General features: G+C 49.9%; 4 protein-coding genes and 1 long non-coding RNA gene across 11 annotated transcripts in view; 3 read left to right on the top strand and 2 right to left on the bottom strand.

The window, feature by feature from the left end:
* The window catches only part of YIPF3 (Yip1 domain family member 3), a 5,273-nt gene extending 3,003 nt beyond the window's left edge, over positions 1–2,270 (top strand). The window contains exons 8-9 of the mRNA XM_027899270.1: positions 241–364; positions 1,765–2,270. Of these exons, the coding sequence (XP_027755071.1) occupies positions 241–364; positions 1,765–1,886 (246 nt within the window). The 3' untranslated portion in view covers positions 1,887–2,270. The remainder of the gene's footprint in view (positions 1–240; positions 365–1,764) is intronic.
* A 968-nt stretch (positions 2,271–3,238) lies between these two features.
* On the bottom strand, positions 3,239–6,239 carry LOC114065383. Its single transcript, XR_003572946.1, has 3 exons — positions 5,943–6,239; positions 5,181–5,351; positions 3,239–3,904 (listed from the first exon to the last, which is right to left on the bottom strand). It is a non-coding gene; the product is annotated as an uncharacterized LOC114065383 (long non-coding RNA).
* A 275-nt stretch (positions 6,240–6,514) lies between these two features.
* LRRC73 (leucine rich repeat containing 73) lies at positions 6,515–12,948 on the top strand. Its single transcript, XM_027899268.1, has 6 exons — positions 6,515–7,097; positions 7,569–7,729; positions 8,768–8,890; positions 10,096–10,196; positions 10,759–10,942; positions 12,487–12,948. Exons 1-6 carry the CDS (start codon positions 6,826–6,828, stop codon positions 12,555–12,557), a joined length of 912 nt encoding a protein of 303 aa, XP_027755069.1. The 5' UTR covers positions 6,515–6,825; the 3' UTR covers positions 12,558–12,948.
* A 1,217-nt stretch (positions 12,949–14,165) lies between these two features.
* On the bottom strand, positions 14,166–54,853 carry TJAP1 (tight junction associated protein 1). 6 transcript variants are annotated; one of them, XM_027899263.1, is made up of 10 exons: positions 54,830–54,853; positions 53,626–53,701; positions 31,480–31,577; positions 26,897–27,055; positions 24,402–24,430; positions 23,111–23,272; positions 22,403–22,469; positions 20,570–20,677; positions 19,813–19,896; positions 14,166–18,122 (listed from the first exon to the last, which is right to left on the bottom strand). In XM_027899263.1, exons 3-10 carry the CDS (start codon positions 31,561–31,563, stop codon positions 16,806–16,808), a joined length of 2,010 nt encoding a protein of 669 aa, XP_027755064.1. In that variant the 5' UTR covers positions 31,564–31,577; positions 53,626–53,701; positions 54,830–54,853; the 3' UTR covers positions 14,166–16,805. The 6 variants fall into 6 exon arrangements, with proteins under 6 accessions (XP_027755064.1, XP_027755062.1, XP_027755063.1 ...); XM_027899261.1 differs by lacking the exon at positions 54,830–54,853 and adding an exon at positions 54,702–54,821; XM_027899262.1 differs by lacking the exon at positions 54,830–54,853 and having other exon boundaries at positions 53,626–54,471.
* Positions 54,854–64,816: 9,963 nt separating this feature from the next.
* The window catches only part of DLK2 (delta like non-canonical Notch ligand 2), an 8,500-nt gene continuing 4,080 nt past the window's right edge, over positions 64,817–69,236 (top strand). The window contains exons 1-3 of one of the 2 annotated variants that reach the window (XM_027899280.1): positions 64,817–64,843; positions 67,278–67,379; positions 68,996–69,059. In XM_027899280.1, coding sequence (XP_027755081.1) covers positions 67,307–67,379; positions 68,996–69,059 — 137 coding nt within the window. In that variant the 5' untranslated portion in view covers positions 64,817–64,843; positions 67,278–67,306. Of the gene's footprint in view, positions 64,844–65,080; positions 65,127–67,277; positions 67,380–68,995; positions 69,060–69,236 lie in introns of those variants that run through there. The other variant, XM_027899278.1, reaches the window with a different exon arrangement.

Genomic DNA, 69,236 nt, shown 5'->3' with positions numbered 1-69,236 from the left:
GTGGAGAGCCAAGCCTGAGCATCCTTTTCTCTTGGCAAGACCATGCAAGGCTCACTTACACAAAACAAAGTCACATCGCTCTAAATTTGTTGGTGAAAACTGCAAAAAAAAGACTCAGATTAGCGTTTCCATGGATACTCCTGTTCTTCCTACTTGGCCCATCCTCCTGTGTGCTCCTGACTGCAGTGCCAGCAGCTCAGGTAGCAGCTACCCTGTCTCTGGTCTCCACCTCTCTCCTAGGTTGCTGTGCTGGTGTCACGCACCGTGGGACATACCCAGCGGCTCATCCTGTGTGGGACTCTTGCTGCTCTGCATATGCTTTTCCTGCTCTATCTGCACTTTGCCTATCACAAGGTGGTAGAAGGTAAGCAAGGGAGATATGAAGACATCCTGTTAAATGTGGGGGAAGAGAAGCTGCTTTTTTGCTCTCTCTGAAAGGATGGACGGTTTGTATCTGTCCTTAGGGCATCTGTGCCAGTTTCCCCAAGAAACGACCAGCAGTAGCTTTCTTAGAGGAAGCTGTTGAAGTAGGGCACCAGGTAGACAATGGGGTAGTTACTGTGCACTGAGTTTTAGGACTTAAGACCCAAGTTGTGAGGCAGGACCCTTATTATTTCCCCACAAGTGAAGCGTAGCAGGACTGACTGTTCTTGCACGCAGATGTCCAGCCCCTTCCTGAATATTGCTGAAGTCAGGTTGCTTTTCTCTAATCAGGAAATGTGTCATAAGTATTTTTCCTTCTTTGTTTAATGCCTTTTTTCATCTTCTGTTGTACAACACAGATAGCAGAAGCTGCATCTTCCCCAGTTGGTACTGTTCACCAGGCTATACTTTTTCAGGTCCCTTTCTGTGTCTCTTTTTGTTTTCTTCCAACAAAGTCTCAACCTCCTTTAAAAAAAAACCCAAATGCCTTCTCCCACTTATCTCTAGAGAGTTTCCAGATCCCTAAATACGCAATTCTGCAAACATCTTTATGAGTTTAGGCAGCCAGACCCATTCATGATATTTCAGATAAATCTGCATAATTAGGAGTTATAGCATAGCATTACAAGTCCTTCTAGATATAGATCCTGTTCTTTCTTGGATCTGTTCTAATGGTGAAGGTTCTGAGCTCTGATCTGCAATTTTTTGGCAGATAGAATAAAATATGCTCCAGTCAATTTTCTTCAAGGCACTCCAAGACTGATGATCAGTCTTGAGAGGGTAATTGACAGGGACTTGAGGACACTTGCCTCAGGATATGTATTTTCTGCCAAGAATGGTCTGTGTTTGCATTGCAGTGATAAAAATTCCATATTGCAGCCCAGCTGCAGCTCCTGAAGTGATTCTGCAAGTGTATCTCAGGATGAAAGCAAGCACTTGGTCTAAGAGCAGGACCTGTGCTGGGATGAAGTAGGAACAGGGTTTTATCAATCTTCCTCAGCAGAGCAACATCCCTGGCAGTACCTGCATTCAGGTCAAATGGTGGGGGACTGGATCTGACACCCTCAAAGCAAAAAGATCCGTGTTACTCTCGGTAACATGCAGTTTTCCTGCCCCGAGGGCAAGCTCTGGTGTGTACCCTGTGGTCTCTGGATGGAGGTGTTTACTCTTGCTCAGCCTTTGGGGTTAGGTATGTCCTCCTTGCCTGCAAGTGCCTCACTTATCCTGGGCCCTGCCACCATCAACCACTACCTGGCCAGAGAGAAAAGCAAGAAGAAATGTGCCATCTGCTATCATCTGAACTAACTCTTGCCTCTCTCCCCTTTTTTCTGTTCCCTGCAGGTATCCTGGACACACTGGAAGGACCAAACATGCCACCCTTTCAGAGAGTTGCCCGAGACGTTCCAGTTGTTTCCAGTGCTGTACTGAACACAACAGCCAAAGCCGTTGCATTGACCCTGTAGTTTCACAGAGTTGGACTTGCTTCCTTCACTACTTCTGGGGCTGCATAGGGCCACAGTAACCTGCTGTCTCTTAGGAACAGGACAGAACAACAAGAAGACGACTTTGTTTTGTTTTCCTGGACCTGTCCTTGGGGTTACAGTTTTGGGCAGCAGAGTGGACTCAGCTGAGGTGAGTCGCACCTCAGTGACTCAGAAGAACTACACTCTTCCCCCACCCAGGTCTGGGCTGTCTTGAGTAGAGTGGTTCTGTTGCCTGCATGTTTAGCTGGGATTTCCCAGCACAGTTTGTCCCTTAGCCCTCTTTCCGCTTGCTGATGTAACTCCAGGAGTATCTGCCCTGTTACTGTCCTGAAGAGGGAAGAATTAAATTGATGTTGGTGCTGAGTGATGTCTTATGTTCGAGCCTGCTTGTCTAGTGGGAGAGTGGTGTTGGGTGTCTACGCCTTTATCTGTCCCGTCCTAGACTCAAAGCAGGATTCTTTGCAATTTTCTGCTGTCCTACTTCAAATGTTCTGTGATATGTGGCCTGTCCTGGGCACTTTTCCATAGCCCAAGAGGCACAGGAACTTCACTTTCTCTGGAGACTTTCAGAACAGCACAATGTTTAGCCACGTGATCTTCCTTGTCATGCTCCAGATTGATTCCTCTCTCTTCACTTGGACCAAGCTGCTATCTCGCCTCACCATCCCTTCTCCTGTGGACGTTGGAAATGTGTCTGCCCCCAGGCTTTCACAGTGCCTTTTGTTCTGAACGCCCTTCCACCCGTGTTGCTCTGTGGGCCATGCAGGGGCAGCATGTTTGTGCATGGTCTTCTGCGGATATTTCTATTAAGAGGCTGGTTCAGCCCACCCTTGTGCTGCTTGCCCTTGTGTCTCCCAGCCAGGGGACTGTCACCTCATTGCTCTGAGCAGGAGTGGCATCCTGCTCCCCCAGACACCCCGTCTGCTGTGTACTGCCTGGCTTTTCGAGCAGAGTCTAGGCCTTGTTTCTGAAAGGACTCCCGGAGCCTTGAGGGTCTCTGGCAAACTTTTTTCCAGTGTTTCCATTAAACAAAGGGAGAAATAGGGGAGCATGCAATGGAAATAGGTTGGCAGATTTATGTCCAGCGTACTGATGCTGAGAAAGCTCCAGTAAGGACGGGGAAGCAGAGCAGCCCGGTCTAGGCTTACCTATGCTGCAGTAACACAGAAATGAGTAGTTCAGCCTTCCCTCACTGCTCTTTTACTGGTCTGAGAGTGGAAAGCTGTTAGCTGATAACTGGATTTCACCTTTTTTCTCTGTATTTCTGGATATCTAGGAGAGGAGCCACCCCTCAGAGAAAGCTAATCCTTAGGCAGAAAGAAACCACAAGACGTTGCCCTTTCTTGGTGTCCCCCCAAGTTAGCTGTGCACAAGGCAGCCAGCATGTCAGCACTGCACTCTTTGATCCCTTGTTTATATTAATGGGAGAGGATGCAGCTGTAGTGGCATTCAGACTAGTGCCAAGGTGCAATGAAAGAGAGGAAGATTGTACCAGCTACTGGTACTGTCATCAGGCGGGTCATCTGCTTCAGTTAAAACAAAAATGTCACTGGATGTGAGCATTTTCAGTCACAGACCTACTTTCCACTGTTTGCCTATTCCCAATGTTCATAATTTGTTCCCTTCCTAGAGCAAGAAGCTTTTGTGCTAGCACTCACATGCATAAAGACATGTTTTCTCACTCTCTTCTCCCCTCTGCTTCCTGCTTGCCCCTCCCCCTCTTTTAGGAAGCATTTTGGCTGAAGAACAGCACTCAGAACAAGTTATTTGGGAGAACTGTTAGTTATATGGGCTAGTCTCCTTGGGGTTTTTTTGACTAGTTGAACCACTTTAAGCTCCTAGAATTTCTGTTACTTTGATACTTGACAAAATGGAAGTGTTAGTTTGTAATGCTGATTCTGGTATTTCCCTCTTTATATCTCCATGGGAGGTTGGTTTCTAATTCACAGTTCTTGCCTTGGCAGCCTAGAATGGATCTGTTTCTCTTGGTGCGAACTCTGGAAGCACAAGCAGGGGGGAAGGAAAAGAGAAAGGGACAATTGTCACTGGAGTTAAGTCCAGCCGAGGAGAAAAATCATTCTGCACCAAACTCTATTACTGCTGATCTGCAGAGACAGTCAGAGAACAGCTGTGCTCCGCTCCCACACAGAGCCACTTAGCTGAACCAGGGGGGTGAAGCTGTGCCCTGTTTCACTCAAAGCACAGAAGAGAGCAGCAAGCAAACTCCTCACGCGTCCCCTGGGCAGTTTGTGTGTCATGTCAGCTGGGGACACAACCAGGGTGACAACCAACCACCCTCTTGGAACCTGTGGGGCTTGCTCGGCTCCAGTTCTTCAGCCCCAATTAATTCAGCTGGAAGCTGAACTGCTCTGTACTGCCAGAAATTCAGTACTCGACAGAGCCTCAGCATTGCCTTTTGCTGACAGAGAAGGACAAGTTTTATTCAGGGAAATGTGTGCACGCTGCAGTTCCAGGGAGCATGCTGAGCATGCAGCCTTAGTAAAGTCCTTGTGGGAGGGCATTTCAGTGCTTACTCAAGTCCTCTTGTTATCATGGCAAGCCTTACAACCCTATTGTACAAGAATATCTCTACCTTTGTTTCCTGCCACAGCTCTTGCAGCAAATCTAAAATAATTTTCTCTCTCCTTCCTTGGCACAAATCTGAAATAATTCCCCCCATCACCTCACCCTTTTGAATGAGGGTAGTTCTGTGAACTCTTAGTGGCATCAGTCTTTGTGCCCCCAGTCGGTAAACAATAAACAACCTTCCTCATACCTGCTGGGTAACTGCACATAACGAGGAAGCAATATCTAGTTCTACACAAAATAGCATTTCCAAAGTCCCCTCTGCACAGCCCATAATTAGGTTTAGGGAACCAGGGCTTTGGACCATTAGCTCCTGTGCCACTTTTTCCAAGGTACTTAAGCATAAAGCGAGGTTGGATGCTTGTCTCCTCGATGTGCTCTTGCTCCTGACAATAGGCAGTGAAGATGCCAGCACTAGGGCATCTTCATCAGTGTTTCAGGGCTGCCGCTGTCAATGGAAGTGGGACAAGTCCCAGGGGCTCTCCTTCAAGCACCTCTCTAATAATAGTCTGTTTAAAAAAGCATGGGTTGATTAGTGCCTGGAGGTAATAGAGAGGTGAGAAGACAGTGTAGTCTTCCAGTTGACCTGTATGCAGCAGCAGCTGGGATTTTCTTGGTCACCCACGCTGCACCCACCACTCTAAGATCCAGCCTTTGTTCCCGCAATACATAGGATCCCATTCTCACTTGGATCATTTGATGTGACCTTAGAGATCAGTTGCTCCTTTTCTGAAAGCCATCAGCTGTACCACAGCTGGGTGCTTGCAGCTGCTGCTCATAGCCCAGTGCAGATGAGTTGCCAGGCCAGTGGTCTGCTCTTGATACACCTTGCAGGAACAGTATCAAGGTCATGCATCCCTGTGCAACAGGGAAAGAAAAAGGGCTGTGTAGATAGCTCTAGAGGACAACAATGTATTACTCAAAGGACATGGGATACCTATACTGGAAGTTAAATGCTGCAGCCAAAGTCTAAAAGCTGGTGTCTGAGTCCAGCTTCTTATCTGCTTGTTCCCTTGTCTCATTCAGAACCTAATGTGCACTCTCAGCTCAGGTGATCTGGTCCTCCATTGAAATGGAGGAGAACTGCTTCACAACCCCTTCCACACCCTATTTTTCCCTTCACTTTCCATCCCCTCTCCCCCACCCTGGCCTGCAAACCAAGTAGAGGAGCCTGGGTTTGTCCCAGTGTTACCCACTGGTGTGGAATTCACTTGAGCACTGCTATATGCAGCAGCCAGATTAGTTACGTGCAGAGAGCTGCCTACTTAGGCGGTTTAACCTAATTTCCACATCACTGGCTTCCTTTTTCAGTTCAGTGAAGTTGAAAATGCAGGGGCCCTGCTTCCTATTTCTCTCCAAGAACAGGATTACCCACCGGGGGGAGAGAGGGGACAAATCCCTCTGATCCATTCCCGTGCATTAGCAGAAGGCAGGTTATACCCCACACACCTCAGGTCAGGCTGAGGGCGCAGACTGTGTGCTCAGGGAGAAGGAAGCCTGCGGCCCTTCCTCAACCCTCCACCTTTCACCAGCTGCTTCCCAGCACCGGCTCCACGAGCCCGGGGCCTTGAAGATCACCTCACACCGACCTCGCCATTAAGTCATGGGGCCAGGTTCCAGGTTTAAGCATAAACGTCGCTGAAAACACGGAACATCGCAGTTCCTCAGATCAAGCGTGCAGCGTGCGCCACGGCCCAATGGCTTTGGCTCCCTCCCCGGGTGGGAGCGGGGCTGGCAGGGAGAGTTCTTCCCCATGGGGCTTCTCCCACCCTCCCTCCGCTCCAGCACCCCCTCGGTGCCGGGGACGCGGCCCCGCCATCCCCTCAGGGCAGCAAGCAGGTGCCAGCGGGAGCTGCCGCCGCCCCCCGCCTAGCGGGGGACTTGCCGGGGTGGGGTGGGGGATGCGGGAGTGGGGTGGGGGGCCCCTCCACGCCCACGCCGTTCCGCGAGGAGCCGGCTGCCGGGCGGTAGGAGGGCCCGGAGAGGCGGCCGTGAGGAGGCGGGGCGGCCCGGCAGGTGCGGGCGGAGCGGGGCGGGGACCCGTGGGGCTGCTCGGCCCCCGCCCGGCGCTGCGCCCCGGTCCGGATTAGCCCCGGCCGATGGCTCTCCTGGGTCCCGCCGCCCCGCCGGGTGGAGCGGGGCGGCCCGGCGGCCGCCGGTGAAGGCAGCGCGGTGCCGCCCCCGGGGCCGCGGTGGGCCGGGCCGGCACTGCCGGGCAGCGGCGGCGGCGGCGGCGGCGGCGCCCGCCCCGGCCCGCAGCGCACAGCGCGGCTCTACCCCGGCGGCCGGGCGGCGCGGCCCCGGGATCGGCGGGTCCCCGAGCCCGGGGAAGATGCTGCCGGGGTCCATCCAGATCTCCGGGGAGACGCTGTCGGGGGCGGAGATCCGGGACATCTGCGAGAGCCTGCGGGAGAACTCGGTGCGGCTGCTGTCGCTGCGGGGCTGCCAGCTCTCCGAGCGGGACTTCGGGCACGTCTGCCGTGGGGTGGCCGAGTCCCGCTCCCTCGCCCAGCTCAACCTCAACCTGGGCATCGTCTCCAACATCAACCGCGTCAAGCAGCTGGCCGAGGCCCTGAAGACGAACCGCTCCGTCCAGTCTCTCTTGTGAGTACAGCGGGGCGGGGGCTGCCGGGGGGAGGGGGCTCTGGATCCCTCCCGGGCGAGGACGGCTCTTTCGCGGGGCTCCGGGCCAGCCCTTGAATTTGAGTCTTGTCGGAGGGAAAATGCCCTTGACACTGTGGTGGATAAGCCCCTGCCCGTCACCTGGCTGGGAGGGAGCCACCTCTGCCCCCGCAGGCTGGGCACTTTCAGTCCCGGCCCTCTAGCCTGGCTGCCCCGGTGGTGGGGCTGCCCCTGCCGCGCTGCCATCCCCTCTACCCACTCGTCCCGGCCCGGGGAGGAGGGCCACCGCAGCGGCCAGCTGATCCTCGCAGCAGAGGAAGCTTCCCAGCACTTTTTGCCCACTTGGCGTTAGTATTTGTCATCCAGCTCATTTCGTCTGCTTCTCCCTCCCTGTCAGGTTAGTTAGACCCCAGGAAGAAGGCTCCGTAGTAATTTTCCCTTTTACCTGCACAGCCTCCATGGGAGTCCCTTGACAGATGCAGGCTTGGCCCTCCTCAACCCTGCTCTTTCCATCCACCCCTCGCTGGTGGCTCTGGATCTAGGAGACTGCATGCTGGGTGATGAAGGCATCAACCTTATCTGTGGGCTCCTGCCGCCTGATGGGGCCAAGTCCGGTAAGCACCAGGGGCTGTGGGCTGCACAATGATCAGTGGAGCTTTCACACAGAGCAGATGCATGCAGCAGTAAATCCTCAGCCCTGGAGGAGGCAGGCTCATTGGTTTGCCTGGGCTGAGGAATTTCTTTCCCCCAACTTAAGTGAAGCAGAAAAGCCAGGCAATAAAGAAGTGGTTCCCTTTGTGCAGGCATGGGCTTTCTGTAATTGATCTGTCCTGCTGGCAGATTGGAGCTCAGAGACCAACAGGTTGTTTCTGGTTCATGTCAGGAGCATTTGAAACTGGAGGAGGGGACAGCTTGGATTTTGAATTTATTTCGCAGTTGAGTGTTGATAATGACCATAGATAAATATATTGTGTGCTCCCACCTCAGCACTTGGCTTTATTGTCAGTGCCTGGGAATTGTCCCTGCTTGCAGGTGCACTGTGTGAGTGTGTAGTTGCATGGCCATAGCCTCAGTGCCAAGGCTCGGGTCTTTGCAGGGAATAATCTTTGGTGGTGTGAGGCCAGTGAGCCAGTTAAGCTGAGAGCTGGCACTTGCGGAAGTAATACCACTCCTTTTTCCTGACTCTCTAAGTACTTTCCACCTCTCCCCAGCACTTCCTCCTCCATGTCCTCACAATGCCACTGATGCTGTTATCTCTGCTGGCCACCTCTCCCAGGTGCAGGCTTCAGAGCCTACTGTCCCTGTTATCCTCTCTCCAACCTGTCACCTCATGTCACCTTCTTCACCCAGTCAGTCGTCTCACACACCCCTTACCTGTTTCCATTGTGTTTGCTATTTCGGGTAAGCGAGACAGAGGTTGGGAGTGCAGATAAGTGGGGCAGTCACAGCATGGATAAATGAAGGGCTACTGCTGAAGGCAGTGAAATATTTCACTGATCTCTGAAATATGTGATGACAGTTGTCATCAAACCAAAGAGCAAACCAAACCCTTAGGCCCCCAAACTCAGAGCTGTTCTGGTGAGCTGAAATAGTTCCTCTGAAACTTCTTTGGTGACCCTAAGGCTCTGGTTTGGCTTCTCTCTCTTCTCCAGGCCTCAAAGAGCTAACACTGAGCGCCAACCCAGGCATCACAAGCAAAGGCTGGGGACGCCTGGCCATTGCAGTGGCTCACAGCTCACAGCTCCGCGTGCTGAACCTGGACTACAACCCCCTAGGTAAGCTGGGGACCAGGGAGGAGGAGCAGAGGATGCAGCATTCCTGCCTCTCAGTTTTTGTGCCACTGGCACCAGCGGGTGGCTGGGGACCAAGCTCTAGAAAGGCAGTAGACCATCAACAGTAGGATGGGGCAGTTCCCTGCCTTCTGATCCCCAGCAGCAAGTTCGCCCTGCTGGGCACCTTCACCTGTAGGGGAAGCCACCCTCACTGCTCTGGTTGTGTGAAGTGGCCACGTACCCTGCAGGGAGGTGCAGAAAGCAGGTTGTGCCTTGCCCACTCCATTGCCTTTGTTGTTATGTTTGACCCTCTGTGTCTCCCTTTTTTCCTGAAGAACTGGGCGCCGAAGCTGGCTTGGCAGATGCAGTATGTCCCCGCGCTCCCCCCTTCATTTTCCTGGAGGAGCAGGGAGGAGGAGGAGGAGGACGAGGAGAGCCTGGCACTCGTTGCCATAGAAACAAACTCTCTCCAGCTCTGCTGCAAGGTGGTGAGGAGGAGATCAGGCCATGCCTCCCTGAGCATGAGCAGGGCACTCCCCTTCTCACCCTGTCTGCAAACAGAGCCTCCCCCCAGGCCCTCTGTCTGACCAAGTACCTCCTCTTGGGCAGGAAAGGCTCCAAGGGTGTTACCTGACAGCACTCTGGGTTTTGCTCCAAGAGAAGGTGTCACAGTTGTATGGCATCTTGGCACTCAGCAGAGAATGTCAGGAGAACACACTGGGGTCTTGTCTCTTCACCAGCATCAATCTTTAATGCTCCCTGTCCTGCTGTGTCCAAAAGTTTACCCCCTTTCCAGGGAGGCAGTCCTTCATCTGGTGCAGCGTCCTCTGTCTGGCTCCAGCCCTCTACTGAAGTCTTTAGCTCCTATTCTGTGGCTGTGATGCATTACAGGGACTCTTAAAGGCCCTTGCATCCTTGTGTAGGAAGGAGATTTGGAAAAATTTGGTTCCTTTGGGAACAAATCCAGTTTCACTGTGTTCCTTCATGTTCCCCCATGTTCACTGACAATCAGTGATTGTTCCCATAACCACAAAATGGTGCACCTTTTCTTGTCTCTTTTCTTAGTTAACAGCTTTTTTTCTCCCTGAGGAACAGGTTTGGAGGTTGTCTGATGGCAGATATACTCAGAGGAAGTTTCCACAAGGGCATGTGGTATTACATGAGGAAAGGCAGGCACTGCTGACAGCCCTGGTTTGCTTCTCCCACAGGTGACCAGGTGGCAGGGATGCTCGCCGTCGCTGTGGCCTCCAGTCGAACCCTCGAAGTTCTGGACTTGGAGGGAACAGGACTAACCAACCAGTCAGCCCAGGTATGAGAGCCCACAGTTTCTCTGCAGCATCACTGACATCTCAGTGGCACAGGACGGGGATGTCTGTAGAGGCCTTAGGACCTACACCTGCCTCCACCCTCTGCCCTGAGTCCACATGCGCCTCCTTTCCTCCCTGCACCCAGGGGTGTTCTTGCTTTCCCCTGACTGCTTTCTTGGAAGAAGTAAGGGGCTGGATTTTTGACTGAGGATCAGAGCTAAAGCTCTGAGGACATATAGGGGCCAAGGCTCAGTAGTACAGGCTCTCTTCGCAGAGCCCCAGCTCCCAGTGGTCAGAGGGAATGAGCCTGGATATTTGGTAGCAACAGGGTGTAGAGCAGTCCCTTCTTCTTTAGATAGAGCCAGGAAATCTAAGCTCAGCTTTCCCCACGGAAAGATGGGAAGTCCTCAGTCTCTCATAAAGCCTGATGAAGGGCCAAGGGAAGGTAGAGGTAAGAAGAGGAGAGCTGGAGTTTGCAGAGACACAGAGCACTGATGCTCTTTCTGCTCAGCCTTGCTGCTGTTTGTGCTACTTGTCAGCCTGTTTATCTCACTCTGCACCCAGACCTTGCTGGACATGGTAGAGAACTACCCCACAGCCCTACGGACACTCATCCTGGCGGAGAACAACATTAGTCCTGAGCTGCAGCAGCAGATCTCTGACCTTCTCTCAGAGGGTGAGGAAGAGGAGGAGACGGAGGCTCATGAAGTCACAGCCAGGGAGAAGAACCCCTGGATCTGCCAGAACAGTAAGAGCTCTGGGAGCTGGGCTGCGGGCAGGAGCTGACGGGTAGGAATTGGAGTGTCTGGGGTGTTTCCAGTGCCACTGGTCTCTTGCGTTGGGGTTGGTGAATGGGATTTGTCCTTTTCCCTGCGTGAACTGGAATACGTACAACCTCTAGGCGTGACCTTCATGCTAAATAGCGTTGGGCTGAGCCGCTTTTGGAAAGGCAGCCTCCAAGGACAATGCGGCTGCTGGAAAGAGTGGAAACGGTGCCTCTGAGGCGTTTTTCCTGATGCTGCAGGAACGAAATCTTTATGCAAAGTCTTAAAACTCAAGGGCAGCATTAAAGATCTCAGGAGCCTTTGCCAGATAGGCTAGCCAAAACTTGTGTCATTCCTTACCGCTTCCAGAACCTCCCTGCAATCAGCACAGCATCAGCTGTTCCTATCTCTGTGTCCCAAACGTGTGAAGGGTTAGCCAGGTGCCACAGCCTGTCTGTTCCTTGTAAAAGAAAAAAAAAAGGTATATTATGGAGAGAGCAGTAGCCTGTTCGGTATAGTTTGTATATATGATATTATATATTGACATTCCTACCTTATGATCCAGCTCTTTTGAGGGGTTGTTTTTTACCTTCAGTTGTCCTTTCCCCCTCACAATTCTCATATCACACTAGAAGGAAACAAGCACAACTCGAAAACATCTGGATCCTCATTTGTAAAAGCCATAAAAATAATTTAGTGACAGTTTTGTCCAAGTTTTGGATCCAGTTTCCAAAAATTGATCCCCGAAAACAGAGATCCCATGCAGCAGTTTTGAATGTGCAGGACTGCCACTAAAGATCTCCTCGTTCCTATCCAGAAAAAAAACCAAACAGATGATTTTTTTTCTTTTTCTGTTTAAAAAGGCTTCTGGTTGGGACATTGGTATCCTGCTGAGTTTCTTACTTGCTATGCATGCCCATCCTCCTTGCATCTGATTCACTCAGTGTGGGGAGAGTCACAGTGTTCCTGGCTGGTGCTCTGTGCCATCACAGAGCCAGCAAGCTGCCCTCACCTCCCCGAGGCAGGCAGGGAAGGGCTGCACAAACCCTCCATTCATGCCGTGCAGAAAGTCAGTATTTCCAGGCCTCTGCTGCTGTAACATGGCTGACTGCCCACTGTGTTCCCTGCTCTTGGGAAGGCAGCACCACCACCTTATGTGGGCTTGGCTGGCTTGCAACCTGACAACCCATCCCACCTGGACACTCTCTCTAACCAAAAAGCACTTGGTGAGTGCAGGGCTGGGTAAGGGCACGGCTGGGCCAGCACAAGCAGTATGCTCTGCATGTGGGGAGGGTTCAGGGCTGATGTTCCTTTGTGCTCTTGCTGCTGTCTCTGCTTTCTCCCCCTCTCCAAGCATCGATTCTGTTCTGCTGCATGGCCAGACTACTTAATCTCACACTTCTCTCAGCAGTTCTCCTCCCACCCTGCAGTGCTCTAATTCCTCATCCTCACCTCTGGAATCTGGAGTACAGCCCTGTGCTCTCTGGCAGCCCAAAAGGCTCATGGTTTTCTCCCTCTCTCGACACAGATTCCAGCTCCCAGATGGTCCTGATGACGTCAGGTCTCGGTGACAGCCTCTTAGCAGAAACGGAGATGTAGCTGGGCTACCCTGCCTGCTTCTGCCGAGAAGAAGAGCACCGTGCCCACGGGGACAGCGTGTGCCCGCCGGCCGCCCGCCTCCGCTGGGCTCCCCAGCCCACTTCTCACACATTTCACCTCCTGTCGGCGCCTCACTCGGCTCTCTGAGCGCCGGAGCCTGGTCCGAGCAAATCTCTACACACGTCTCTGTGTTGTCACACGCCCAGTCGGCCGCTTGTGCTTGTCCCGTCGCCGCATGTGTGTAGCTCACGCCGCTCCCCCCCACGCCCGGCTGTGCCCGCAGGGCGCAGGCCGTATTTATTCAGATGTGTATAAGAGATGTCCTTTCTATCGCTTGTACTGCTGTCGCGATGAGAGTTTTATAAAGGTCACAGACGTGGTGGCACCACTCGTGGCAGCGTCCGAGTGCGTCGTCATTGTGCGAGCCCGGGGAGGCGGAGGCCGGCAAGGGCCGGCAGGAGCCCGTAGGTATCGGCAGGGGCGGGCAGGGCCCGATAGGGGCGGGCAGGGGCCGGCAGGTATCGGCAGGGGCGGGCAGGGAGCGGCGCAGGCAGGCGCTGCGGGGCCGGAGCGCCGGCAGGGGGCGGCAGCCCCTCACCCCGCTCTTTGCGGGCCCTCCCCGCCTGCCCAGGCCCCTCCGTAGGCCGGGCCCTGGGGAGAGCTCGGCGACAGCCCAGCTTTGTGTCCCCCCCGGGCCCTCCCTCGGCCCAAGAGGCTGGGCTAGACCGGCTCTGCGGGGAGCTTGGCACCAGCCGCGCACCCACTGGTGAAGGGTTCACCGACCGCACCAGCACCGCGGGTTGTGCTGCTTGGCCAAGCGTCCCTTGCTGGGGCAGACAAGAAAGATCGTGTTTCGAGGCTCAAATTAGGCTAGAAGATCAAATTGTGGCCGCAGCTGCTACTCAAGGGAACAAGGAATAATATCATTAATTATGTGAACAAAGGAACAAGAAACTCTTCCCGTGTTACGCTTTGCATACATGAAGGTCAGAAAGGCACAGCATAATGTGGGAGATGGAAGAAAATTCATCAGAGCCCTCTGACCTCTGCAGCACCATTCAACGCAACAAGGAAGCACTTCCAAGTGTCCATAACAGCATCCTGCAGGAACTCGCTGTCTTATATTTGGACAGCTTCCTGCCTGGGGTATGTCCAATCAACCTCCATCCTCCCCACACAAAATACTGCCTCTAGAATTAGAACCCCCTTAGGAACTCCAGCAAGGCGGTACGGTACTTGGTTCCACATAACTCAGTTTCTGAAGTGGAGAACTGATACTCTCAGCTAAATCCAAGAGCTGGGACTTTAAGAAAACCAACAGCTATTAAAAGGATTGAGCTACACCTCATCCTACTCTAGATCAGCAGGTGGAGGGTCTGCCAAGACACAGCCAGGACAGCTAGCAAAATACTTGAAACGGGGTAGGCAGAATCTTACCAGTAACACTGAGGCTGTTTACAGGTCACAGGATCACTCTCCTTCTGAGAACTAATGGGTGGCACACACAGTTCAACAAACTTGGGACACTGTACCCTGAGCAGCTCTGCTCCTTCACACGCTCAGCCCAGGTTTTAAGCAGCATCAAGAGCGCTACAGCCATTGCCATTCTACTTTTAAAATAGTTTATTTCTGGTCTTAAAATATACATCAGTTTGAAAATCTCAGAAAAAACACATTAGTTACAGATTAACAGTCTGGAGTTGGGACACTGGAAGTGGGATGAGCTCAAGGCCCCAGAGCCAATACTGCTGGAGGTGGGCAGGAATGCAGAGGGCACCATGCCCGTGGGGAGAAGGCTCTGATCCTTGAGGCCACCGCTTCCCCTCAACCTCTGCCAGCAGCCTAATGCTGCAAAGCACAGGTGTCTGGTGAGGCTCTGGGCACTCTTGCCACCCCTCCACTGTTCTGCTTTTCAGTCTACCTTGACCAAAAGCAGAGGGAGGCAGGCTCTGCCCAGCACCATCAGCACCAGCTGCCTCAGCAAGAGAGGGTTTTGTCCCCTGACCAGCACGCCAGGATTCAGGGGAGATGGGGCTGAGCCCTGAGGGGCAGTGCCTCCCCGACTGCAGGCCACCAGTGGCCTCAGAGCCGGAGCAGCTTGCTCAGTGAGCATCCAACCCCAGGTGACATCCATGAGGCAGGATCTGGCAGCTGCTGTAGGTGCAAACTCTCAGCAACGCTGCAGAACAGAAGAAATGCAGCAGTGGAGCAGCTGATGACAGCAAACACAAGGACCCTGACACCACGACTGGGACAGGGCAGATGAACACTCTGCAGGCTCAGAAGAGGCTCCCGCTCTCAGCACCAGCCTGTCTGCACAGGGACCAAGAAAAATACTGGAGTGAAATACTGAGTCCCCACCAGAGGGTGGCATCCAGCTCCACAACTGTTCGAGGCAGGAAACAAGGTGAGTGTGTAGGCAGCAGCTCTAGCCAGGGTACATAAAGCAACCTACACAGCTGCCAGAGGGGCCTGCAGCTCCCTTTCACTGGCCGTGGAGCCTCCAGGCTCAAGCTGAAGCCCTGGCTGGCCCCAGCTAAAAGCTGCAAGCCCTTTGCAGAGACAGGGGTCTGGGGAGAGGAGCAGGGCCCCCAGGCAGCTCTCAGTTGTACATCTTGATGTAAGCATATGAACAGAAGCTCCCTCATGGAGAGAGGGGTGCTCTCCTCCAGCCCAGTGAAGAGCCCTCATTGTGTAGGGTGGGAGGACAACACAAACCCAACTCAAAAACCAGACAGCAGACTGAGGGAAAACAGTGGGGTTTGAAGGGGGTGTGGTGCAGGGAACTGGGCTGTTCTCTGCCTCGCACTCCCAGGGGAGCAGCAAAACACCAGAAAGACAAGAGCACAGGACAAAATTAAAACAGGAGGCCTGGGCTCTGTAAGCCCTCAAAAAAAAAAAACACCTACATCTACAGACATCTCCCCTTCCCTCCCCCCCAAGAAGACACTGAGCACACAAGACTGAGAAGAAAAGTCACACAATATCACACTACGCTAGGAAAAACACCCAGAGAGCCCCACCCAGAAGGGAAGACTCCAGAGAGGCACCAGAGCCAGCCTGGAGCCCCCCAGAGAAGGGGGCGTGCAAGGAGACCATGGCAAAGGGTTACTGCCGAGCCATGAGGTAGTGCATCTACAGGGAGCAGCTCCTCAGCGTGCTGCCCTCACATCCCTGCTGGCCCCGCACCAAGCCCTGCCCAGAAAAGCCGGTACCATCCTTCATGCCTTGCTTGCCTGGGGCAACACCTTGTTCTTGAGTCTGGAGGGGTTTCTGCAGGCTGGAGGCCAGGATCAGAGGGAAGCGCAGCTCTGATAGCTGAGCCTCCTCAACACACCCTCAACGCAGGCATCAGACCGGCTGCCAACGGCTGTGTCTGTTTATGTGGGGTGGGGAGAACGAAAAAAACAATACACCCCAAAACCAAAGGCTTGGAAAGAAGAAAGAAGCCCACCCAAGAGCAAAGCATCAGCACCGTTCAAACAAAACAACAGCACAGAGAGCAGGGGAAGAGGTGTGAGGGAGGAGACACACAAACACAAACCCCAGCACCCAGCAGGCAGTGTGTCCCCGGACCACCTCAGCAGGCAGCACCCGTGCGCTGCCTCTGTAGGGACCAGGTGCTGAGCCCAATGCTGGAAATCTGCAGAGGCAGATTCTGGAGAACCATTCCATGGGTAGCTGGGGAAAACAAAAACCAGCAGAAAAATGAGACACCAGCAATCCCAGCACATCCCCACGGCACACAGCCGTCTGCTGGGAGAGTCCTTGTGCCCCACTCATGGCCGCTGGGGTTCCCAGGGAATCAGACAGCACCACACAGGCACTCTGCCCTGTTGGCACAAGTTAAAAGAGAGCAGAGCAGCTGTGGGCAACCAGCACAAGAGCACCCAGGGCCTCAGGTACCTGAGTGGGAAGGGGGAAGGAGGATGAGAGTGTAAAGAGGCACAGGCACCAGGAGGAGGGGTACCAAGAACTAGCTCTGGTACAGGCACCAGCGTGGAGAGAGCTCTGAGCATATTGGGGCCAGTGGGTGTGCTTCTGCACACTGCATGTGCTAGTACTGTGGGTCTGAGGTGCCAGGGAAGGGAGACCTCAGCTCTTCCAGGTAGCAAAAGGAAGAGAATAAATATAAAATTTCAGAGCAGACTCCCTCCAGGAGGAGAGTATTAAGGGAGGTTTCTCCTTCAGGTGGACTGATGGAGGCATCCCACAGCTCTGCAGCGTGTGGCTGCATCTTGCTCTGCCTCAGCTGAGAAGGTTGCCCTGCTCCTGGGCCTGTGTCAGACTGTCCTTACGATGTAAGTGGTGGACGCCCATCCTCTTGGGGCTGCGATGCACTCGACTGAAGGGAGGCTTGACCCTGCCTTCTCCACTTTCCTCTTGGGCACCTCCTTGGTTGCTCTCCTTGTTTCCCTGGAGCAGTATTTCTCTCTCCTCAGCTGGGCTCTCAGGCAAGCCAAGGTCCACATAGTCCTTGTGCTTCTCTGGTGAGGGGCTTTCGGGCTCAGCACTGCCTCCACCGCTTTCATGCAACAGCTTCTGGGCTTCATCCTGGGAGAAATCTGTACCATAGTCTGAGGAGAAATGGCTCCTGCGGGCTCTGGACTCAGTGCTGTCTGTGTCCACACTCGAGTCCCGGCTCACGGTCCAGCTGCAGCTCTGCGCGGACTCCTCACCGTCTGAGTAAGCCGAGGCTGCCCTACCCAGCTCCTGCATGGAGCGGCTGAACCTTTTCTGGAGCTCGGGGGCTGTGTCACGGCTGAAAGCAGTGCGGTTCATCAGCACTCGCTCTGAGGTGGGGGGTGCCTTGTCCACAAACATACGCTGCCAGTTGGCCAGCAGGTCCTCCTCGGAGCTGGCAGAGCTGGCAAAGGCGCTCGGGATCTGGGGAGGGCTGCTGAATGGGCTGCTCTGGGAAGATCCGTGAGCTCTGGCTGCTTTGGGGGACTGCTGACAGGAACAGCTGGAGGCTGAACGGCGCCCCTCTGAAGCAGGGCTGCTGGGGAGTGTCCGGTGCCTGTCGCAGCTCTCATCTTCACTCTGCACCAGGCTGAGGGAGATGGCCTGGCGTGTAGCGTACGTGCAGTTGGGCAGGGGACTGTTCTTTGGGATCCTTACCTTGTCCTCAGAGAACTCAATCACTTTGCGCCCCGGGTACATAGGATGGGGAGGCGAAGGAGTAGGATATGGGCTTAGCTTCTCAAAGGCAGGCACATCCTCAGGTGCACTTTCCATGCTACTCTGTGGCTTGCAGCCACCATTCTGCTGTTTCCCCGCATCTCCTCCCTCCTTTCCTATCTGCCCTGAGTTGCTGGAGGCATCAGGAGGGGCTCCGCTCATGTCCACATGCACAAAGACATCCTCTGCCATGGGACAGCTGCCACTGCTAGACTTGGCTGAATTCAGAACCAGAGATTCTGGTTTCTCCAAGACTCTGGCGATGACTGAGGTGGGCACAACATCAGACGGTGCCAAGGTATGGGTTGCCTCTTGACCAGGACTTGCAGACTCCTGAGTGCTGTGCAAATGCTTATTGACCATGTCCTGCAGCTCATAGGGAAGCTAGGGAAAAGGAAAAAGACATTAGAAGGAGGCTGCCATGCAAGCCATTTAGTTCCAAATAATCTGCCTTTTCCAACCAACCTTCGTGTGTTCTTTGTACTCCTTATCTTGACCCTAACATTTACCTACCTTGCCTTGAGAAAGGTATCTCTTTTCAAAGCAAACCCCATGAGGGACTGCCAAGGCTCTCTAGCTGTCACACCAGTCATGCTTCTAGGCTGTGGTTCACAGGCTCCATTTGGCAAATAGAACAAGAAAAGATGGCACACGGGCTCAGTCCCACACGCCTGTGAGCAGAGACAAGGCCCAGCCCGTGTATGATAGGAAGGAGTCTATTGATCTGTGGAAAATCAGCCGGTGGTTGCACTGCAGTGACTCCACAGCCCCCAGTGCTGGGATCTGCAGTGGTCCCTGAATGCGTAATTGCAGCCATGCTGCCTTGGCAGCCTGCCCGCAGACCAGGATCGATGCTTTCCCTTGTTCCAATCAACTCCACCACGCCATCCCACTTCCTCACTCTCTCCATTTCAGAGAGGCAAATGTGGGGTTTATTAGCAAAGCTGCAAGACTGGGGTCTCGCCAGGGTGTAAGCACCACCCCTGGTCCTGAAAATGGGCACTACTGCTTTCCCCACCACCCTGCCAAGCTGCCCTCACCTTGGTCACCACGTGCATGCACAGCATCAGCTGGAGAGCAGAGGTCCCCAGGCCACTCAGTGGCATAGCAAGGTCTGTCCCATTATAGCCAGAAGGAAACTGCATCCAAAGCCGGGGATGCAGGGCACACAGCGTGACAACAGCTGGCTGTGAGGCAGGCTGCCTGCACAGCTGCTCAGCACCAACACCGCTCCAGTGGCAGTCACATGGGACACAGCACTCTGGGGCGCAGAATTCAAAGCTCCAGAGAGAGGAGACAGCTGGGAAAGAGGTCAAGGTTACCCCAGCAGTAACTGATACACTGACCTCAAGAGTGCTAATTTGAGACACAGTGGGGGAGGGTGACATATTGGTCACCTGCTAAGTTAAAAAAGACAAGCATGTGGTTTTGCTGAGAGGAACACAAGAAGGGACAGAGACAAGAGGTATGGCAAGGAGAGAGCTGGGGTAAGGGCTTGAATGATGCTTTCAACCAAAGAAACAATGTTATTAATGTGAGAGACCTAAACCCCATCTTTGCTCTTCCTGAGGGCACGATGAGCTGAACTCTCCTTCCCGATACCATTCCCCCCCACAAGGGGGAGTATAAGTTGGTATGAACTTCTATTCAGAAGGCCTAGAAGACACCCTGAATGCTGCCTCACACATTTCCCCTTAGGGTAGTAAGCGAAGCCAGGTCAGACTACTGCTGCCTGACTCCTTATGAGGCCCTTCCATGTGGCCAGGTGAGGCATGGAAAAGGATGGAGCAGGGTAAGAGAGAGATGTGTCCTGCCAGCTCCCAGCACACACCCAGCAGGATATCAAATTCAAGGTTATTGTGCTTTTTATAACAGCTCCTGGCTGAACTGTGAAATGGAGCTGTCATGAAAGAGGAGCTGGCAAAAGCTCTGTGCTGCCTTCTCAGTAGGAGTGGGAACAGGAGCCTCCCCCCGCCTCTGAGGCTGAGGGATGAGAAGCCAGCAGCCCTGTGGAGAAAGCTGGAGAAAGTAAAATGCAGCCCTTCTTCCCCACCTCAGCAGGATTGCTACTCACATCAGCAAACTTGTGGTTCCTGAAGTGAGACTTGTTACACTTGAGCAGCTGTACTGCAAGGTTACAGTCCTGTCGATAGCGTTCCTGCAAGAGAGGGCACACGTGTGCAACAGTGTTAGATGGACCTGATCTCTTACCCAAAAAAGGCCCACCTGTCCAGATGCTGCTTGAACAGAAGCCAGAGGAGACATCTGATGAATTACTCGGGAGGGCACCTGTCATTTCCCCCTCCCCACACCCCTGTGTATTTTCTTACAACTCAGCCAAGGTGTCCCTTTCAGCTCCAGTCCTTGCTCCCGCCATATACTCTCTCAGGGTATCAACCCACTCTCCCTCTGGGGATTTTAATAATCTCCAAAAGTCCCACCAGATTTGCTATCCCATCCCACAGCTCTCAGCCATGATGCAGACAGACTGAAGGGAGTTGAGAGCATTTAAAAGAATCAAGCACTGGATCCAGGAACTTCTTTATTAATGGTGTAGAAAAGGCATCATCTCCTTCTCGGCTCTAGAGTAAATGACACCTCCATTGGTACAAGCTGGACTCGGGTCAAACCCTAAGCTCAGAAGAGCAAATACATCAAACTTGAAGATGAGTTCTTCCCTGCTCGACCCCTCAGACCCTTGTCTGTCTCCCTACTGTCGTGTACAGCTCCCACGCTTTCATACACACTGGAGTAATTCATGTGCTCCTTTCCACTGACGACTTTGAACGAAAGGAAAAGCCCCCGCCTCACGCACTTCCAACGACACTTACATTGAGTTCCTCCAGCTTATTGATGGTGGTTTTGGCATCAAGCAATTTATTAGTGAGCTCTACAATCTCCCAGTCCAGCGTCTTGCGGTCCATTTCTGCCTTTTTAATCTGGGATGCAAGAACACCAGGTGTAAAACTCCCTAGCACAGAAGAACCTGACTTCACCACCCACCTCAGTCCAAGCATTGCACAATGACATGTTCAGCTGGGACACAAAACACTTCCAGACAGACAGGTAAGGGAGACAATCCTCTTCAAAGGGAGGGGATTCCAAAGGCCAAATGGAACCAGCCATTCTGCTAGCTACAGAGACAACAAGGTCGAGTTTGAATGTCCTTAATGCCGTATCTCTTCTTGCAGCACCAGCATGTTTCCCCTCTGTCCTGGTTCCCATGGTGCCTGGTAGAAAGCTAGTGGTTTTGAGCAATCAATCCCAACCTGCCACTGGTAGCAAAGACCTCTGAGCTTGTGATACCCAGCCATCTTCCTTGGGGCAGCAGAACAAGAATACTGCCCAGAGAGATCCAGCAGTCAATGCTGAATGGACAAAAAGGCTTTTTTTGCAGAAGGAAGGCACCATCTTGAAAGAGTTAAAGCCTTGCTCTAGTAAGTAAAAGGACCTGTGTAGCATCATCTGGAGTTCAACTAATGACCTCCCTAAAACAATCTCTTTAAACTTCCTAACTGTTCAGGTGAAGAGCAGATAAGAGACCCAGATGTAATAGCAAAGAGGGGCAACAGCTCCAAGCCATCACTGTCTCAAGGAGTTCTTCCAAACTGGCCAAGGGTGCTGTGAGGCTGTGACCCCAGGGCCCAGCTCTGTGTCAGGGGTAAAGCACAATGACACACAGGGGGGTAGGAGAAGAAATACTTCCTGAATATGCAGTCTCTTCAGGCACCAGCACAATAAATAATTGGGTAATGAATAATAACCCCAGAAATTCAAGTCCTAGAACCAAAGAAATCTCACCCTGGGCTACACAGAGGCAATCACCACCTCAGCTATTTGACTTGCCTGCTCACAGCCCAGAAGGGGAAGGAAAGGGAGCAAACGAGGCTCACAGCCATCCACACCTTGTGCAGTGCCGCAGCTTATGGGCACCACTTCCCAACACGCCATGCTCCAGCTGGCTCAGAGTCAAACACTCTTAAGATGGAGCACTGCAAGCTAGGACCTGCTGCATCTGCGGGCAGCTGCTGGATACCAGGTGAGCCCTTGGCTGGACGAGGGCTGGGGCCCCTCCATCTGGGATGGTGTTATGTGGGACTGACAATGAAACCAACGGGCTGAGACACGTAAAGAGGAAAAAGAAAAAACACACAAACGAAAAGACGCAACTGCAAAAATCCAGCTTTGGCTGAGAGAGGCCTGAGAGGTGAGTGCACCCAGCGTGTGCCAGCGGCAGCATGGGGAGGAGAAAGAGAGAGAGAGAGGGAGAGAAAAGAAACAGCCATGAGTGTTATGAATGCACACAATAGACATACACGCACATTGGCTCTGCTCTGACTGCACCCGTCCTCCCAGGATGACCACCCCAAGACTGGCTGACAGATCCCTGGCATTTTGAGAGGGACTGAAGCAACATGACGGAATACCATGCAGTTATGTTGTGAGGAACCACAGCTCACGTGCACAACCAAATAGGGACTCAGTAAATCAAGAACACAGTTCATGACACCAGCTAGAATGGGGAGTAGATGGTCACAGCCAGAATCTCACCCCTCACCCGTTGCCACATCTGCTGGTTAAAGACAGGACCCCTTTCCCCCATCCACTCCCAACAAACAGGTCTCTTCCATCTCATTGCCATAGTGACTTAAGATGGCACTTACCAGGGCATGCAGCTTCTCCTCCAGGTCTTGATTGGTTCTCTGGGAAGCAGTGTAGCTGTTCTGCAACCTACAGAAACAAGATTGTAAGCATGGGAATGGATCACAGGCACCTAGTCACCTTCACAGCTGCCAAGCAAATCATTGACTCCAGAACTCCATAAAGTTCTAAAGTGCTAAGACAACCAGGCATACTAACTATGCCTTACCTCTAGCACATAAGGGCTTTCAGACCCCAAGTTACTGGAGGCAAGATGAAGCTGGCTGGGTGAAAGAATCTTGCAGGATAGGACGTAAATTACTCTGGAGGACTCCTCTGAACTATGTTATACCTAAGCACATGACCAGTGATTGGTACTGATTTTTAACTCAGGTACTTTTCAGGTAAAGCAGTGGTGTACTTTCTTGCAGCCATCAGTGGCTTCTTTTGCACATGTGGGTTAACCATCCGAGCTGGATCCTGCCTTACATCCAATAGATGAAGAATTGTTGTCAGCCTCTCATGCTGGCAGCATTCCTACACTGTAGCCTGGAGAAAATAATGGTTGTGGAGCCTTTAGCTCCCCCACTACAGTCTGGAGGGTGCACGTCTTGGAGGATGCAGCATACCTTTGATTTAAACCACAGGGCACAGCCTGCTCACACCAGCTGAGGGAGTCCTCAGTGGGACGGATCTCTAACTCTACCCCTTTTTTCTTTTCCTTTTCATACCTACGGAATTTGTCCTTGAATTTCTCCAGTTCCTCACGGTTCTGGCCCAGTTCCATCTCCAGGTAGTCCTGACCTGACTCCAGTTCCCTTTCCATCGCCTCCATTTTGTTCGTCACATACGTCAGCCGCCGACGAAGCTCCTCATTCTCGTGCTGCAGTAGCCTAGGGCAGGAATAGGAGCAAGGTATCCCTGAGTTGCACAAGGGGTACTCCACATCAGCAACCCCACTCCACTGGCTCTGCTCTAGGGCCCAACACACCACACAAGAGCCCTGAGAAGTCAGAAACCGAACTGTCACTCAAGAGACTCTGGCACACGAAGCAAGAGGTGCATTTCTGTCAGGAGAGAGAGACACTCAAACTCTCTTGGAGCAGGAGCAAAGAAGTACATGTCAGCTGGCCAACCATGGCTCCCAGCTCCCTCTCAGGTTACAGTGCTTGGATAAAGCCCACTAGACAGATGAGCTGTGCAGCTCCAATGTCCCTCACCGATGAATGAAAACCACTCAATAATTTATCCCAGTCCAGGTTAGAAGAGTTGAAAGCAAAAAGAGCAAAATCATCTTCTCCACCCCTGAACCAGAATCCCTCACACCGTTAATACATGGTGGAAAGAGGACTCCATACAGCCTTAAGCCCAGAGGCAGAGGTGGTGGGGTGCATTTACAGATGTGATTACAGCTGCTGGTCAATCCCACTGCAACACAAACTGCTCCATTCCTCCCCAGCCAGGACATGTCTGCTGGTCAGAAGTATCTCCTGTTGCTTTTCATTCCTTTGTGCTCAGTTGCTTGGAGAAACCCAGAAGAACAGCTTCTCTCTGGCAGTGCAAGCTTTCTCCTCACTATGGCCTGGAGCTCATTGCTAGCAGCTGTCTGTGTCCCACAGCCCCACCGGCAAAGGGCTCAGCTCTCACCCTCACTCAGTAGCAGGCCTCTGCATACTGCTTCTGGTGGCTCACACCGGGACAATAACAAGGATTAAAAAGGCACTCCTATCTCCACCTGTATTAAAGACTTCATCTACCCTTTTTTCATACCCACCAACTCCTCTGCCTGCACCTGCACTGGGGGCCTATGTTCCCTCCTCCTCCAGGGTGACGGACATGCAAGGCGGGGCTTGGCAAGGCACAGACCAAAGCTCTGCCCACACGGCCCCAAGATGACTGAAGATCTGAAAGGAGCCCACAGATCCAGTCAGCTCGCTGTGCAGGTGGCACAGGCAGGATATGAGGAATCAGCACCCACACAGTTGCAGTATGACAGGCATAAAGGGGGAGCAGGACACTTACTTCATCCTTTCTGCATCCGTCAAGGGTTCCTGCACAAGGAAGAAAAAACAGCTGTGAGATTATTTCAGATGACTAGTTGGTCTCTCACACTATCCTAAAGGGCAGTCTTGGTTGCTAGACCCTACCTGTGACTCCTCCTCACCTGCTCTGACAGGTCATACTAGGCTACAAGGATCTGTACACACACCGCTCAGCCGCGTGATACCAAAACAGACCTTGTGTTCTGGTTCAGGGCAGAAGAGCCAGACTAGAAACCACCACATAAGTTAGATAACTTTACCCTCCCAAGGTGTAATCTCAGCACCTCTTGTAAAATCATCACCTTAGCTGGTGTTTCAGCTTCCTCCACATCCACAGTTAGTGGGTAGCAGGAATCTCACAGGCCAGCATACACAGGATTAAGTTTTCACCACAGCAATCACTTGTGGGGCCCTTGAAGACCCACAAAACACATGAGAGAGAATCATTTGGGAGCTGAAAAATGTGGCTACCATTTACACCACCCAGATTGTGCTGTGAAAAAGGTTTCTTTCTGCAGACCTGAAAACAGCCACTGTAACTTCTAGGACAGCAGAAGAAACACCAAAGGTCAGAAAAGCCTGTAAAAGAAATTAACATTATGGGCAAGATCCCTAGAGATGTCAGGGCCCTGCAGAATAGGGAGACACAGAGCAGTGACGAAAGCACACGACTCAGCTATTTTCCCTTCCTTTGCATTCTCTGTGTTAATCCATGACCTGGAATAGCCAACATCCAGTACCCCAAGACAGCCAGGCACAGGGCATACACAAAGCACCAGGAGCATCCCAGCCTCTCCTGACAACAGAGCTGCCTGCCTCCTGCACACACCTACTGCCCCACAGCCTAAAGGGCCTTCAACCAGCAAACACCTGGGAAGTCTGCAGTGGGGAGAACAGCGCCAGTTTCTACCTTCCTTAACTCCTGGGGCTAAAGGGAAGCTGGTTACACCCAGGAAGATACACCCAACCCGTAGCAGAGCCATGAGTGGCACCCCCACTAGATAGCAGCTTCTGGTGATTAAGCACCCACAACATGAGGCCTGGGGCCCTGCTCTCACTCTCCCCACTGGCATTACAGACTAGATGAAATCCAGGTGGGGGCTTTGGCCTCTGTGAGACCCCTATGTGCAAGCCGGTGACCCTGGCACCTACCTTGTTTAGTGCCAGGCTGAATGAAGGGGAGGATCTAGATGGGGTAGGCCCCTCCTCCCGACTCCAGTGTGTTGGAGCGGAGCAGGATCCTTTCTCTGGGTAGTTCGGCTCCACTGCACGCTTCTGCCCAAGCTTAGCACACTGATGGTGTGGCTGTAACAGCCGTGAACAGGGACTGCTTTCATCCCTTCTGCCCTCTGCACTGATTTTCCATGAAGACAGTGAATGCTGCTGCCCAGAGGATGTCCCTGCCAGCCCCAGGTCTGCCAGCTGCTGCAGCTCATACTGACACAGACCTACTACCCTTCTCTCCAAGGAAAGTTTTCCCTTACTGTCCTTTCTCCCAGGGACAGGTTTCTTTCTTAGTCTGGAAACTCTCCCAGCTTCCTCAGCACACTTTCTCAGGCCCGAAGCCGTTCCCAGTCCCTCACATTTCTTTTCTGTTTTTCTTCTGCTTGGGCAGGGGGATCTTTCAGTTGCATGCTTGGTTTTGCCCCCTTGCAGGTGACCTTCCCCTTGGCCTTCTGGCATGGAGCTTCTGGGGAAAAGGGAAGAGTTCTGGTCTTGTGCTGCTCCTCTAGTCTCTCCCAGTGAGCGCAAGCGGTTGGGACTCAGCACCCGCCGGGTAATCTCATCCAGGAATTTGGAGAACTGCAGTTTTTGCTCTGTGATCTTCTCCCTGCGCTTGACAGAGTCAGCGGCACTGCTGCTGCTGTGCTCCAGGGAGCGCTTCTCCCTAGGGCTGAGGCAGAGCTGAGGATCACTGTACTTGCGTGAGCCATGGCCATGGCAAAGTGTCTCTACTGAGCGGGACTTGCACAAGCTCTCAGGACACGAGCCTGTCATGTTGGTCTGCTTCAGGATCCCTTTGAGAGGCAGGTGTGTAGACGAGACACGAAACTTCCTTGGAGTCAGGACTTCAGGAGGCTCTTTAAATATAAGTGAGCGTTCCAGGCTTCTGCTCTTGAAAGAGCAAGTGGGATGGTGTCTTTCATCTCCAGACACCAGCACTGTCTCCATGCTACGGCTGACAAATTTGCTGCGGTGCCCACGACTGCGGTTTGGGCACCGCTTCCCGCTTCGCTGCCCCATCTTCCCACTACGTGGAAATGCTGGCGAGACAGTCTGGCTCTTGATGTTCAACTCTGCTCTGCACCCTGTCACTTCCTTCTCACTGCTGGACTCCAGGGACCACGATGAGGAGAAGTTCAGGTTGCAAACCTCAAACCCCTCTGCCTGCTCGAGCTGGCCTGCCTTGGTGTAACTAAACCCTGTTTGCTGGTGCAATGGTGTTAAGCCCTTTGTCACCCGGCAAGTTGTTACCTGACTCTGCTCAGCCAAGATCACTCCGTCCCGGTCGTCACGAATGATGGGTACCTCATGGCGGATTTCGCGGTGCTGCGGGGGCGCCTTGCGGTAAGGCTTCTTTGACGGAGCTGTGCTCGACATCCTCCCACCTGCGTGGCTCTGAAAGCGGGTTACCTACCAACAGCAGAAAGTGCACAGAAGAGAGAGTCACGGGTGCTCCATCGAACCCTATGAGTGACCCAGCAGGAATTCAGCTCCCCTGGAGTCCCAGAGCACGTCCCCATGCAGAGCGCTAATAGAGCAGGGAAAGGATGTAGCCACAAGCCTTGAACAGCAGCTGCAGGAAAGGGAGCAAAGTAAGAGGTAGCTGTGTCCTTCTCCCAGCCAGTGAGAGCAGAGGGCTGGCACATCCTCTCCCCCCCTCTACACACGCTCACTCACGTAGTTTGTGTGTGTCCGGATTATATATAGCAAATGAGAACAGACCTCACAGCAGCATATTGATTAGGCTCTTTAGGAAAGGCCTTTTTCAATATGGAAACTGCAAGCCTCACAGGCAGCAGTGACAGCTGGAGCAGGAGTTATTGATCATGTCCTCTCACTGTCAGCAGGGACTATGTGGGAGGAGACTTCAGCCATTAAAGAGCCCAAACCCAGAACTTTTTGGTTTACACTGGAGCCCCAGTGCAGCAGACCACAGGAGACTCGTCAGAAAGAGGTGCCACAGAACTGCTCACTCTGTCAGAAAAGACAAAGACAACCCCCAAGTCAGAGGTGGCATCAAATTAGGGAGCAGTGTCATTTGTGTTAGTTCCTAAGGCCAGGTTTTGCAACACAGAACCACAAAATGGCCTGGGTTGGAAGGGACCTCAAAGATCATCTTCTTCCAATTCCTTGCCACAGGAAGGGAACCTGTCACTAGACCGAGTTACTCAGAGCCACATCCAGCCTGGCCTTGAATACCTCCAGGGATGGGGAGTCCACAATCTCTCTAGGCAACCTGTTCCAGTGCCTCACCACTCTTAGAGTGCACTAAGTGTATACAGACATGTAGCAGTCTTCCTACTAGTGGGAAGATTATTTCCTCTACCCCAGCCATGCTGGGCAGGATTCTTCTGCCTCAGGAGCAGTACAAGAACAAAAAATAGGGTAGATGAAAAGCAGCTATCTTGTACACACGGAAGAAACACCTTTCTTTTTACTTTTTTGGGTCTACAGTAGTGGGCAGGAAGACTTCCCTGCAAGCAGCCAGAATTTCAACTACCCTATTGTACACAAGAACTCTCGGAGATGTCAAGTAGGTGCTGCAGAGCCTTTTCTCGATGATAACATATGCCATCATTCATAGTTGCCCGATACTTGGAGTAAATGCCCAATTCTCATTCCCCTTTTCCCTGCAGGATCCTAACACTGATCAAGCCTAGCACCTCTGCAATCCTCAGCACCTGACCTGCAGCACTTCAAAGTGCAGAACCCGCATCAACTCAGAGCACACTCTCTCCCCTCTTCTACAAGCAGGGCCATGCAACTCCCAGTCACATACCTGGAGTCAATGGATACCACTGGACCAGTGACCTATAAGGCTTCACTTGTTTTGTGTTTTGGACAGTGGAGTTTTACATGTTAAGAGTCTAATAGAGCCTCAAGAATTCTCTCCAGTTCTTAACCACTCTCGTCTAGCTGCAACTTGTTGACACTTAGACTGAGTCCCCTGAGAGGACTGGCAACTGTGAGGTGTGCATCAAGCACAGATTGGCTTCAAGCCATAACAGTCACTTCACAGGAACATGGGCAAACTGTCCTTCACCCTGCCATAAATACAAGCTCACAAAAGCTTCTCACACCTTTCCACAAACACAAACAACTTCCTAGGACTAACCTGTACATCTCCCCCACAAAAATGCTGGAAACTTCCCCTTGCTGCAGTCATTCCCTCAAGGTCCCTTCTGCTGAAAAGGCTCAGGTAGATGCCATTGACAAGGGAAAAGTAGCACAGCAGAAGTGCATCAGGGAAAGGAGGGCTTTACTGCAGTCTCTTTCATCTCAATGGCAGAGGAGCGGCCACAGAGCTACACTCTTACAGCTGGCTCCCAGAGTAACCCAATTCTCTTCTTGTACTGATGGGTACCTGTCATGCTTTAGTATTAGTTTAGTATTAGGTCTCTAATACTTTAGAAAAATCACATCCAGCATACTGAATCACATTTCACTGCATCCCCAAGCAAAACAGATAGTCTGATTTGCTGGGAAGACATTTCTTTCAAAGAGAAATGCTGAAAACCTGACTAGAAGCAAGTTTGTAAACACCCAACCATCAAAGAGGTGAACTAGGGAACCCTTCTGTCAATTCCTGACAGGCTAGGGACGACAAATGTGCCCAGATATCCCAAGCTGAAATCACAATCATTTCTCTAGTTCTTAAGGATGTGAGCACTTACCAGCCTGGGCTCAAATTTGAAGCCGCATGAAGCAGGGACACTCACTCAGACGCCCTGAAGAAGAGAAACAAATAGCTTAGCATCCACCACAAAAAAAACCACACTTTGAAATATGTAAGGAATAGGGAATATTTATAACCAAGGATAACTGGATGGCCACCTCACTCCAGGTACCTGCCCGAACCCACATCGGATCTTCTGAACGCAAATAAAATGAACTTAGAATAGTTGGCCACATAGCCCAGCAAGAGCTGGAAAGGCACCTGGCAAGGACACGTTCAAGGCACTCAGGCATCTGGGACCACACAGGCTCAAAATTCATGAAGCAATAGCTTCAAGGAAACTTGGTTCCAGGAAGGACTAACCAAATCTCCTATAGAATGGGACCCCCTCCCAGATAATCTTTGCCACCACTGCAGAGGGATGCTAACTGTAAAGCCGTCAGTACAGAAGTTTGGTAATGCTAACAATTACCTCACTCATCCTTTTAAGTCGGTACTTCTCACCCACAACTGAGCTGGCAATTATTACACACTTATTTAAGCCAAAACATTACATCCTCATGCCTACAGCTGTGATAACCCACACCTCCACAAGAGAGGAAGGCAAACTACCCTCTCTTCCATCAAGCATGTCAAACTCTACCTTGCTGCTAAAAGGCTTCTGTAAAATATTATCCAGGCAACCAGGGACACAACACAAGTTCAGAAACAACCTTCTTCTCTGTTCAAAGCCCCTGCTTTGGGTATATGTACTGGTTTTGGGTACTGTACTGGTTTTGTTTGGGACAGAGTTATTTTTCATCCTAGTAGCTAAAACAGTGCTGTGCTTCGGATTTGGGATGAGAACAGCATTGATAACACAATGATGTTTTAGATGTTGCTAAGCAGTGTTTACAGTAAGGAAAGGATTGCTCAGCTTCTCACACCACTCCATCAGCGAGTAGGCTGTGGGGCACAATAAGCTGGGAGGGGACACAGCCAGGACAGCTGACCCCCACTGTCCAAAGGGATATTCCATAGCATATGGTGTCAGCATACTGAGCATATGCTCAGTATATAAACAAGGGGAAAAGTTGGCAAGGGCCACTGCTTGGGAACTGGCTGGGCATTGGTCAGCAGGTGGTGAGCAATTGCATTATGCATTCCAATTCTTTCATTATTATCCCTTCCTTTTCTCTCCTATTGAACTGTCTCTATCTCAACCCACAAATTTTACTTTTTCCCCCATTCTCTCCACATTCCACTGAGGGGTGAGAAGTGAGTGAACAGTTGTGTGGTGCCGAGTTGCCAGCTGGAATCAAGCCACAACAGGTACCCATCAGTACAAGAAGAGAATTGGGTTAGTCTGGGAGCCAGCTCTAAGAGTGTAGCTCTGTGGCCACCCCTCTGCCACTGAGATGAAAGAGACTGCAGTAAAGCCCTCCTTTCCCTGATGCACTTCTGCTGTGCTACTTTTTCCTGGTCAATGGCACCAAGCCCTGGGAGGCGGGACTGGAGCGCAGGGTGGGGAGCAGTTGTACACACACAGGGAGAGTCAGATTGAAGGTGAATGGAACAGGCAGGCAATCAGGACCACGCAAACTCAAGCTCTGCCAAAACAAACTGAAGAGGTGTCCAAGTGCTGGCCCTGTCCCAACAAGCTGCCTGGCCCCTTTCCTTCCTATAATACTATAGTCGGGTCTCAACTAGCACAGGGGAAAACAGCTTCACAACAGCATAACTGCTCTGTGGGGCAAACTGTAAAGTACGGGGGAAGAAAGAGAGAGGGAGAATGGGAACCTCCAGGAAGGACCAGGCCAGCATAGTTTGAATCTGCTTTTCCACCAACTCCCAGCAGCATCAAGGCATAACCATCAGCCACATGGGCTGGCAGACAAACAGAGGCTTCCAGGAACAGCTGCACCCATGTTTCCATTGCAGCTGTGCTCAGAACGAAGGTGCCAAAGGCCTCCCTGTCTCTCAGCACACAGTTCCTCAGGCTAAAACAGGACTATCCCGGTTCCTACCTCAGAGGCAGCAACTATGCTACCTGCCATCTCATCCTGACTATCCCGGAAAATATAACCAGATTTGAAACCTACCCTCATGATCTGAGAATTTCCAAAGACTTAGAAACTCACAGTGCCTCCAGGCAACTTTCCCTCAAACAAGGACTTACAGATGCAAAGTGACGACGACGTGTCCAAACATTTCTGGTCGCTTGCCTCCAAATCAGCTTTCCCCTGTCAGCATCCAGCAGCATCTGGCCAATAGCTCCTGAAACATGAGAAAGGAAACTTGGTGTCAGTCACCTATAGCACAAAACATGAAAACAACCAGGCATGCGCAGAGCAACCCACGGCCAGGTGCCAGGGCATAAGTCAACAGCAAACTGCTGCACCATCAGGCTACTATCTAATGCCAGGTCCCTTCACGGTAAAAGCCCCATATCTTCACTGTATCCCAGAAAGGAAAGGCCTTCTAGCCAGCTCTCCACTGAGCAGGATACCTGTGCAGAGCAGTAACTGACCTTGGAAAGGCAGCTGTTTTTTCTAGATGGCTCTAGGGGTCCCTGCTTTCCCACATGCATTTCCGTCCAACACCAAGAATCCAGCCTTTGTCATTCTGCTCCAATCACTCTGCCCCACCAATCTAATTTTGTTCTCCAGATATCCCTGCATGGAACAGCACAGTAAAGACCTCCTTGCCTACAATACCTGAGCATCCCTTGCTACCACAGAGAATCCTGGAGTGGTTCAATTCACCACACCTCTGTTCAGAGTGGAGCAGATATTCTCTGCAGAACAGATGGACCTTGTGCTCCAAAGCAGAAATGGATATAGGTAATACCCAGAAATAGAAGAAGGCACCAATTCTGCTCATCATGCTATCCACAAGCCTCTCTCTGAAGGAGCTTGCTGTCAAGTCCACATTATGACTACCCTGCAGAAGTTCAATTTTAGCCTGGAGCTACAGCAGAAGGCAGCTCTTCAGCTATTCTAATTAGCACTGTAATACAAGATGAAATTCAACCTCCTGGTTCCTTTTATCTGTCTTTTCCACCTCTCATCAGTAATGCTACTTAGCATTTACAGTCCTCTTCCTAGCAGTCTACTGCCTGCAGTAGCTCCAGTTCTACTTTTGCAGCTTACCCACTACTTCCCTACTGTAGTTCCAGTCTGATTTCTAAGCTCATTGGCAGTTACAGCTTCACTGGAATGGCTCATTGAGGGCTACAAGGCTCACAATGATCACCATGAGCATTAGTCACATCTTCCAGGCAGACACACACGTACACTTTAAGGCTCAGAAAACTGCAGTGTAAACTTAACATTTTGCTTTGTTAATGCAAAAAGCTGAAGATTCCTTCACCCCCTCACAAAGACAAAACATACACAGCCTCTTTCCTCTTCACAGTGAAGGAGTGCAGTGATAGTGTATCCTCGCTTCAGCTGGGATAAAGCTAATTTTCTTCCTGGTAGCTGGTACAGTGCTGCATTTCAGATTTGGGATGAGAATAATGTTGACAACATACTGATGTTTTAGTTGCTACTAAGCAGTGCTTACACTAACTCAAGGACTTTTCAGTTTCTCACGCTCTGCCAGTGAGGAGGTGGACAAGAAGCTGGGAGGGAGCATGGTCAGGACAGCTGACCTGAATTAGCCACAGGAATATTCCATACCATATGGTGTCATGCTCAGAACATAAACTGGGAGGAGCTGGCTGGGAGGGGCTGATCACTGCTCAGGGACAGGCTGGGCATTGGTCAGCGGGTGGTGAGCAATTGCATTGTGCATCACTTGTTCTTCTTGGGTTTTACTCCTCTCTCCCTCTCTCCACTACAACTAATACTATATTTTACTTTTTTTTCAATTATTAAACTTACTAATATCAACCTACAAGTTTTACTTTTTTTCCAGTTCTCCTCCCCATCCCACTGGGAGCGGGGGGAGAGTGAGCAAGCAGCTGTGTGGTACTTAGTTGCCAGCTGGGATTAAACCACGACACAGCGGCAGTGCAGCTGCAGAGGCAGCATACAAGCTTGACTCCAGCTGTTTTTACCAGGGAGCATCCCTCAATGTAAAATCCACTTGCAGAGCAGCTATGTTCTCTGTGTGATCTGAGAATGGAAAAAGCCTTTGCCACACAACAGAAGCAGATGTCATCTAGCATAGAATTGCTCGAGACAGTTCTGTGGGCCCTGTACAGAACAAGCAGCCACTTGGCATGCATACAAAACCACAAGACTACCCCTGAGCATCATTTTGTCTCCAGTAACAAGAAAGAGTTTCACAGCAGAGAAAAAAGGTTCAAAAAGGAATGCTTTAAACAAAAAGGGAAAGAATAAGAAAAAAAAAAAAGGCAACATTTGTAGGCACCTACGGTCTTCCTGATATTTGGCAAATCCCTTGAGGCCTGAGGTAGCTAATACTTAACTTTGGTTTTAGGATGCACACAGCTTCTGCCTGGTTGCTGTTTCAGCAGCTGTGAACATTCTCTGCAAAGAGGCAGAGGGCTTGCAGGGTTTTTCTCGACATAACTTCTCTTCTGTTGCCTTTTCTGACCTTATAAGCAGCAGCTTCACTTCCTCAACAGAAATATGGTGATTATGGTCCCTAGAATGTTTCTTATTTCAGGCACTGTATCATCTTTCCAGCCTTTTCCTCTTACAAGCAGCATTTCTTTAACTTTGCTTTTTATTCAGATGGCTAAACTTGTATGACTGAGAAAATACATTTCATAACACAATGGTATTTGTTTCTAATGCAACACTACAGAAAGATTCTGTAGTGGCTATCACAGTCAGTGTACCCCAAAAACCTGCAAGTGCAATACACCCAAGTAAAAAAACCCCAAATGTCCTGTGCCACATATCTAAACATCACAGTTAACCCAGAATTTTCACACTCTGCGGGTCAACCTATACTCTGCATGCATATCCAATACAGGATACTGGCACAGCCTGCTTTAGGACACAACAATGTCTCCTCGCCAGCATCAGGAGAAGCAGAAGCAAGAGAGCCTTGTCCAGCTATCTTCCTGTGCTTACAGATAAAGGCAACCTTAGCTTTCACGAGTCTCAAGCCAGACTTTGTGAGAAGCTACTGCAGTAAGCCTGACCAAGACAACTAATCCATGAGAGGGATGATGCAATAACTGCATCAAGGGATGTCTATCCAGGACAGAAAAGCAAGCTGTGTGAAGTTAAAAAAAAAGCACCTGTAGGTTGCTGGTGCCAGGTACAATGGGAACGGACTGTAAGGTTATTGAAGGGCACTTTAACATTTAACAAGAGAGATCTTTTCATTCAGAGAAGGCATCTCAATTAAAAGAACGTTCAGATCCATTTTGCTGCTGGTTTCTTTGAAGCTCATTTTAAAAGTAAAGGATGACAGCTCCTACTGCAGAGACTCACATCACAGTTCTGCTTGTATGTTAATGCTCACGATTCAGATCTGAGTAATAGCATTATAGTGACTCTTGGATTAAAATCGAGTTTCAGAAGGATTATTGCTCATTCTTGCTTTTCCATACCAATTAACCTTGACTGTTAGGCAGAAACCTCTGTTGCCTGCATGGGAACAATTCCAAGAGCTATCAAGAAAAAGGGATCAGGCTAGCTACTGAACAACAGTCCATGTAACAAGCTCTACTTAACACCTAACACATTTCCAAAGAAAATGAAATCCCTGGACTCCAGTTGTACATAGTTCTTGTTGAATGGAAATACCACAGGACATATCATGTATCTGTCATACCCATTGCACCATGTAGAATTCTCTTAAAAGTTACTGGAATCACACTTTCTCTTACAGTCCTGTTCCCTCCTTCCAAAATCCAAAGATCTCAGTCTCCCTAATTCAACTGCACTCCATACCCTTAACTATGCATTTTATTATCCACTCTTGGCTGTGTTAAGTAGCTTAGCTTTCCTAACCCTTTCATTAAAGCCAGGACAGGTCAACATTGACCAAGAAACACTAACATTGCTAACACGTAACTGGAATAGAATGCAACAGCTGATTAACATCTGAACAGGAACAGGGCAGGAAGCAAAGGACCCGAATTCAATCCCCAGAAGGAATGTTAATGGAGAATAAAAATACCCTTGGGAGATTTTGACCAGGAAATGAATGTTAGCTTTCTAATGTATATAAAAGCATAGAAACATCTTTAGGGGCTACACCTGAAATTGTACAAGAACCAGCTCAGCAAAAGGTCATTTACTAAGTTACCTTTAGCAAGGACAGCTACACTGAGGGCTAATGACAACTTCTCATTCAGAAACGCTGACACACCAGAAGCCTGTTTAGTTTGTTCAGTGATCCTGTTAGCCTGATCTCTTTAGTTTGTTCAGTGATCCTTTCAACTTCACAAGGTAGTTTAGGCTACAAACTTTCAGAGTCTCTTCATCTCTGCACCCTGGGTTTCATCTCTTTCCCCACTCCGTCTTCATACCTGTGTTCTTTCTTATAAGATCTTCCATGGGAAGAATTCTGGAGTATATTGCTCAGATATTTAAAGAAAAAGCAAATCTTGATACCCTAACAACACGTATCTGGCAAAAAGCTGGTAAATAACATGTAAATTTGGGAGTCATGACCTTAAACTTTCCCAAACACAAGGGAATGGCTACAACAAGTAAACATTTGAAGAGAAGTAAAAGAGGTAGATTTCCATAGAAAATCAACATGCAGGAATTCCCTTCCAGACCTCTGTCATTTCTTGCGCTTTGTAGGAGAGGAGGAAAAGGGGGAAAAATCATACATTACCTTCCTAGAGCATAAAATCAAAAGGTATTTAATAAGGCCAAGATAGAAACAGCTTGAATTTCTCAACCACTGAGAGGCAGACTCTCAGCCCCTGTAAGTATTCCCTAAGGCTCACACAACTCCCAGCAATTAATATCAGCACTCCTCTTGTTTCAGCCTTTGGTTCAGAAGTTCTGGGAAAACTATAGTCTCCAGCTCCTCAGTGCCAGGGACTGAATGTCACCGAGTTGTCCCTCTAGCAGAGACATAGAAATTGCCAGAGAATACTCCGTTACTGGAGCATTCAAGTATATACTCGCCTCAATCTGCTCTCCAAAACATCCCCTCTGTCTACGAGTCTCAGAGATGCACAGATGGCTAACACACTATGCAGTATCTACACAGCAGGACAATGGAGCAGGGCATATTATTTGCATTATTTACAGAGGACAGATGGACAAGTTGCTGCAGTGACCCAGCCTACAGAGCATCTGCAATGCTGAGGAGGCGTTAAGTCCAGCCCGGATGCTTGCAGGTGCTGACAAAAGCAAATGTAAAAAAACAAACCGGCTGTTTACAGCAGCCAGCTTTATTCTGAAATGTTATCACTACAACCACTCTCGCAGAGTAATTCATGTGCCAGTTTTGTCCCCGTAGAGCCTTTACCCGCAAGCAGAAAACACAAGAGGTACTGACTAGATTTATCCTTTTCAACCAGAAAGAGAACTGACATCTGCAGTATTCCTTCCTCTGCGGTAAGTTTTGTATGGGTGTAAGTCACCATATATAGGAGGCAGCACGTACTGGGGGGAGACAGAATCAGGAAAGAGAATCAAAATTGGGTAAAATTTATTTCAAGTTCTACTTAGTTGCAGAAAGGTCCAGCTCAAACTTGCTCAGTCATCTGAATCTTTTGGAACATTAAAAATTTGTGAAAGTTTTAAGATGTTGCTTCTGCTGTCTAAACAGCACACTAACCTGCAAGTCTGCAGGCACTTTTATTGGCCAGTGGAGAAGGAAACTTAACATTTCAGAGGTCTCACATCTGTTCTAGACAGGAAAAAGCCTAATTTACAAGGCGGAGTGATCTACTTTAATCAAACACTAAGGATAAGAATGACCAAGTTGTACAAATGCTCACAATGATCAGTTTGCCCATCCTCCACCAACATGGACCACAACAGGCTCTTTCATTCCATGATCACATGGCTGCAGACAAACATGACAGACTGTTCAGCAAGTAATAAAAAGGATCAGCTTTTTTCCCCAAGGTCTTGTCTACATATACATTGTACTAAATTAAATTGACTTAGAAAATAACATAGAAGAGTATAACGCTCCCAGGGAAATGTTCTTAATTCAGTTTAAGAGCACTTTACATTGAAACAAGTTAAATAGATAGATACAAGACACAAACTAAATTAAGGATGCCTGTACAAGAATGCTGCACTAATATAATCACAGCTGTTTCTAATCTGATTAAGTTAAATCAGTACAATTTCCCTGCAATGGCAAAATCCTTACCGATATTGAAATTAACCCTTTTATGCCCCTTTCTACTTCCAAAGCATGCTTTTCTGGGTTTTGTGTTTGGTTTTGGTTTTTCCTTCAAAAAAGCCCACAAAAAACCAAAACCACAACAGTGTGACACCTCTCTCTCAGAATCAAAATAAGCTAACTACACCTCACAAGGTATATTAAGGTACTAAAGGTACTGACATTTATGTGTCTTGAAAGTTTTATTAATCCTATGTCAAATAAACATCGTAACAATGTTCAGACTAGCATAGCATAATATTTTCTCTAGTTTCCCCAAGCAAGATGGGAAGAGTGATCACAAGTACTTATGCTATACCCTGCTTTCCAAACACCCACACAGCTTTTGCTTGCTGATGTCCAACATACCTGGAGCAGTTCCGGGAAGACAATGTTCCCCACTAGCTCATTCCTAAGGGTATGGCTCACAGTCAGTTTATCTGAGCAAACTGGAAGGTGGGGTGTTGTCTAACTGCCCCCAGGCATGGTCTTACTATTGACCCTCTTCCACCAAAAAATGAAGTTCTCCTACTAACTGTGGGGTAAGCACATACTCAAACCAAGTCTGGGATCACAGACCTAACATACTATAAATCCACGCTCTAAAATCACTGCTCATCTCCTCAGTTCCTACAGCATTTCCCCAAGAAACGTACTTGTTAAAAATTAAATCTCAACAATTCTAAAATGACTGGTGTTTTTTTCCATTCCTTATTCAAAACTATTCGAACTCTTTCTCCTGAATATCAAGACTAGATTTGTCTTCATTCTTTTGGTATACTCTTTCATCTCTGCCTCCTTTTTCAGTCTGGTCTCTTTGAGCTTACCACCATCTTCCTCACATCCCTGCCAGCAATGCAACCATCATCCTCTCCTCAGGGCCACCTTCTACTGCTGCCTCTGAGCTACCATGTACAGAACTAACTTCCACTTCAGTCCAAGTTTTCCATGTTCAGCACAGAAGAACAACAGCAAGAATCCTCTCAGAGCCCCCTGCAGGGAACTAAATCCCTCACCGGCCTTCAGAAACTAAATTGTGCCACAACTCTGAACAACGTGGTAAGCTGTCATTTCTGTGGAATACCATCAGCAGCCCTGAAATAACCAGAGCTGGTAAGCTGTTTTGTTTTGTTTGTTTGTTTTTCTGAAAGAGCTGTTTTGAAGCCCAGTCATATGGCAACATGGATTGTAGGTACATAGAAGAGTTGAGTTGCAAAGGGAATCACACTTCCGCGTTTTCTATTTTACAAGATTTAAACTTCAACTCTCAAAGGGCTGTAGGCACATTTTTGCAATAAACTCTTTGGTCTTGAGTCTCAGATTCACACTGGTAGCTTGTGCAATTATAAGGTTATGTGACCCCACACCAACTCTAGGATTCATGCTTAGCATAAATATATGCAGTGAAGGAGGTAGGAACAATTTCCGCTCCATAAGTAAAGAAATTGAGGCACAAGGAGGAAAAAAAAAACAGTTTTGTGCACTGTTTTTGCATTATGTTGCAAGTTAAAGAAAAATCAGACTCAGCTGTCATAAGAAAGGAACTGCACAAAAATTCAGCAAGACATTTCTTGCACCTAAAGCAAGAGTGATTTGGGACAGAAAAGACAAGGAAACTGCACATGAGCTGAACACCTACCTGCCAGCAATTGAGTTGAATAGCCTGCAGTTCTTTATAAGTACAAATAAAGCAGCAACCCTGATCCAGTAGTAGAAGAACAATATTTGTACTATACTCAATTTTTTCTGCTGCTGGGGTTTAATCCCAGTAAGAATCGTTTTGGTGTAATTAGCTTTTCCCTAGCAGATGGTCAGATGTGAGAGGCAGAGAATGGTACAGGCTTAACTGTTGGGTGATTGTGCAGCTGCATCTGTAGCTGAACAGTAAAGCATGTACAGGGGTCCAGCTGTAGTTTGCACGACACAGTTCGTCTCTGCCATCAGCCAAATGTCAGCTTCCCCTTTCTCCAGATTATATATCAGCCACAGGCACTATCCAAAGGCAAACAACTAAGATGCAGTTTCACCACCATCCCCTTTCTCAGACAAAACCCCTCAAATCTTAATCAACTAGAAGTCCCTCTTTCTTTGGTGATAGAAGCACATTCAGAAGCATTGCCATGGAAACTTGAGCCATCCTCTGTGCTATTCATCAGAGAAGATCTGGCACAGAAACACTTTATGATCTCTATATCACTGAATACAGACAGTAGTTGGTACAATGAAGTAAAATTAGACTCCAGCATAGTATGAGGATAGCACTGGCCCGTTCTTCAACCAAGCTGCCTGAACCTTGCATACCTACAATAAGCAATAGCTTGTTATCAGCTGGCAAGGAAAAGCAGTGTAGCACTGAAAGAAGCAGAAGTGGTGTTAGTGGAATAAACCTATCCAGCCAGAGGGATGAAAGAGAAAGGGGGTCATCACAGTGTTTTCCCAAAGCTGATTATATCTTGCCCCTTTCCCTTCCCCAGAGGTTACAAGCGATTTTGCTACTGACTCCTTTGCAAAGCAGGATTCCTACCATGTACAGACACCTCCCACTTAACCCAAGTCACAGCCATTGCCTACTCTGGAGACCACATTATTCCCCATTGCCTTCAGCCCCTGCACCCAGGCACAATACAGGGTGTTAGATCACCCACTCCTACACACTGGCAGTAGTCATCTCAACAGGACACAATGGCAGAACCAGGAGATGGCTTTCAAAAACATGCTTTGGGCCTAGCAGGTTCAGAGCCTGAGCCAAGGGCAGGAACAGGCACAAAACTTGTCTCAACTCTTTAAACAATAGAGCAACATGGCTCCTGAAGCAGCATGTAACCCTGCAGCATCTTCTCTCTTTTTTTGTTGTATGGCCCTATAGTTAATCTGCCTCAGTTTGCCTCCTTTGGGTTTTTTTGTTGGAGTTTTTTTAAGGTTTTGTTTTTTTTTTTTTTAATGATTCTCAGTCTCTAGCACCACTGAGCTACTGAGAGATTTTATTCTGAGAGTTCAGTCACAGAAATGTAACATGGCTTAATCCAGCTTAGGAAAAACAAACAGATCCACCCATCCATCTTTCCCGGCTGATCTGTGCAAAGCACGCAACTGACTATGGCTCCTCTTTCCCCTGCTCAGCTGGGCTCCAGTCAGTCCTTTGAACAGCAGGACCCAATCCACAGCAGAGGGGACCCACACCTCCACCCCCTGCCCTACAAAAGGAAGCTGCCTGTCACCATCAGTGACCAGGCTGCACCACTTGTCCTTCTGCACATGCTGTATTGTACCTCCTAGGTTCACCTCCCTCCTTTGTTGGGGGGGGAGGAGGAGGCAAGAACCACAGGTACCCCACTTGACACCAAGCTGGGTTGCTTCAGCTCTTCCCTCAGACACAGCCTCTCTTGTGGCAGAGCCAGAGCTCTCATCAACTATATCCTTCTACATCTGTCATCATTGCTAGCACCAGTGCTGTTCTTCAGCTAGAGCTAGTAACTAGCATCAATTGTCTCAAGGGGCAATTGCAGCAAAGGCCCAGCACTTCAGTTTTACCCCAGGTCAGCCTGTCCAAACTAGCTCTACATCCCCTACCTGGCATTGCTCTTGTAAAACTAAAATTCCTTCACTGCCGTTATCCTTTGTGTTAGCATAAGGCCATTAAGTAAATTAAGGTTAAGGAAAAACACTCCTTTCAAATAACGCTAAAAAGACAAGCTCTTTCCCGCCAAGGGGCTCCTTCCTGTAGACCCCCTCTCTTAAGTAAACTCTATGCAGCTCTTCAGAGAGCAAGCTGGGGATAAGAGAGAGTTAAGCTGCAAGTGACTGTCACCTATCCTCCAGGGGCTCGATAATCGAATCGACTCCAGATATCCTAAAGCAAGCAAGCCATCACGTTCTTTGTACCTTTTTTTTTTTTTTTTTTTTGTCAAGTATCAGACTCAACAACCCAGTGCTAGCTCACTGCTCACCTAAGGGTAAAGACCATAGAGGAATGCGAGGGATGGCCAGGCAGATGTTGCAAAGATAAGGTGTTTGCTCAGCACTGACAGCAAGCTGTTCACTCATGCCTTCAGCTTCATGCCGCTGCACGAGCTCAGCTCTACAGGATCTGTGACTCTGGCCTAAGGAATGTCTCAACTGGACAACCACCACATTTGCTGCCAGCTCAAGGTGCCCCAGGGTGAGACCAATTCCCGATTTTACAGTACAGCCGCAGTTGTGCCTTCTGCTGCCTGTTCCACCAGGGGGAGATCTAGCTACTTGGGAGGGTTACAGCTCTAGCCAAAGGAACACATCGCCTGAAGAGATGTGTTTGGGACTGGATACAAGAGCAGAGAGATCTGGATTCCTACACTGCTTGAAGGTCAGCAGGGAAGCTAAAACAAGGAACTTTCTCTCCACAACACATTAAAACTTACTGACAGGATGGAAAAAGGCCAAGAATCACCCCTACTTCCTCCTTGGCCAATGTTACATCCATTTCATTTCAACTCCCTCATTCCTTTCCTGGTAATTGGAGGGTGACAGCAGAAGCAGTATGTAATCCTAAACAAGACATCCATCCATCTTTGCAGCCATGCCCATATTGTATGACAAAGCTGAAACACCCAGTGATTACAATGATTATACACTCTTACGTGTTCTACCAGTAACGTTCCACACAATCCATTTTTAGCCTTACTTATATTTTGCTACACCTCCCGTTGCTGCAGGGCATACTGTCCAGTTTGGCACTGCGGAACAGATGAAGGAAAATGAAGATTCAGGCAACCCACTTTCTTGTCAAAATCCAAGCCCTAATAGTCAGATATGGAGTCAGTGGTAAGTAGTTCAAAATAAAATGCATGGTTTACATGAAATCAAAAGAGAAGAGAGCCCAATATGAATAACTTCCAACTGTTTCACAATGCTAAGAGTCTTGCAACAAGTAACGTTCCCTTAATCACCTATCATTGAGATTCTGCTTTGAAAAGTGATACATCCTTCTGGAGAGAGGATGGCATGGAGCTGTCTGGTAAGGGGAGCTCTGCAGCAGCTCACACAGAGACTGTATCGACACCTAAAAAGCAAAAGCTATGCTATAAAGCCAGAGCCCTTCTGAGAGCCAATTCTTTCATTCCTGCTACTGTCTAAGGATGGCAATAGAGAGGTCTTCTACAGAAGACTCATTTTAATATGGAAATGACTGGCAGATCACAGAATTTCAGGCCACTAGACACTGCCAAAAGAGAACCTGCAAGTCCAAAAGATCGAAGCAAACAGGGTGATGTACAGCCCAGGGCTTATCCAGAGCACAGAAGATGGTCTGCTGTTATTTCCATAAGCCCTGCCTATGGGCTGCCCATACTGACACTGCCAAAAGGATCACGTTTCCCTGTACCGGGCAAAGGAAAGACTTGTACGAAGAGGACAAGGATGGTTTGCATGATAAGGGCATAGAAAACTATAAGGCCATTTCTCACACACACCATGTCAAGGATCTCAAAATAATGCATCTGCATCCTGATCTGCCATCCTTCACCAAGATTCCTGTCCTCAGCTCTTGGGGTTCCAACCAAAAAACGAAAGATTTTCCAGAAGAAGCTGGAGCAGTTCAGCTGCAGCATAGAGGTATAAGAACATTTGCCCACCAACTGGAGGAAGCACTGCTGCCCAGGTAAAATCCCAGAGCCATTCCACCTCCGGGCAGTCATCTCATGCACAGTTTGTACGGAGCGGAGCTTGATGGCACAAGCCACTCAATCATCTACTGATTGTCAAGAGCACACAGGCTGCAGGGGGGATGAGCCAACCTTAACTGGCCTTATCGGTGTAAATTAAACCGTACAACACACCCAAGCAAACAGTCAGTTCCTTTGGAGGAGCAGGCATGAGTTATTTTGCTGCAGCTATAAAGGAAACATTGCTGCTAGGACATGCCCCTGGAGTGACTGTGCCGCTCAGCTCTCCCGCTGCATTCCTGGGGTTGTTTAGCATGGATTCAGCTCCAGCCTTTCCACAAGCAAGAAGTCTGAACCCTGAATGCCATCTGCAAACACAGCTAGACTCCACCTCCTGCATGCCTGCAGGCCACCAGGTGTGGCCAGGAATGGCACAAGCTACACACTAAACACACCTTTGATGTGGAGCTGAAAGCATGTAGCCACGGGGCATGAACAGCACGCCGCCCGCCGCCGTGCTGACTCCCACTGCAGGAATGTGGCTGCAACCACAGGCCAAGGAAGGCAAACACATTGCATTCCTCACCAGGCAGCAAAGGAAAACAAGTAGCAAGCCCACACACCCTCCCCTCTGACACCCGCAGCGCTCCCTCCCCACGAGTCCTGCACGTCCACTGCCGGGACCCCAGCAACAGCCCCAGCCCCAAACTCATTTGTGAGAGAGTCCAAGTTCTCCAAGCGACTTCTTGAGCCATGGGGCAAGAGAAACAGAGCCAGGCAGGAGAGTTCTCAATTGGGTATGCAAGCCATAGGGAGGAGAGCTGCCACCAGGGCTGGAAAGTAGCCACAGTCCAGGACAGAAACAACTTTGTGCAGTAGCCTGGGAAGGGAATTTCCCTGACTTTTCCTATAAGACAAGGGGCAAATGTAACATTGAGACTTGTTGAGCTGAGGGGGCAGAGCTGAATATGAAGCTGACTTTGGGCATCAGGGGTGCTTGGAAGGATCCAGGTCTTTCTCCATCCCCAGGAAACCATTCTACCTTAAGCAGCTTCTCTGAGACGTAGGCATTTCCTCATTACCCCAAAATCCTTCTGTCAAAACTTGTGTCCACTGCCCACAGACACAGATCTGGCCTTCGCTGTACATTATTCTCCCCATACAGCACTTTGGTGATTAAGAGAAATAAAACTCAATGTACAAAAATCCAAGACATCAGGTAACCTTTTGTCTCAGAACCTCACCATTTTAGAGTTGCAAACAAACTCGACGCTCTAGTCAGAAAAAAACACTACTCCTCCTTTATGCAGCACATCTTCAAATCCCAAAGCTTTCCAAAGAAGTCACAGTTCCCAAATATGAAGTTACTCTGATTGGAAAAAGATGATGCTGCCTCAGGAGGTGAAACTGTCAACAGAATTCTCAAGTCTGTATTGTGAACCCCCCACATTCTGAATCTGCACTTACTTTGTGCAACATAACTAGACACTGTATCCTACCCTTAAAAACCCTACAAATCCACGGCCCAGTGCTAAGGGCCAACTCTGACACTGTGCTCTTTCAGCACCAAGCAGGAAAGACAACACTCTCAAGAGCACTGCTGCGAGAATATTTCCAACTCGAATCTAGCAGACACAAAACCCAAGTGTCAGGAAATTCAGAAAGCACCAACTAAAGGCTGACAAACTGTAACTTCTCGGAACCTAAAGGGGAAAGGTCACTGTAGCCACAAGTTCCAGAAACCTGCGGATGTATCTAGCAAGCCGCAGAGGTAGGGATGGTTTATAAGGCTGTGGCCCAGCTGCTCCAGATCCCACATGTGCATTTCAAGGCCCTCACTGGGGGGAATGATATTAAGTAACAAGAACAGACCAGACAAGGTCCAGTAGACTTTCCCACGCCCCTTAAAATGCGGGGTCTCAAGCTACCTATTCCCTTCTAAGCCAGTAAGGTAAGCTGCAGAGTAGCTCCAGCACTTGGAAGAAAGAGGCATGAAAGACCAAATTTACCAATAGATTCATATCCAGAGATATAAATAGAAGCCTGGCAGGATTTACAAAAGCACCCAGACAGATTAGGTGTCTAAATCACTGCACGCAGAAGAAAGGGCTTCTCCCCTTCTAACCACTCCATACCTCTCCAACCCCAGCCACCACAAGAAAACCCATTTCAGAGAGGACGGAAGCCCCTGTTGCTCTACACGTTGCCAAAGGCCATCCCTGTGCAATCCACTTGGATGGTGACGGCACCCAAACCCCCACAAGTCTCAACAGTGCAACCTGCAATGGCTGAAGCTCTCACAGAATGTAGGTCTGCCTGTTTCCCAGAATAGGAGCTGCCTCTTCAGCCTCTCCTCTCCCTTCCCCCACTACATCTTTACTTTTCATAGACTTAATACTGTTTCAAGGTACCCTCATCCTGCCACTGGTGGGCGGGTGAGTGGGGGAAAGGGGCCCTTTATAATTGTAGTGTTGCAATCTGCCAGCCCGGCCAGGCAGCCTGTTCCCGCCTGCACTGTATTAAATACCTTATAACTGATTACACCCCCATGGGGCATGATTAGCAGTCTTCAGAGAACAAAGTCTACTTTCATAAGAATAAGAACAGACACGTACTGCTAACCTACTACACAGCTGGGCAGGTGAGGAAACAGGGAAGAAAGGAGGGTGTGTGTGGGGGGGAAGAGTTAACTGTACTGCTAACTCTGTTCCCTCCTTCCCTCCCCTATCCCAGCTGTCTAAGTTGAGACTTCCACTGCCCTTAATATTGGTACCCTTTAGACCTACCCCACAAGATTCAGGTAATGTAAGCTCATAAATAAACTGTTGCCTATGGAAGTCAGGCAAAGTCCTAACCTGAAGAGGTAAGAAGGCCTTGAGGCAAGCAGATTGATCTTTGCTCTGGGTGACAGCAATTCCTTCACACCAGTTCCCAGGAAAAGGGAAGGGTGAATTCCAACTGCAGCAACAAAAACAAGGAGAAGGAAGGAAAGTCTGAAATACGATCACATACCCACGCCCCTCTCTAACCTCTGTATACCTCTGGAAAGTCTAAGTAACAGCAAAACATCTAATTCAATCTGGAGGTTAACAGTTCCCCAGCTGATTATTTTTTTCTTGTGGGGAGAGAGGAGGCAGCAAACAGGAAGAAAGCCCTCTCCATCTGAGATAGCTAACAGGGATCTCCAAACACGCACAGTCCATACGCACTGCCACAACAAAGAACCAGCCCAACGGAAACTTAGCCAATCCGACACGAAATGACCTACTGCTCATTAGCAAATCTCAAAATGCCCACACAAACAGCCACAAATATATGTGGTGCTATCTGGCCTCCATCTCCTCAAAGCACAAAGATTCAGACTGTACAGCCCTTCACCGAAAGCAGTAAGAAAAATGGAGGCAACTCCGATAACAAAATAAGCTACTCCCCAAACCTACAACAGAGGAGAGCAGAGCAGAAAGCTCCACAAAAATGGTCTTATTTGAGATGCCTGTGCAGCAGCTTCAACAGAAGAGTAAGAACTCTCCTAATTATGTTGTTTTAAAACAAATCAGAGCCCACTGGCCTTGCCTATGGCTCCGTGGATGTTCACGATACAGTCTGGAAGCACTTATGTTCAGCTGATGCCTCTAGAAGGGGGCACCTTGCTGACACATCCCACCTGGATTCTTATCCAACCCACCGAAGAAAGGATTTGTTAATGAGAAACCAACCCAGCTGAAAATGATCTACTTATATCTGCTTTACTCAGCAGCTGGTCCTTCAGCCAGTGCACAGGAGATCTCTGAACTGTACTGTTCAGTCTCATCTGTACAGCAAAATCTGCTTATTCCCTTCATTACAGAAACACTCGAAGGCACCAACTGACTTTAGGCTCTGATGTCCTCACCACTGATGTAAAGCATCGATACATTTAGAGTTACCAAACAGGCTGTGCTTTCAGGGTCTGGATAAATGGGAGCTTTCACCATAAACACAAGTAAGTCATTAGAAACTCCAGGAGGTAATTTAAAGTATCGCAGCCAGCACAAAAATAGTTTTACTTTGGGAATTGAAGTTGCAAAGCTATAATAAATCCAAGTAGCACAGTAAAACTTCTCATAAAAGCTTAAAATTAGTTGTGAAGCCCCAGATGGCCTTGCATATAATTTGATTCTGCTACCGTGGGCTAGCAAAAGGGAAACCGCTCTTTACACTGTAAAAAAAAGACCCAAAAACTCTATCCCCCTTCAGCTCCTAGGAGACAGAAGACATAAGCTTACATTTTGTGCCTATATATATGTGGAAAATACAAGGAAGTAATAAATATATAAATAAAATTTAAAAACCACACAGCTAACAATGACTTGTTCAACCTCCCACTGTGCTGGGCAGCTATCAATCAGGTATCTGAGCTCAAACTGGAGCACTGCAATCCAAACCTCTCCTGGCTGCTGTACCCTTACAGATACCCTGCACCCACCCCTCGCTCCCAGAGTAAATTGCCTTCCACCGCATGGAAGCACTCCTGCTATTCTGATACCGGCATTCGCCACCAAAGCAAGAGACCCTAATTTAGCCCCGCACGGGCCTTCTGCAAACTGCTAATCCCCTGCACACAGCTGTTTTTCAAATGTACGGGCATGAGCAAACCATAAACGATTTATGGCGCGTGGCAGGAAGACTCCTGGCTCCCTGCGTAGGCGGGGCTTTGGGACAAGATCATGCTTGGACTAATGTTTATATTGCAAGTTGTCAGTCAGGTAGTAAATCATCTCCGGAGCTGCACAGGAATACAGCTCTCCCCATCCAGCTTGGGGCCTCGATGACATTGAATTCCGTTATAGCCATTTCAGATACACCTGGGTACTGTTTGCAAAGGCATCATCTAATCAAGGAAAAATGGGTACGCTTACAAAGTAGACTCTACCAAAGTTCTGAAGCCCAGCAAGGGTGATTTGCTTCCAGGACTCAATCCAAACTGGTACAAGACATTTGCCAAAAATGACGCTCTGTACTAGTCCTAGAAGAAATTGGATTGAGTGTCTACGTAGACATTTACTAACAGAGTGTATCATCAGCAAAATGCAGTCACCTGCGAAAACCCTTCTGAGCAAAGTTTTCATTTCCCAGTATTCACATAACCATAGTGCAGCAAGCAATGCTTAGAAATTAAATAATAGAAGGCAAATAAGTTTATTTTGCGTAGTTTAGTGCAGGAGATTCTTTCTTCTCAGAAAAATAAAAACACTTAAACACAGGACGCAAACTTGAAGTCCATTGTCAAGAAAAGTCACTTAAAACAACTCTAATTTTAAACAAATATGCTGTGATTTTCCATTATTTTCTTTTCCCCCATTTGAGAGGAATGCTCTCACAATATACTGGGTACAGATCTCCCACAGATAAAAGAGAAGGGGGAAGAGTTCTCAATAAGGAAAAAATAATAAATCAAAATACACAAGCAAAACAGCAGAATTACCTGCAATCACTTTTCAGTTATGTGAGATACACTGAATTTCAAGTCATCTCCCTAGAATATTTTTAACCTTTCTGTTGGGCAGCAGCAGAGTCCTCACTAACGAACAGCAAAGCTGCAGGAAGAAATCTGATTCAGGAGACAGAGAAGCAAAGCATATTTGGAAACTGTAGAAAGCTTGTGCAGCAAGACATATGCAGGCCTAAAAACAGTTACCCTGAGTAGCATATGCTAACACAATGGTCAAAAAACTTACAGCCACAATGATTATCTAATTATTATCTTGGGAAAATAACTTACAGTCTTTTGAAGCAAATGCTGTAAAGTAAAACTCGCCTAAGGCATTTTATGAGTCTACGTGTAATTCCTCAATAGTCGGAGAAACCACCCCATCTGTCCCTTTTGATTTCAGATCCATTTGTGCATGAGTGTTACATTAATGCAGGTAGACAACTGAGGCTTTAACATAGCAAGAGTAAGAATATCCAGTTAGGACTCCCACAACATTCCCAAAGCCAGCTTTATCACAGAGACAAAATACAAATATAGAACTCAACCGAACAAAGAGCAGTCTCTGTGGGACCTCCAGTTCTGAATTTGCTGATTCTTAGAAATCAAAAATTTAAACCAGTTCTCTCTTGCCACCAGCAGCTGGTCAGATCCTCTGTGCCTAAAAGCCAGTCTGACACCTGCAGAAAACCTTACTTTTCAATCCTGACCTATTTCACTTTCTCAGCAGCACAAAACTTTTGCAAAAGTCAGTAACCCGTTACTCATAGCTGTTGGGCCTGCCACAAAAGATTTAAGTTTTGCCCTAAAGCACCATGTATTCCCAGAAAAGCCCATAGAGAGAGTATCCATACAGGGATCTTCAGCTTTGCATGACCCGTTCCTAGCTCTGAAAACCTCCACGCACAGTCTTTCCTTCAGGAGTTCCCCTTGCATTTAGGCAAACATTACAAAACCGCACCTTTTTATATACACCTCCGTGCCACTGCCATTACCTTTACTGGCCTATGCATCAAACTGAATTTATACCTACTTGATCAAGCAACACCGATGATTCTCCTGATCCTCTACAGATTGGGCATGAGCAGAGGACACAGACTGTGTCTTCACGGACTCGAGTACATTGAGGCTCATGCTACAACTAACCAGAACTCACCTGAACAGTCTTAAAGCCCTGCCTTCCAGACTAAAGTCCACTACAAGATTGCAACATGGAGAGGCCAAACTCCACACATTCTTTTCCCTCTTATGAGCAAAGGCAAGAAGCACAAACCACTTTGCCTGAGCACTCAGCATGAAGAGACAACAGCTACATGTCTTCATATTCATCAGGAAGACAGCTCTCATCTATGGACTGCACTATCCTTCCCAGAACCCTGCTCTTCGTCAGCCTAAAATCCTCCAGTACCAGGTCTAACCAGAGCAGCTGGAGTGCTCTGTGGATTTGTAGTTTGGCTGATGGCTTTTGATTTTTTTCCCTAATGCAGTTATCACAAAAGCCAAGGTCAGTGAGCAACCCAACAAAGCAAATAAGTGTGATTCAATACCTTGACCCTAACACAGGTCGATACTTTAAGGTGGTTTAGTAGATGGAGCGAGAAGCCTCAGTGGAAAATTATGGAACACATTGCCCTTTCTTTAAATCTTTAACTGTTAAGAGACTGGGCTATGTCTGAAAAAATATACCTTCTAAAGCAAGTTCTTTAGCTAAAGCAAGTCTGAACATTTCCACTCATAAATGCTTGATCTTTCCTGAATCCCGCTCAGCTCTTAGCCTGAGTGCTATTATGTGGTAGTGAATTTCCACAGATTAGACATCATGTGAAAATACTTTAAAATCATTATTCAGTTTGATGCCTATCAGTTTCACTGAATTGCATTCACCTCAACTGAAGAATACATTCCAGCTGCTTCACCTCTGCACAAAAGTCTTCCTCAGGCTTGGCATCCAGCACTGTTGAAAAGCAGAGGAAAACTGAGCCCACCCAAGTGATGCTTATTCTGCATTCCAACCATTGCAATGCTATTCTCACACTCCTATGTGGCCTTCCACACCATTTCCTTCCTAAGCACAGCTCCCAGGAGGACACTCCCGAGAGGATGGCTCATGTCATTCCAAATATTAAACATCCTGCAAAATGCTGCATTTGGCCCTCTCTGTTTGTGCATATGAGCAATAAAACCATACATCAACTTCCTGACAATGAAGAGAACAGTTTCCAAGTCTGAAACAAAGGTGCAAAAAAGAGAATATATTAATTTAAATCAAAAAGATTCAGTGAGACAAGGCGTTACGTGAGAGAAAACAAGCAAACAGTTCATAGGAATGGAAAAACGGTGAGGTCTCAGAGTGCGCACTTGCCTTAAAGAAGGCAGGGTCTGACTCGCACTCTACAGCAATTCCACCACACGGGACAGTGGATCACAAAGGGGTCTGCTTCATTTTGAAGTCATGGCCTGAAATATCATTTTCATCTCACCTCCACCGAGCTTTACTAAAGCATTCAACACCACAGTATCCAAGCATCTATACACTAACAGGTTCATCCTCAAATCCCCAGTAAGATGGGCATTAGTCATATTTTCCAACCAAAGAATGCAGAGCGAGAAAGAGTAACCATGTGAACACACTCACACAACAAATATGTGGCAGAAATTAGGTGTTCTGACCACAGCGTCATACTTCCCCTCTAACCAGCTGTAAAGATACTTCAGTTTTAAAAAGTAGCACTCTTCCTACTACAGTTACAGACCGAGCCAATCTAGATCTAAGGAAAAGCCCTCAGGTAGGGGAACTGGCAGGGAAACAGGATGGAAGATTTCATGCCCTAAGGCATTAGCCCTGTTTGCATAGATTACACACATAGTTCCTCTGCAGTCCTGCGTAAAATGAATTTCAGAGAGGATCATATTTACCCGGTAACTAGTGATTTGAAATACACACAGTTAGCATAAATGCCAATAGGCATTCATTCTCTCCAGACTCAGGGTGCCACACAGAAAGGAGATATCTTCCCAACCAAAGCCTTCAAGGAAGGAGATGAATATACCCAGCTTCAGGACCTTAAATTTACTCTCAAAGCATTAACCGAGCCTAACAGCCGAAAAAATCTGCTCTATTACGACAATTCCAGTTCTCAACAAGCCCAGTCAAAAGAGCGGACATGAGTCGAAAAGGTGTCAAGCCAGATTCTCATTATTACTGTAGGAATCCTTCCCTCAATCTGTATCACATGCAGGCTCATTTGAGACCCTTACGTGCTGTATTTCTCCTAGAAACGTGAAAGGCAGAGAGTTATTACCCACCACTACACTACTGTTGTCACTCTGTGCTGTAGAAGCAAGGCCCTTGATAACAAGTACACAACACGGTTATTTCGCCAGGATCTAACTTCCAGAACTATTTCTTGGGATGACACTGTGATGTGGTGACACATGGAAACCTTGGAGTCCAGTTTTCTGTGGATCCTCCGTAAAACATAGTGGACATTTTAACAGGTTAGGCAGCTCATCTCCAGAAAAACAATCAGCCTTCAGGACTCACAAGCATCAAATCCACTTCAAACAACTACAAAAAAATAGAGTTGCATTTTACTAAAACTTCTTTATTTTGCTACCGTTCAAACAGCCTTCTTCACTTTTTTAAAAGTACTTTATAGGCCACGCCAGGTGCCACAAACCCTTTCTCCAAGCCAGCTCTGGTACCATTCAGGCCAGCACGCCAACCAAAAATCATTCATTGCATCTAGCTTGATTAGTTCTGCTCTGGGACAAAAAGCAGGCAGACTTGCAGAGGAGTACACCTCTTCCAAGGCTATAGTCTATTTCCCCTACATGCTACACCACATGATAGTATTTAGAGTGGATGGCGGAGATAAGAATTCAGGTTTGTTGGCTGCAAAGCAAGTGACTTAGCAGGAGCCAACAAACAACTTGAAACAGAGTGGAAAAGCACGCAAGGTCATCTTTAGTTCAGAAAGCTGGTTTGAAGAGGCAACAGGTCTTGGCATGCAACTCATCCCCTCCTGACCCAATGCCTTGTTAATATTAAAGATGAAGATAGCCATGGGCTGCACTTTGGAACTCCGCTGGCCCTGCTAAAATGCATTCCCATGATTTCAAGAGCATTGGGTGCCTGGGAAGGAATGAAAACTCAAAAGCTCCTGGTACCACAGCTAAGACCTGGTAGCTTAAACACAGATTTAATACCCAGAAGCCAAATCATACTGTATGCCAAGCACTGCTGAGATATATGTGGTTTCTGCAGTGATTCACTGGAAGGTGAAGAAAAGAGAAAGGAATTGTATTAAGTGTGACTTGAGAAGTAACTGAAAGGTATGATCCAAAGACCAACGGCTGCACATCAAACAACTGCACCTCTAAACTGGATCTCAACAGTGAGTCTGGGAAAGGACAGAAAGGCCAGTGGTGTACCCCCATCATCCCTCAGGGGAACAGCTACGGGTGGAAAAAACAATGTGGTGGAAGAAATAACCTGGAAGAACCGAGGGTCACTGGAACCACCTAACTCTGACATCGCAGCTATTGCCAAAGCAGGTTCATCACGAAGGATTTCATTTGGATTATGGCCGGGCAGACCTCTTTTGGATTATACAGAGAGCATGGATACTTCAGCACCGACAGAGCAGGATTTAGGCTGCTTCTCCAGGTGGCACATAAAGAACAGTAGCTTATAACTTTAACTGAACTTCTCTTCCCAGGAACTCTTCCTGAATTTCTCAGGGTCACTCCCATTCCACTGACACCCCAGCCTCTCAATTCTGTCCACGCAGACCTACTATGACACAGAGAACAACAGAGAGGGACAGTTTTTCAGGTATGCAGTTCACATATTCTCAAAAAATTTGAGTAGTGGGACCAAAGCACGCAGTCTGACTCAGCATCAGCTCATTCCTGGCTTTCTTACCTGCTGTCTGACATTTCAGCAAGGATTCACTGCTTCATCATATCTTGTCCCCTCTATCCCAGTTCCTTCTCTGAATCTGTAAAACAGAGATGCATACCTCTGAAAAGCTTTCAATGGCAAAGAACTATGTACATGTGATGGATGATTCTTTTCAATGGACAACATCCACCTGGCATCTCTCTGATCTAAGTCACTCTCAGCCTTGCCAGACTCACACATCACTTGCAAACTCTGACACCTACCAGTGCAACCTCCTGTCCACCTAGAAATCTGTGTATTAGCACTCTGTCTTTTACTCCGCTCCATGAAGAGTGCTCCAGCTCAGAGCTAGATGCAGTTCAGTATTTACCATATACACACGCTTTCCCTTAAAGTCTTTCCATGTTCCCAGAGGTTGCTCACTAGTCCTACAGCAGGAAGCATCCCTTGCACTAGAGAGAATGTCCGGGCTGGCAGAGAATTTCCCACTAACGCCTGCTGAGGCTGACACCAGAGGAGTGCTGATTCTCCCCTCCAGTCCTGCCTCTGCCAGTTATGCTCTGGTTCTTTTAACACATGTGCTGGCCCAGACTTGTTCCACTTTGCAGTTCCTACTCCAGCAGCGCTCCCAGCACGGATACTGCCTTCTCACCCCCCACGCCCCCTACCTCTCCATCACCCAGACGCGGCTACAGCCTGAACGGTCCAGGTCCCGCTTCCTGGCCCGCGCTGCTCCCTGACACAGGTCCCTCCCCGGGAGGGAGAGCTCCCTTACGACCTGATGGCTGAGGAAGTGGCACTACCACCCTTCCCCACGGGGACCGTCTCTTCCCTGGGTCCCAGTCTGTGACCTCAGCACCCTCCTGCCCCCGGCTGAGCCCTCCCTGCCCGCGGTGCGTCTCGCCCGGACCCGCTGTCCTCAGGGCACTCCACAATTCCTCGCCACACATGTGGGCAGGAAGGCCACCCCCCACCGCCCGAAGCCCGCCCGGGAAGGCTGGAGTGGCCCGGGGGCGCAGGGGGCCCCGCCCGGGGCTCGGTCCCCAGCCGGTCGCGTTCGCCGCTCCCCACCCCCGGAGCCTCAGCCCAGCTCTGACCCGGTCGGGCTCGGCTCCGCCGGGGGTCCCAGTGACTTTGCGGCCTGTTCGGCCCCGGATCGGCCCCGCCTCGGGCCCGCCCCAAACTTTGCCCCCGCCCGGCCCCGGCCCCGGCCCCGCTCTCTCGCCTCAGGCCGCCATTTTGCTGCGGGGCACGCCGGGTAATCCGGCGGAATCCCCACGCCGCGGCGCGCCTGCGTCACTGGGCGGCACGCGCGGGGGGCGGGGCCAGGGCCTGGCCCGGGCGGTCCCGGCAGCGCGAGGGGCGAAGGGGCGGGAGCGGCGGAGCAGGGCAGGGATTGGGGTCAGGATGGGGATGGGGGTGGGGATCGGCCGCTGCCGCTGCCCACGTGCCCCGGGTCCAGGACCAGCCCCTGCCCCTTCCCACGTGCCCCGGGTTCGGAGAAACACCTTGAAGGGGCGACGGGACAGAACTTTCCAGTGCAGGTCAGGGCCCAGGATCAGCTCCTGCCCCTTCCCGTGTGCCCCTTTTCTGAGAAACACTCTGACAGCGAGTGGGGTATCCCAACCTGTCACTAGAGAAGTACAACCCCAACCGTAGGGCCAGAGAAGGAGAGGGAGGGAGAGCAGGAGAATAGTAAATGGAAAAATCGACCCAAAAGCCCCCAAGGAGAACTCTCTGCTTCTTAAAGGAGAGGAGCTGAGGACAGAATGTACCTGTCAAAACCTAGTCAAACCCTGACATAATTAGGGAGCGTGCTTTCATAATTATTTGCAAAATCTTCCACTATATTGTTCTAGGTTTGGGAATTTGAAAAGTCAATACATTTTGAATTTGAAATCAAATCTATTTATTCCCTTCTGAGCTCAGCCGGGTACTTCTTCCATTGCTTCTCATGCCTGGTGCATAGACTTACCCTCTGCTTCTATCCTTTCTTTCACAAACATCTCATGAATAGATTATACACACAGTAAATAATGGAGCCTAGTCCAGAGGGAATTTGTCCAGTCAAGAAAAGTCACGATAGTATTTGTACGATGTTCTTCAATGTACTATCACATTTGCAAAGCCTTCAGATTTGCATTCAAGTAGTGCCAGTCTCGCAGTGCTGCAAACTCTGCCCAAACGGTCCCCTCTCTTACACAATAAAAGACAGGTGCTCAGCAGGACCCCACTTCCATGACCTTGGGAATATTGTGCAAAAACGTCTGCTGTGCACCCAGCAAGTGCTGTATGCACCACACCACGCGTCAGCCAGGGATATTTCAAGAAAGCCTTCGGTACTTGTGCCCCCATAAATTCTCCAAATCCTCCCTGTGCTGGAGTCAGATAACAAGCAGAAGGACAATGGCTCCAAGAATCCAGGCTGCCCATCTGCTCTGCACTTCCAGATTCTTCCTTCCACAGCACCAGCTGATGAAATTTTCATAGCTGATGAGGTTTCTCATTTCCACCGGGCCTTGCTGCCTTGGAGCCTTCACAGTTGTGGCCTGTTCAGGTTTCTGTGGGTGCGCACTGATGGCAGCAATCATGAGAGTACTTTGCTTTCTTTTGGTGAGTTGTCGGAGTAGGATCTTCAAGCTTTTTGCAAGTCTAGGTGAAATAAGCCCTGCAGGAAGGAGAGTTGGATTTTCAGATGGCCTTGTCATTCACTTCTTCCATTAAATTCAACTCTTCTCAAAACAGATCCCAAGGTCAGACTGGCAAATGGAACTGGACTCGAGCTGGCTGAGCACCAGTCACCTGCTCTGAGCACCGAAAAACACTCTTTCCTCAGATCCCAAAGGCCTTGATTCCCGATCCTTCTCCCTCTCCACATACATCCACCCTGCCTTCCCCCATATCCGGTATGCTTGTGAGCTGGACTCACCACAGCCCTGAGCCCAGAGATGCGGCATGATGAGGAAGCATGACGTTAGGTTGCATTATATTCATTTATATAACACCATTAATACCAAAGTGCAGCCCCCTGCTAGAGCCAGTTGCTCTCTAAAGCCTCTGAAGTTCAATTAACAAGCACCAGGTAATCTAACACTTGACTCCCAATAATCCTTTTATTTTAAGGGGCCTCTGGCGGATGTAAAGCCCTCAGCAAACAGTCCTGGAAGTACATTTGAGATTCTCTCAAATAACAGCTGAATTTATAACCCTTAGTGGAGAGCAGAGAGGAATCTCTTCAAAATACTTTCCAGCCGGCAGCACTTTATATAGACTATTGTAACTGAATAAAAGGAACCCCTGGAGGGGCAGGTGCCACCCTGTGGAGGGACAAATCCCTCTTAAGTGCCTACAGTCTTGGCTAGTGAAAAAGCAGATGGCAGAATTAATGTCTCCCCACCAGAAGAAGGCAGTGCAGGCTTGGTCCTCTCAAGTTTCCCACCAAATCAGGTCAAGCAGGGAAGATGGTGAGTGCTGGACCACCCCTTGGTGGCTGCCTTGGAGGCTGTCACCTGCCAGAGAGTTGCATCAAGACCCATTTTCTCCAGCTTGGATGCTGCAGTACTGAAGGGATACACTCAGGAAACAATTGCCTCCTCCGCTACTTCTCTAACTCCAGCTGCACAGAGGATTCCCCCATAGACCTCAGCTGGGAAACTCTCAGAGGCCGAGCCCACCAAAACCAAAAAACTTGAGACTTATTTTGAGCAGAATTTTCACTCTGGGATATGCCAGCACAAGAGGAACTCAGCACCCAAAACTAACAGCATTTCAGGAACAATAAGATCAGTGAAACACAGCCAGCCTGGGACAGTCAAACAAGTCCGTGGATGCCGAATTGGACAGCCAAATACATCCTGCCAGTACGCCTGGAGCATACACCTACCAGAAAAATACACCCCACCAATAAAACAGTTGCTAACAACATACCCACGTGTATAATTCAGTCCATACCACTACATAAGAGTGAGGGTTGGGGCTTAATTTTAAGTCAAATTGAGATGCCATACTTGAAAAAAAACTTGGAGTTGTTTCACAAGCAAACACTTTTCTGTCAGGATCCCCACCATCAGTGGCTGAAGAACAGAACTGTGCTGACCCATCCCAACCCAAAGTGCTGTTTGCCTTATGGGACTGCCTAAAAGCACCCATCATGGTTGGGATGTAATTGTGCTGGGCACTGCACAGAAAAGAAAAAAACAGACACAATATCCTGCCCCCGAGACTTGAATCTCTGAACCTCTTGAATCTCTCTCAAAGCCTCTCTGGCAATACACAGTGGAGGCAATACAGCCTCTGCATGTTTTGTATATTTATAAATGCATATGTATAAAAATAGAATAAAATAAATATATATCAGTGACCCCTACTGGCCATTTCTAACTAGCCACAAAATTGTGCAGCAAACAGTGAGCTCTTGCCTCTTTCCCTGGTAAAGTATTTCCATGTGGGGCAGGAGCACAGGGTCTGGCAGTGGTGTATTTGCTCTCACTTCGTGCCAACTGCATCACTCCTGGGAGCAGGCAGCTGAAATTGGGATTTTCTGACCTCAGGTATTTGGTTGTGGCATCCCACTCACTTCTCAGCTCACCACCAGCTCCATGCCATGATCCTAGCTCTTGCATTGAGCCCTGCACAGGTGCTTCCAGATTTCACTCTGCATGGCTCTGTGACTTTACACAGTGTATTCTTCTGGAAAAATTCAGTTCCCAGCTGGGACCCACATCACAGATACCACTGCTCCTTCTGGTGAGCTCCCTACAGAAGGAGCTGCCCCAGCACGGCAGTTTCTCCTCCCAACAGCTTTGCCTGAGTCCCATCAACACTCACTGTAAAGCCTTCACCCCCATGGGTGTTAAATCCAGTATGAATGCCGCTGTGCAACAGAAACTGAAGGGCCCACTCACGCCAGGGATTTACCCTGGTGAAGGAGTGGAGAGAACAGGCGGGATGGCTGCTCTAATGCAAGGCAAAACCCCGTGGGAAGCAAAGGCTAGAGTCACTGTGTCAGCCTCAGACCAAGACTCAAGGGGCTTTGCCTCCCTTCCCCTTCGTCAAAACTTGTTTAGCTTGTCATGCTAATACAGTGTTTGAAATGAACTGAGTTCAAAGTATGTGGAGAGGAAAGGGGAGGATGTCTGACTGGAGAACATGGGGAGGAGGCAGAGGGGTTAGTTGTGACACTGGCTTTCCTCCACACGTGCAGGCAGATGGGGCTTCATCCAGGTTTGGACAGAGCATTCACCTACGTGCAAGGGGAGGACACCACACACTGTGTTGGTGTTGGGTTTGGCACTTCACTACGGTACACAAATGGGGAGGGAGGTAGCTGACCCCCCAAACCCTCTGAGGGCAGAGCAGGGACTCGCAGGCTCTTTCAGGTAGAGGCACACGGCTGTGTGTTGTCTCCCAAGGAGCCCTTCTGCATACCCAGTGGATGCCTCCAACTCACACAGACATTTTTTTTTTTCAGTGAAATCTGCAACACTGCTCTCCCCAAGCAGCTCTCGTTGTTTATAGGGACGGGTCCAGGCAGGCCAGGGAGGAATTACCTTTCTCTAGGACACGCTTGGTGCTTGGCTGAGTGCACTGCTTCTCTGCTTCACGGGAGCTGCTGAAGGCCAAGGAGACAGTCAGTCTGCAATTAGCCTTACCCCCAACACTCGTCCACATCCCCTGGGGCTGCTAATTACGGACTTCTCTGTAGCCAGAGTTCAAGTCTTTCTAAGCACAGGCCATAGTTTTGTAAAATGACCTTGAAATTCTCTACAACAGGCTTGCCTGCCAGGTTTCACTGCAAACACCAAGATATGCCAACTTCTGTAAATACCCAGGAGCAAGCTCAGAAGCAAGCACCAAGGTAGCTAAAAAGATTTGCTTCAAGAGTCCCCCATTAAAGGCTTGCATGCTCCCGGTGAGATTAGGAGGTTTCATCGCTAGAGCTGCCAGCTGGAAAGGCAAAGGGAGACAGTATAGCTGAAGATAGGCTTCAAGGCACCCGCGGGTCTGTGCCAGCAAGGGAATGCCTGGCAGACTTCTCCTTTCCATTCCAGTGCTTTCAGGCCTCCTCCCAGCAGCAGGAGGCAGGTGGGGAGAATAGGTACACCCCCTGAAGTCGGTGCCCTTGGGAGAGCCCTGACATTAGCTGTCATACATGCTCGCGGAGGGAAGCCAGAAATCACAGGGCAAAATAAGATCCTACACCTTCTCAGTGAACTCACAGGGGTTCTCTGAAGGGGGGCTGACTCAGCCTGTTGAGCTGTGGAGGCGCAGGTAGAACATTTTTCTCTACCTGCCCTCCATATATACCTCCATCTCTTTCCCTCCCTCTTCAAGTCTAAGTCATTTTGTCTCCAGTATTTAAGCTTTCTTCCCCCTCTCCCTTGGTGACTTTGTCTTGTCTTGGATTGAAGTACTTGGACTCGGGGCATCTGTATCTCAAAATGACCCAAGTTTACTTTTCTAGCTACTCACAGCAGGTTTGGAGGCTGTCAGGTACTCAGCTCAAGCCCGTTACAATGACACATGCATTCTCCCACACTCACAGGATCTGTTTTAGGGGAGCAGCCCATCAGGCAGTCTGATTTAATCTAGTCCCAACAAAACAGATGCCTGGAGGCCAGTGCAGGGTGCAGACCACCCCTCAGGAAGCAGCAGATGTGATGATGAGGGACTCCCTGCAGCTGGCTCAGAGAGGAGGAGAGGCAAGCTGGTGATCAGAGGCTTGGCTCTGAACATCTGTGTATCACCTCTCCCAAACGTTTCAGGCACTACCAGAGTATCCCTACAGTCCATCCCGCCTTGGCCTTGGTGATGGAAAACGTGTGCTGGGCCACCTCTCTGTCCAGTGGATATGTATGGATGGGGCCTCCTCATGCCTGGCATCCGTCCTTTCCCAGGAGTGGGTCTGCATAGCTGAGGGCAAGGTACGAGCATTGCCCTGCACAAAATTACTGAAGAACCTGCCCTTGTGGAAAGCTGCTACTTATTCCATGGCCCAGAACTCATATTCAGTGCCCTGGAGCAAGAGGGTTTATGGCTCTTTGGAGTTCATTTCTATTTATTCTCATTGTCTATACAAATGTCTAGTCAGGCTTTTTTAATGAATGCCTTTTCTTGTTACCCAGTGGCAATGAGTTACCTGGATCATCAGTGTTTAGGATAAAAGCGATCCTCCCTGTCATTCATTTTGATTGCAGTTATTTCTCATTTTGCCTTATGTCCTGGCAGGTTGCAAAAGAAGCAAATAAAGGAGGTTCATGCCAAGCCTAAGCAGTGTTCCCAGGGACTCCGGGCTCACAGGGAATGTGACACTGGGCTTGGGCAGCATTCCTGGAGACTATGGGAACACATAGAATACATCCTGGGGTAGCCCAGGGTGGCTAACCTTAATGTAGTTCTGAAATGTAGGAAGGTGAATCCAAGGGCAGCTCCCATTCACTGAGACACCCCTTGCAGAGACACCAGACTAAGGGAACTGGGTACTTCCCTTCCAGTGGCATTTCCAGTGGCCTCAGTCACCAGACCAAGGAAGGTTTGAAGGGCTTTTGGAGGCCGAATGGCACTTCTGACACTAGAGAGCAAAACTTAAGGCAGGATGACGCAGGGATAGATTCACCAAGACCACAGCTTGACCTTTTCTCCATCGTTCCCCAGATCTGCCACAACATTTCCTCAGTTGAGTGCATGCATTGTCGTCTGCCAGCTCCACAGAGTGGCAGATCACTGAGCTGGTGCAGACTGGGAGAGAAGAGCTACCTTCGACCTTCACCCTCTCCCTGCTTCTTTTTCGCCCGCCCCCTCCACTTCCCCGCTGAAGGCACAAACACCTACTGCCCATGGAAGCTATTTCTATGCAATCCCGGGCATCTGGGGAATGAGGCTCTGAACAAATATTGGAGCGTGCGTGTGCAGAGAGTGCACACACACGCACACACACACACGCACAGCCACAGTGCTGCTGCAAAGTCAAATATAGACCTTGTGGAAGGGGAACAATGGCCGGGGTTGGGTTACATGGCTGTAGGGCCAGCGAGCTGCTGTTTGTTGTGGGCTGGGGTGGAATGGGAAAAGCAAGGGGGGTGGGATGGGGGAGAACATTTGTTTTAACCTAGAGACCCTGGGCTGGTGCCGTGCATAGGGTGGAGAGGGTGATCTGGAGCAAGAGCTGAAGAGGATGATCATTTGACTTGGCAGCTCAGAGGTGCTTGCAGTCTTTCTCCATCTGGTTTGTGCTGCTTTTCTGCCTCCCTTGAGAGATTAGAGTGAGCAGGAAGGGGTGAATTTCTCTGAGATTCTGCGCAGGGAAGAGGTTCTTTATCTCCTTGCTCTGGGGAGGGCTCCTTGGTGGAGGAGAAGAGGCAACTTCACCTGTTCCCTCAGCCCAGCATCAGCTTCTTGCCCCTGATGTCTGGCTGCCTCCAAGGTGCAGGTTCCAGACGCCGGAAGAAAGGGAAGCAGCTCCAGCTGTTTTTGACAGGTAATTTCTCCCTCTGTCTGTGGGCGGTGATGGTGTGTTGGAACGATAGCAGGGGATGGAGTCTGTGTCTGGCATGAGTTGGAGGGGGAGACCAATACAGAGGTTGCTGCAGTTCCCACTCCAGGTCCTTGCTTTGTGGGATTTCCTTCACCAGAGGGAAAAGCTGTAGAGGGACTCCTATGGCTAGGAAAAAATCCTTCCTAATTCTGACCCAGCAGCTGTTCCATCTGAGACGCCTCTAGGGATGGCATAGCAGGGATCAGAGCCCAGTAGAGCAGGGTCTAAGCCAAGCACAGGAATCCCCTCCTCAACACCCATTTCTTAGGTCTGCAAATAGAGCTGCTCTGCTTGAATCATATTGGGCATCGAGGGACTGACAGAGCAAGCGTGAGACTCGGGATTTTGCTTGGGAATGGGATAGGAGCCCTTCAGTGTGGAGGAGGGAATGTACCCGAAGTTCACATTGCTTGGGGTTTCCTTTTGGTCCCTTCTCCCTTCTCTGTATTCAACTTTTTTACTCCTCTCCATCCCTATTTGGTTCTGTCTGTGATACTCACATGCAAAGCCAAATGTCAAACACCAAAACCCATGTCCTCAGACATGCCCACATCCTCCCTTCTGAAATCCCACCCTGGTTTCTGTTCTTCGTTCCCCTTCCTCAGTGTTCAGATTTTCAGCAACCAGCTTTAATTCCTCAGCCTGGACAGCCCTCACTCCATTCCATGGCTCCCACCTCCAAGAGGAGCAGCACAGGGAGAGCCACGTGTCCCATTCCACTGACATGGGTTAGGACCCCATGTGCCTCTGCTGCAGCGCTCATGCTGTGCACACAGATACTTATGGATAACAAAATATGTTGGGACTCTTCTGCAGGTGCCCTCCTATCTGCCTATTTAAATGCACACACAGTGTCCAGAGAGCTTTTTTAGGCATATTTAACCAAGTGAGGTTTAAGAGCACCCAGCCAGGGCTGTGCAATGACACTGCAGTGCAGCATGGTCAGGACCGGAGCAGATTCCAGCAGAGGAGTGCAGTAGCAGGTGAGGATGTTGCAGGAGGTGGCGTCGTATCTGAGACAGTCAGTATAGGTAGCAGGATTTCAAGGAGGAGGTGAGGATAAGGCTGAACATCCTACACTCAGCATTGGAGGTGTCACCAGTAAAACCTTGGCCTCCAACCATGACTGGCAAGGAGTGCAAGGCTGGGTGCTGTGGGGAGTCAGAGGATAAAGGTGGTTCCTCAAAGGTCCTAGAACTGCAGTGATTGAAGCAGAGGCTGCCTGGTTTTAAAACAAGTACCAGGAGCTGTGCTTCACCCTCAGCCTCACCCTCTCCTTTTTGCTGTATGGTAGGAATCAGGGCTCAAAAGCAGGCTGAACTGGCTGTGAAGGATCTGGGGCTGAGAATGGATGGAGAACCAACAGAAAGCATCTTAGAACAGAGCTGGTGCATACGTGGCTCATAAATACCAGAAGAGCTGACGGAGCAGCCTGAGCAGCAGATTTGGACCTCTCTGTCTGTCCCTCAGGGAACAGTTAGGTGGGATGATGGAGACAGGAGGAGGCAGCAAAGGAAAGGAACAGTGCTCCTGGCCAACAGGAGAGCAGGAAAGAGGCAGGCAGCTCCTACAGCAGTGGGCAGGGTGGTAGTCCCCCATTTTATTGCTCAGTCATGTTATGTTGTCCAGACATGCTGAGGATGGAGCAAGCAGAGGTCCACAGTCAAAGACGGCAGAGAGCTGGGCTTTGATGGGGCTGCTGGCTGCTGGACTGTCGCAAGGTCTTGAGGCCTGCAGGCTGTGTAGTGCTGATGGGGTTGTCAGGAACTGCAGAAGGCCAGAGGGGTGGGGGGTGGAGAAGGTGAGAACAGGTATGGGTTGAGCTTTGTTTAATGAGATGAAAAGAAATGTGGAAGCATATACTAAGTGCCTGTAGGACATGGTTCTTCTTCCTTCTTGGTGGAAACAAAGCAAACCTTGTGGGGTGCAGGGGTAGAAAAGGGCTGGGTGAGGTGAACTTGTAATCTAATTAAGGATTGCTAGGACCTTTTGAAGGTGACGGATACAATCTTGTCTAGTAGCAAAAAGGCCATACAAGGTGAGGAGGAGACTGGGCAGCTGTTCCTTCTGAAGATGTGGCAGCCCAGACCCTTTCCCAGGGTTTTCTTATTAGTCACCGAGGTGCTGGTGTCCACGGCTTGTGAGCAGCAGCGAGAGAAGTTCTGGGAACCACAGCTTCACTGGTTGGCTTCTTTCTTGTGGGGCAACCACTCCACATTTCACCTTTACTTCAAGGATGGGGCTTCTTAACCCTAGAGTTTGCCAGTGGAGGTGTGTTAGTGGCCCCTGAAGACATCAGGGAGAGAGGCTGCAGGAGGCATTTTTGCTTATTATTATTTTTCAGATAATCTGAGCAATTATTTTTTTCAGATAATCTGAACAAAATGAAGGCTCAGATCATCGCGCACCTATTTCTGAGAGAGGCGGAGTGCCCCACAGGAGGCCGGCCGCAGCGGGACCGAGCTCTACCCAAGCCGGGGGGGCGAGCGCTGCAGCCCCCCCGAGCCCCGGGCAGGGGTCTCCCCAGCAAGGCCGCGTCCCGGGGGCGGGGGGGGCCGCCAGCCCGGGACAGTCCTCCATCCTCTGAGGGTCTTGCTTGGGCGACGGTACCGGTGAGCCCTCGCAGGCGCAGTCTCCGGGGTGGTGGGGGGCGGGCGGGCCGTGCCGCGACCCCCCCTCGCCCCCGGCAGCGGGAGCAGGGCAGGGGTGAGCGGGCAGGGCGGGCCGGGTCGGGGGCTGCCTGCGGTTTGGGGCGGCGGGAGGCGGGATGTCCCGGGGAGGGAGCGGGGATGTGCAGGCACACGCAGCCGCTGGCAGGCGGCCGGGGCTGCTCGGCGGCGGCGGCGGCGGCGGGCGGAGCGGCGCGGCACACGCGGCGGCAGCTCCCTCCGCAGCCCCGCGCTCCTCAGCCCCGCCGCCGCCGCACCGGGCATGGCCGCCCCCCGCCGCCGCGCCCCGCGATAGCCCCACGACCCGCCGCGTCGCCGAGGTGAGCAGGGGGACCGGCGGGGGTCGGGGCTGCAGAGACCCGCAGCCCCCCGAGCCGGCCCCCCTTTCTCCGCCGCCGCCCCGGCCGCAGGGGGAGCGGCGGGGCTCCGTGGAGCCTCCCCTCCGGGGACGGCTGTGGGGTGGAGTGGAGGGAAGGGCACCCCCGCGGCCGTGCCCCTGCGGGGGGCGCCGGGGCTTGGGGTGGTCCCAAAGGCGCGGGATGAGGGGGAAGGGGGGGCAGGGGCGGCGAGCCGCAGCGGCGCGGCATCCTCCGGGTTCTCACCCCTGCCCCCGGACACTCAGTCTGGAGTGGTCCCGATAGCTCTCAGACTAGAGACAAGATCTGATTGCCCCCGTGCTGGGACTGTCCCTGGTAGCCCCCAAGCGTACGGAGATCCCTAATACCCCTGAGGGGGAGGTTAATAGACCACAGAGGCGTCCTCGCAGCCCCTGGAGTGCTGCTAGCCCCCAACTCGGGCAGGCGCCGGCGGAGGAGTGGGACAGGGGGACCTCCCTCGCCCGTGTCCCTGCCACCCAAAGCCAGGCCTGCCCGATGGGAGCTGCTCACACCTCTCTTGGGCACCAGCTGCCCCCCAGGATGCCGGAGTCCGGGGCGGCTCCGGGGGGGAGCTGGGAGCAGCACCCGTGGGGTGGCTATGTCAGGATGCCTGAGAGGCTGCGCCTCGAATGGGGAGCTATGGGGGAAACTGCCTTCGCGATGACATGTGGTCGGAGGTTATGCTCCTCGCAGTCCTGACGGAACATGATACTGGTTTCAGCCCTAAATTATTTTATAAGTTTCATAGGAATTGCTTCACCCTCCCCTGAAATGCAGCAGCTGTTTGCCACTGCCCAGTGTTTAGGGGCAGGAGGCAAAGGAGGGTCCTGCAAGCATGGTGACAAGGGAGCCGTGGGGAGGGGGAATGCAGCGATCTGTGCTGGGATTTGGCTGGGGCAGTGACAATAACATTCTGTAGCCTCTCTGAAAATGCTGCATCCTTCATGGGTGATGATTTGTTTGCTGGAGAGATGCTTAGAGCAACATCCTTGCTTTTGAGAGCTATGGTTTAGACAGGTGAAGCTCTTAGCAGGGACCCCAAAACCTCTTCCTGCAATGCAATACACTTTCTGCAAGTGTATGTATAGGTGGGTGGGAGGACTTCTGTCCCCATCTGGGAAGTCTTCCACGCAACTATGGACCCAGAACAACCTTCCGAGCTAAAGAGCCAAGCTGAAAGTGGAATGGCCCCTGTTCATCACACCCACGCAGCTGGATAGAATCTGCTTCATACCTTCACCATTCTCCTAGCAGAACTGTTTAACCCCTCCCATCTCATTACAGTAATATATTTATGATATCACCCTCGAATTTCCTGCCCTTAACAACCCCAGAAGGCTGGGAGGGAATGAAGCATTTTTGGAAAGTATTTAATGTTACTTCAAGAGGGCAGGAGGCAATCAGAGAATAGATGGGTGCAGGAACCTTGGGCTGACAGGGCTCTCTGCAGGACAGCTGAGGAAAAGGACTGCACCTAGTGAGAGGTGCACGTTTGCCTTTCCTCCCTGAGGCTGCAGCCCAGCTCTAGTGCCTGTCACTTCACTCTCTTGCTTGGACAATGGAGGAGGGCTGCCTGCTCATCTGCTAGATCCTACTCGACTCCCTGCTCTCCTGTAGGATTTGAAAAGCAGCCTGGGTGCTGTGAAAGAGACTCAGCCCATCTATTCATTCAAAAATGTACAGGAGGGACCTCATTTAACATGAAGCTGGAGCCTCCCAGATCTAAGGAGGGAAGATGAAGGTCTCCATAGCTGGGCTGGTATTTCTGGAGGTTTCTGCTCTCTTGACAGCACCTAGCAGGGGCAGGTGCTCCGAGGTGTGGTGTAACAACTCGAGCTACTACATACTCGAGATTGAGTATGCACACTCAGTTCTCCTGTACATACATTTTTAAAGGCTTTTTGATTCTTAGTGCTCCAACACTGCCTTAGAGGAAGGAGTCTAGAAGGACAGAGAGGAGTGTGGTGACAAGTCTGTACAAAACTGGATGTTTCAACTCAAAACTCCCAGGTAGCAGATAGGAAGTGATGTGTGAAGTGAAGCCATAGTGTGAGCCAAGGGGTTTTGCTGAGCTTGCTCTTTTTCTCTCTCTAGGTGTTCATCTCGGTGGGGCCACACTGACCATGCTCAGGAGCTTCTGTCTCCAGCTCATGTCCTTGATTTGGATCCTCTTGGCCCATCACCAGCTTGTGCAAGGTGAGTTTCTGTAGACATGCGTCGTTCTCTTTTATATGCATCTTTCCAAACCTGTCCGTGGCATCGCTGAAGTCTCCTCAGTTTTCCATGCAAAATAGAACTGGCTTGACCTGGAAGAGCGGAAAATGCTGCTCAGTCATCCATCACCTGGCGGGTGACTGGTGGCAACTTTAGAGACCCTTGCTCTGGTGCCCACGGGGGTGGCAGTTCCTGAGCAGACTGGCAGGGAGAGGTCCTGCTACTCTGTCTCAGCGTGAATGGGTTCCTGAACTGATGAGCCTGTTCGGGGAGGCAGGGCAATGGGAAAGAAGGTCTCAAAACTGAACAGCTAATCCTGGATCCAGTGAGACAAAATCCCTTCCCAAAGATTAGTTTACTGTCCCCCTGCTCCAGATAAGCAATAAATTGCCAATGCCATCTGCCAGGAGAGATGATTACAAATAAGAAAGGTGATGATACTCAAGTTTGGGGCTGATGAGTCCCAGGATGCTGCTCCAGCTCCACAGTGGCTTGTTTTGCGAGGCTCTTATCCTGAGCAGTGGGACCTGCTGCCTCACTGCAGCAAAATCACATGCATGGAGGATTTCTTCTCCTGCTTGCTTTCCTAGGCAGCACAAAACACTGCTTGGGGAAAGCCTGAGCACTCCTCTTGTCACAGGGCTTTAACCTGTCTCAGTCCAGGATGGAGGAGCTCAGTCAGGTAAGAGTGTTCATCTTTTGGGCCTGGCCCGGGATTGCACTTGACTTCTGGAGAAACTTCCTGCTTCCTGATATTTGCTCTAGTTCTGCTGCCCATGGAGCTGGAGTGAACCACAGCTCCCCTGTGGAGTCAAGATGGAAGCAAGTGATGGGGGAGAGAGGAAGGTGGAGATGAAAGGGGACACCTGGCTGAGGAAAGCAGGCCAGCACCAAGCAGAGGACGAGAAGTGGCACGGCGAGGCCATGGCTCAGTTACAGCCTCTGGGGCCTTTAAATAAATAAACAGAACTGGATACCTAGCCCCATGTGATGCCCAGTCCTGCCTCCCCATGCTGGAAGGGGAGTGCTGGCAGCTGGGTCCTAGGGGAGGACAGGAGCCCCAGATAGACTGTTTTGTGTCAGTAGCTGTCCCTGGGGATGGCAACATCCTCGGAAATAAAGAGGAACCATTCTTTTCGTTTCCATCCTCAGTCCCTTTGTGCCCCTTGCAGTACCTGACCCTGAGCTTTCCCACCATACTTGCTGCAAGACAGTGGGACCAAGGTCCCAGGTGGGGGAGTCCCTGTTACACAGGTTGCCTTAATGCACTGGCAACCCCAGCTCTTGCCCAGAAGGGCCCAAAATCTAAGGGAAGCAGCAGAGGGAGGGTGGGGAAGATGACCAGAGAATGAGTAGTTTTGAAGCAGAGTCCCATTTCTCAATAAAGATGGTGTTATCACTACTTGGGGTAATGTGAAATCCTCATCTCCTGTGGGGTACCCAGTCATTGAAAGGAAGGTCCCCCACTCATGGCTCTGATGAAGGACAGGCTGAGTGCTTAGGAAGGAAAAAGAAACTGTGAGCCAGCAGGGCCACGGGCAGATCTGGAGTTATCTATAGTCTCTGCTTAATCCAGCTCCACATTACCTGCTTTGTAGGTGATGACTGCAGTGAGCGCTGTAATCTCGCCCATGGCTGCTGTGACCAGGATGGGAAGTGCAGGTATGGCTTGTCTTTGGCTCTCTGCTGGCTCCTGACTGTAACTGCTCTCCCTCCCCTGTTGCTGTGTCCCTCATGTCTACACTCCTGCCCCGAGCTGAAGTGCCTCCTCCTCCACTCACCCACATTTGGAATTGATGACTCTGCTCTCTTCTTATCTGACACCCTCTGGAGTGGGAG

Source organism: Empidonax traillii, unplaced genomic scaffold (assembly GCF_003031625.1).
Source record: "Empidonax traillii isolate 1590-97213 ecotype Southwest subspecies unplaced genomic scaffold, ASM303162v1 scaffold653:size358915, whole genome shotgun sequence".
Classification (NCBI taxonomy): Eukaryota; Metazoa; Chordata; class Aves; order Passeriformes; family Tyrannidae; genus Empidonax; species Empidonax traillii.
Note: the sequence above shows the minus strand (reverse complement) of the source record. Positions and strands in the feature narration are given on the sequence as shown.

Bases quoted from the DNA above. Each gene is read 5' to 3' on its own strand.
- LRRC73 (XM_027899268.1), top strand. From the start codon at position 6,826: ATGCTGCCGGGGTCCATCCAGATCTCCGGGGAGACGCTGTCGGGGGCG. The intron at 7,098-7,568 runs GTGAGTACAGCG...TTACCTGCACAG, and splicing joins CGCTCCGTCCAGTCTCTCTT to CCTCCATGGGAGTCCCTTGA. The intron at 7,730-8,767 runs GTAAGCACCAGG...TCTCTTCTCCAG, and splicing joins GCCTGATGGGGCCAAGTCCG to GCCTCAAAGAGCTAACACTG.
- TJAP1 (XM_027899263.1), bottom strand. From the start codon at position 31,563: ATGCTGCTGGATGCTGACAGGGGAAAGCTGATTTGGAGGCAAGCGACC. The intron at 24,431-26,896 runs GTAACAACTTGC...TTCCTTGTGCAG, and splicing joins TCTTGGCTGAGCAGAGTCAG to GAACCCTTGACGGATGCAGA. The intron at 19,897-20,569 runs GTAAGTGTCGTT...CCTCTCTTGCAG, and splicing joins ATAAGCTGGAGGAACTCAAT to GAACGCTATCGACAGGACTG.